The 60948-nt window shown below is 40.7% G+C and overlaps 3 protein-coding genes across 3 annotated transcripts; 2 read left to right on the forward strand and 1 right to left on the reverse strand.

Annotated features, from left to right (window-relative positions):
• Positions 1-14930: 14930 nt before the first annotated feature.
• LOC117749364 (ubiquitin-conjugating enzyme E2 Q2-like) lies at positions 14931-27182 on the reverse strand. Its single transcript, XM_034559802.1, has 13 exons — positions 26471-27182; positions 25966-26070; positions 24317-24439; positions 23914-23967; positions 23619-23759; positions 23256-23340; positions 22707-22767; positions 22527-22617; positions 22372-22430; positions 22166-22214; positions 21953-22048; positions 19475-19541; positions 14931-18198 (listed from the first exon to the last, which is right to left on the reverse strand). The coding sequence occupies exons 1-13, from the start codon at positions 26627-26629 to the stop codon at positions 18167-18169; spliced, it is 1122 nt and encodes a 373-aa protein (XP_034415693.1). The 5' UTR covers positions 26630-27182; the 3' UTR covers positions 14931-18166.
• Positions 27183-42898: 15716 nt separating this feature from the next.
• chrnb4 (cholinergic receptor, nicotinic, beta 4 (neuronal)) lies at positions 42899-51284 on the forward strand. The gene is made up of 6 exons (XM_034562199.1): positions 42899-43278; positions 45782-45927; positions 47065-47109; positions 47339-47448; positions 48107-49160; positions 50447-51284. Exons 1-6 carry the CDS (start codon positions 43230-43232, stop codon positions 50609-50611), a joined length of 1569 nt encoding a protein of 522 aa, XP_034418090.1. The 5' UTR covers positions 42899-43229; the 3' UTR covers positions 50612-51284.
• Positions 51285-53340: 2056 nt separating this feature from the next.
• Positions 53341-60169, forward strand: LOC117751198 (neuronal acetylcholine receptor subunit alpha-3-like). The gene is made up of 6 exons (XM_034562868.1): positions 53341-53416; positions 54076-54212; positions 56727-56771; positions 58399-58508; positions 58721-59930; positions 60041-60169. The coding sequence occupies exons 2-6, from the start codon at positions 54192-54194 to the stop codon at positions 60167-60169; spliced, it is 1515 nt and encodes a 504-aa protein (XP_034418759.1). The 5' UTR covers positions 53341-53416; positions 54076-54191.
• The last annotated feature ends 779 nt before the right edge of the window (positions 60170-60948 follow it).

Here is a 60948-nt window from a genome sequence, read left to right on the forward strand (position 1 = left end):
CCCTGGCAACCATTGGAGGGTATGATACCAAACGGATAACATGGAACATCCTCGCCCGCATGTTCAGCGATGACGTTGGGAAGAGCATCAACTGGAAAGGGATAAATGGGAAAAAGCCTGCGTAAGTAACTAATATTTAATAAACAATTTGGAGTCACCCAGAGGTCTTAAGTGTTTACATTTTAGAAATTGGCATGTTTCCCAGATCTTCTACTTTTTAACATTGCTAAATTCAATATTCTCTACTCGGGTAGATGTTACTCGACTATTTTTACATAGATAATGGTTAAATGCTATATTAGCTCTGAATATGAAATAAAAAACCTTTTTATATGTCAGACAGCCACTAGCTTTCAGACTGCTATATGTTGCACTGAGGATTCATGCGACTTTTGTATGATCTTGTCTGATTACAGATGCCGTCAGAAGGAATCATATCACACGTGCGGCTACAGACAATGAGATTCTGAAACATGCAATTCGGTGGTTCAACCTGGCAGCAGACCGGCGCAGCTCCAGGAGGCGTCCCACTGGCAACATCCCCCCCACTGAACAAACTTAAATGTGGATTTTATATTATTGTGTACATGTCATACATGTGATGGTCTAAAATCCTTGCGGATGGATCTACTTTAATAAAAAAATATATATATATATATTTATTTTTTCATGGCATTTTTTTTTTTCATTGATGCATATTCAATATATATGCCGTAATGGCCTTTTTTAAGATAAAATGTAGATAAATGCTCACGGGATTTTATACAAACTATGCAGTTTTGCTTAATGGATCCGCTTTAGGATTCGGGCCAAATCTAATATTGCAGCCTACGATCTGGTCTGGCTCTTGGACACATACCCGTTCCAGATCCGTCCCGCTGTGCATCTAGACTCCGATCCAGACCCATTTTGTGACTCCGTTCCATAGCTTATGAAGCCTCCGGAGCGGAGTCAGTTTGCTATCTGGGGTGAAACCATGAAACTGTCTGAGGCCGGGAAAGTTTGTGAAGGGAGATGAGCTGGTATCTTAAAATGGTAATAATATACGAGATAACATTATAAATGAAGAAAGTCATGGAATTGTGGCATTGAATTTGCCACTTTTCCAAAGACAACGTAGACCGGCTTAAAAACCCCACTGTTACCTTATGACTTAAATAAAGTTACAGCTGCAACAACTTGGTTATAATTTGTTTGTTAACTAACTATAATTTAACAGGTCTTCCCTTTGGGAAATGTGGCAGATGTCCATCTGGCGCAAAATGTTTTTAATTGAGTGTAAGTTGATTTAAAAACAAAGATCTTCAAATGAGAAACTGATCAATTTCCTGCACCTTTGACTTTCCTGATAAAATATAATTAAAGTCTACGTACCGATTCACAGCTGATTTTATTCAAACAAAATGTATTAATAAATAAACATTTCATGAATTCAGATCAATATAATTCAAAACTGTACAGTATTTTTTATTAGGTAAAGGTCACTCTTTATTTAGTAGAAATTAATTAACACAAATCAGTTTACAGTGAACTTTAGCAATACAAGAAAACTACGTTTGTTTACCATTATTACACCAATCATATTCAGTCGTGACTTGTAAGTAAAGTTTATTTATATTCCACTTATCACAGACAAAGGTCACAAAGTGCTGTACTGGAGTAAAAAAAAAAAACCAAAGTGACCAAAACGGGTAAGGCATCACAATACAGAATCAGCAAACCGTGGGGGTGCAGGAAGAGCATTCAATAACTTTGGTGCCACTGCCTCATAAGCTCGGTCACCAAGGGTCTTAAGGCGAGTTTGTGGGAAGGACAGAAGATTTAACAGGTTATTGGCTGGTAAATAAGGGTGAAGCAGTTCAGCCACAAATGCAGGGGTCTGACCGTGCAGTGCTCTGAGAGTGAGAGTGAGAGTGCTATGGTATTACTGTGCAACGGAATAAATGGATCGGAAGAGACACAGCACACTGGACACTGGAAAAGCACAAAGACTCCGGAGAAGGAGCAAAGTTAGTCATGTGCATTAAAGTAAGTCTTTTTTTCTTGTTATATGACATTAGTAAATAATTTTTTGGTGAGACTAATATTATAGGCCAATATTAACTATCTCAGTTTAGATGGAAACTGGCAAATGGGTCAAAATCAATCTGGACAACACTGAGCCACGATGAGCTCAATTATCCTAATCAAATACAATTGCACAGAAATGTCCATGTTCCCTTATTTTCACACCAGATGCCAAACTCTTTGACAGTTTCTTCATATCAACCCAATTTGTAATGATTTATTTCATTATATGTGTAACATATTGTTTTCTATAGAATATCTCTCACAAAATATCACAGCTGTGTTACTATATTTGATTTATACAAGTCTTTATTACTGAAAATATGTTGTGCTTATACACATTTAAAAATGCAATGTATATACTGGCTATGCTACATGTAATATAAAGTAAAAATGACAGTAATGTAGTTTGAATCACAACATAATGGAATTATAGCTTCAGAAATTACAACAGTAGGCTACATTCCTGTAATTTCTGGCAGATATAGTTTAATTACACGTAATTATGATATAACCCAAAATACTGCATCACATGGCCATCAGAGGCCCAAGCAGTGTTCCAGTTCACTCTTCTTCTGTGTAAACTGTCGAGCCCACTCTCAGTGCGTCACGCTTTCACAAGCCAATATGGTGTAGAACCAACAGCCTTCTCTCTTCATCGTGGCTATACAGTAATACATTAACAACAAATAATGAAGAAATTCATCAGAGAAGACTTTGCATATAGATAGCCTACTTAAGGCGGAAGCATCGATTAACATAACTTGCAGGGAGTGGTGGATAATTAGAGAGACTCCTTCTTGCCTTCTCTTTCTGTGAGTAATAGAGAGACCATGGTGACAGAAAGAGGTCATGTAACCGGCGTTTAGCTTCCCAATCTACGATGAATCCTCCATTCAATGGAAATGAATTGCATATTGTTTTGTTTCACCCATACTTCCAAACTATGCCTGTATTTCACCTCCCTAAACCGAACAACGGTCTTTGATTGTTGTAAATATGAGGAACATTTAAGCCGCTGCCCATGTGGCCAGGTTCAAGTGCCCCTCCGTTTTGATTTTAGGCCAAACATTGACCCAAAACCTGAAGCTAGACATAGTTATGACGAGTGATTGGCTGTTTCATGTCCACCCATTGTAACGTCCTGAGTGTGTGTGTGTGTGTGTGTGTGTGTGTGTCTGTGTTTCCTGATTGTCATTCCCTTCACCTGATGCCCGTGTGTCTCCCCAGTGTCTCCTGATTGTTAATTTCCTACACCTGCCCTTAGCCACGCCCCTGCCTCCCATGTGTGTGTCTCCTGATTGTTCATGCCCCACACCTGTGGTTTCCCCTCTCATACACTCCCCTGCTATCCCTTGTCTTTCTTTGTTTCCTGTTAGAACCCCTGTATGTATTGCCTGCTACCCTTAGTGGTTTGTATCAGTGTTCCATAGTGTTTTGTTACTTTGCTTATTAACCTTGGCAAGGTGAGGTAAGACCTTGCCTTACCTCACCTTGCCTCCTGTCGGTTCCTCTGCTCCTGAGGTTTTTGCCCTGCCACCCCCGGTCGTGACACCCATGGGCTCTTGTGGTTGGGTCTCTAACCACCTGTAGACTAACCAATCTTAACCTAATAGATATAGCGCTTATCCCTGCTAAATCCCTGACAGCACTCAACTAATTATACAAATCTCTGGGAACAGGTCATTAACTACAGGATATATTAAATATCCAATGGATTTCCACCCCATCCATCAAACATCCTGTCTTTACTCCCTTCGACAGGATGGATCGTGTGCACATCAATCACTGTAGGGCGCTATTTGAAGCAGGTGGAGGAGTTGGGGCATATGCTAGGACAGAGTTCCAGCGTTGTAGTGTAGACGGAAAGCATTCCCTCTTGTGTGATCAATGTTGGCAGCACAATGGCAATTTTTAAATATTCATGCAACTGTTTCCCTCACTACCTTTTTTTTCAATCTGCTGTTTCCTGCTGTCAAAAGCTTCTCACGGGCATAACCCTAGTTGTTCTCACTTTTTCTCTTGACATTTACTGAAACACAAAGAAATGACTAATACTTATTGGGGCTTGGCTTAAGTTTGGATGACAATGCAAATTAAGGAGTGCAAAACACATCAAAAATCAGCTGAAGCATCATTATGAAACTCTCTTAAGGGCACTCCCTGCAGTGCCAAGTGATATTTAAACAGCTTGAGATACCGATGTTATTATATCAAAACAATTTTCATAACTTTGGATGCCAGCTGCAAAATAACACATTTCCCATGTTTCCCATAAAAAAACTATGCAAATTAAGGAGTGCAAAAACACGTAAAATACGTGGGATATTAAAAATGTGGGATATTAGCAAAAGAGAAAAATGCTGTGCCTCTATTTTCTGGTTGGCATTTAGGCTCTTATCATATTATTCACAAACCAGCAAAGAATTGGTCTGTGTCAAAGATGCAACTCAACTAATTATATTATTGGTATATTTTTGCGACGGGAATAGAATTAATATGTAAATATTCATCTATTTTCCCATAAAACTTTATTGGGCGCACACACACGTCGTTTAGCGGCAGTTTATCCATTTGACATCGCTGCCCTAGCATGAGTGGTATGTTAGCCGTGCAGCCGCAATGATTTGAAAAGTGTCATGTCAGGGACCTGGAAATTGATTCAAGAAAATGACAGCTTGTGCGCATTACTCATGTGTGCATGGCTGCTGCTCCCCTGCGCTCTAAAGGTCTGCTCAAAGTTGCCTGTCAAGAATGCAGGGTGAGAGTGAGATGTCAGGCTGTGAAAATATCATATTAACATATTACATACAGTCTTACCCTGAGATATGACATGACACTGCCAGGTAATTGTTCATTTGTCACATTCATGTGTGGCACTGTGTCTGTGCATGAGGATGTACATTTGTCTTTTATGTATGCGGTGTGGCATGCCAATTTGAAGGTTGATGGCACTGCATGTCAATGTTGCTGTTAATGAATATCAGATTTAACAGGACATGTCCAGTTTTATCTATAATTTCTGATACATTTTTTTTTTAAACTCACATATTCTAGTGATCAATTCTATTGATTGTAAAGAGTTTGATAAGCAGCGTTAGATGATAATATTTATAGGCCTACCACACTCATTCTTTTATGCTAAATATGAAGCAACAACTCGGAGATGTTTAGCTTAGCTTAATTTGAGAGGTAGCTAGCTTAAATGCCAGAAACTCTCAAACAAAGTACAAAATGCACACATTTATCATAATACTTTTGGATATCTACCTTTCTATGAATGCATTCATCTGCTTGTCCTTATGGTTGTTTATGCAGCCATATATTCTTATGAATCTATAATCTAAAACAAATACATGTCTCATTCACGTCCAATATATCCATGCAGCTGCAGTAGCACGAGGACAGCTGTGGTGTTTCTATTGTTGAGGACAAGGACGGGGGGGAAAGGAGAGAAGGTGGAGAGATTGTCAGCGGCATTCATTTCGTGAGTTCACAGTTGACGATGGATGGCTGCAACACTTCACCGTCACTGTTGGCTTCTGATAAGCCCTTTTTTTTTGAGGCCCAAGGTGGCAGGCCCTCTTAATGGAATTGCTCTCACCCGGGTAGCAGTGGTCTATCGACTGCTCTCTCCAGAGGAAGAGGACCCCCTTTGTGAACCGAATGAACTGGGAGATTGATGAGGCTTGGCTGCGTGAAATCAGCCCGGCCCCATCTCCAATCTAGCCCGAAGCCTCCAAAGGGCGACTATTTAGAGGGCATAATTCATATGTATGTGAAAATGAAATGCCTCCACCGTGTTGTTGGAAAAGCAATGTAATGCCAACATATGTCACACTCAAGTGAAACAGCCTGGAGATCCTCCATGTAATTGGCAACAGAAAACACAACATAATGTACGTCTCTGTCTCAGCGTTGTGCATCACCACCCTGTGAAAATATGATAATATAGACTGTAGAACACTAGAAAAAAAGATGAAAATGGTTACGTAATAGTACAATAATAAATGTCACTGCATACACTTTTAGCATGACCCACTTTTATTCCTGAGAAAAAGGATTTACATGAATGACTTAATTGAAACACTGTCAAAGGTTTTTTTTCTTTCTGTATGTATGCTGAGCAGAGGAACAAAAGCATTAGAGTCCTTTGTCTGCAGGTTGCAGGTGCTGTCTTACATGCTGTAATACAGCAGGTATCCGGAGAGTTCAGGAGGCAGACGACAGGCCGATAAGATGCTTATCGCCGCTGAGGCTCTACAGCCTTATCTCTCTCGTAGAGGCTCTTACCTTTTGGCTCTCACACAGGCAGACAACGATCCATTCTCAACAGGAATGTCAGCTCTGTGTGGAGAAAACAATTTGTTTTCTGTTGTGACTTAATTTATATCAAAGAAGAGTTGGCTAAAGCATACACATTGTGAATTAATATATTGATTGATATTTGGGTCTATTAATTGTAAAGACTATGAATTAAAAATAGTTTTGATGTTCTGTTTATATACTAATACATAAATTCCATTATTAGACTTATTTAGATAATTGTGCAACATGTTTTGGTTGGCCACAATTATGTTCCTCGCGTATCCACAGTAACAGACAAAAATTCAATGGCCTTTTATGAATTTTGTGCTATATTCAGTGCTGTTAGGCCGCCTTGTAATTACAGGAGCGTAAACAGTTTTTGATGACAGTGAAAATATATTTTTAAAGGCTAAACACGAACAAATAGGGATTGAAACTGAATATTTTGTGTCAGATAAAACCATGTTGTTAGTTTTGGAAATGATTATTTCTTTCAATAAATTCAGATTTAACAGAAGACAATAACAGAATTGCCAATTTGGCGATTTTCTGTTTTTTAAGAGCAGTCAGACCTAAAACTCTAATCATGGTCACTAATCAACCCTCAATCATCAGAATTATGCAAAAGCAACTCAATATTTTTGGGACAATAATTTTGTATATTGTTATCTTTCTTCAAGCAATGTCATCATTAGGGGAATGTCTATATCGCCCAACCCTATTCCATATCTTGGTAATGATTAACACTAGCTTTAGATGATGCACTATACTTGTGTGCTAATAGCAATTAAAATATTACTTAATGTCAAAAAGCCCATTCTGTTAATGCAATTGTCCTCCAGTAATGGAGGGTCCTTTGTCTTTTCTGTTGGCCCCTGTCTCTTCAATGGTGGTGTAGCCATTTAGCCAATGTAGAGCTCTCATTCATCAGGCCTGTGAGTGCCCTTATGTCTGATAATCTGTCACCAGCGTCCTTACATCTTCCACATCACTCCTGCTGCTTCTCAAAATAGAGCAGTAGATTAGGAAGCGGGGAGCATTTTAGCCAAGTCCCAGGAGGTCCAGCATCCCCCTTCACCCCTCTTTCAAACCTCCCCGTTCTCCACCCCCTCCTTCCCCAGTCCCTCCTTTAAACATCCACCATCTCCTATACCTCCCCTTCCCTCCCCTCCTCCTTCCTGCTTCTACTCCCCATTTCCTCCAGCATCTTCACCTGATGGAGCCATCAAGGGAAATCATTGTCCAGAAGATGTGCTGTGTGCTTCGGGGGACCACCATCAGTCACAGGGAGACAGACTAGTGCAGACATGGACACACACTGGTGGGGCAGAAGGGATACATATTGAGTAACTAAAGCACTGTCAATCAAAGTCTTCTGAACAACCAAACTTTAGCGCTATGGGTCAAATCTTGAACAGTGTAAATGTGAATTAATTGCAAATGATCTTAAATGAAACAAAACCCGTAAGTAATGGAATTGGAGTGGGTAAAATTAGAATTGCTTGCACAGTCTAATACAGTAATATAGTAATTTATGTTATAGTGATTGCAGTTACAGTGATAAACCACTTATATGGATCAAAAAGTTTAAAACAAAATGATAAGAGTAAATGTTGTTTAAATACTTTGCTTGTAATCAAGATAGTCTGCTTACAGTGACAGTATTTTGTGACAGCATATGGAAAAACCTATTAAAACTACTCTAGGCTCCCGTTAATTACATTTTTGTTTTGACTTTTACTTCACTCCCTCGATACTTTGCCAAGCAGTAACCACTCTGCTTTCCAGCTGGCGACCTGAGGCTGCTGCTGCGTGCACATTGAAGTCATGATGGGAAAAAGAAAAAGTAATTTTCTCTCAAAGAAAAAGGAATGCACACAAGGAAAAGCCCTGTAGTTGAAGTGAGCTTCGTCAAGTGGATTGATAACGCCTGGTCACGTAATGCAATTCACCAATGTCGGTTATAGGACAATCTGAATGAGAAATACATTTTAAATGTTGTTTAAACTGTTATAATCATCATGTGTTTATCGTGATAAATTTGACATGGGCAGATGTGATCACTTGCAGCAATTTCTGTGTCACGAATCATTAGAGTAATTTAGAGTAATTTAGAGCTCCATCGAATTACTTTTTGTTACATTTCTTTGTTAATGACTGCTCAAGTTCAAAGATCCTAATAGGATATATGTATTTATTACTCAAAAAGTGCAGCAAAGTAGATAATAAACTCTAAAAACTAATGTGTCATAGCAAAAAAAGTATAATTAATAATATTAACAATGGCTCTGTTCTATTAAGAGTCTCAAAACTCGGTGTCAGTGAATCCGCATGCACAATAACAGGAGCCTGGAACTGAGATACATACATGGCATACACACACAGTAAATGTTATCAATTACACATGTGTTTCTTAAATTTGCGAGTCAAAATGTCTGCTATAAAAAAATGTTTGCTGAAGTCGTCGTGAAGTGGCCGAATCATAGGTCATCTTCAACAGGTTGGCCAATGTTTTGCCTTATTGAATGCAGGGGCACCGTAAAGGTCAACACTACTACACGTTTCTTTTCATGCTACCGGCTAAAACCATTTAAATTCACACAGCCAGGTCAGTTTCCTCCGTGGTCGCGGTTTGAATGTTGACGAATAGCTTTTCAGCTATATGCACAATGATAATAATTGTGAGCGGCAACAGAAAGCTAAAAAAATTTAATCACAACTACTACTTTAAGATACTTCAACTCACTTCACTTACTTAGGGTGGATGAGAAAGCGAGAGAGAGAGAGAGATCTTACAAACACATCTGATCCAAAACTAAGAATTGATAAATATCACACAAATATCAGTGTTTCTTCCACCATCTAATCTATTGCAGCAACTAACACCCCACAAATGCACGCATTACTACTAATGGCCCTTTTCACTTAACACTTAACTCTCCATGCAAAGCAAACAATACATTTACTGCTTAGTTGTTAGGGAAAGATTAATCAAATGAAACTACGTGTAACATTACCATTTCCCAGTAATTATTCTCACTAGTTTAATTATCTAATGCTTTTGAGAAGAGGGAGATTAGCCAATCTTAACAATCAGTGAGCTTAAAAACTGAACTTGAAAGTACAACCAACAATCACCGCTGGCTCTACATGTCTTATACATTTATTAACTTCACCAAAGTAGCTAGCAATCTCTGTCTCTCTCAAAAAATAGAAAATGGAAAGCACACAGACAAGCGTTTGACTGTGCAGCAGCAGAGTCTGATTCCATCCTCGGGCCGGGCGGTCCTACAGAGCACGACAGGGACACCCACAGTCTGCCAGTAGAGATGATAAAGTGATCATCTTTCGTTTAAATACTTTTTCACACTGGAGATGGAAGATAATCATTTTTAGATGATCCTTAAGAAATGTGGCAAATTGCTCTCTGCAAGAAAAGCATTAAAGACTGTAGAGCGCTGCAAGGCTGTGCATTATAATAACCGTTGTGGTGGTATCTACAAAAAAAACTGAAGATTATCCTGCTTAACGTAATAGAATGAAACAATAATTAACGTACGAGACTTTGCATTAATCAGTCACAGCCTGGCAACATTTTGCAAAGGCACAAGTCATGAACATGTTGTATTGAATCTAGTAAACCAGTTTAATTAAAGAATTAAAATAATACAAGTTTGGTTTAAATGGCCCTCTATGCTGCAGTTTACATTCTCCCTGCAACAGTATAGAAAGTGTTGTGGACTTACAGCTGGATACTAAATATTAGAGTACATGCCCTCATCATAGGGGACGGCGGGGCTCATTGACTGCAGACAATGGCGGAGCTCAAGCAAAAGAAAAAAATAAAAGAAATTAAGCATAGTTATCAAATTCAGAAGTTCATCCTTTCACAAAATATTTTGACCTGCAGAGCAAATTCCAGGATTTAACAGATGTGTTGCAGCTCTAATTCCAGACACATCACACACGGTATTTGTATCTAATTATCTTTGGTAAATTGGCTATTTTCCATAAGATCCCATAAGACTTCTATAAGGAGAGAAGAGAGTGCTGCTACTTTAGACAGTTTTAAATCAATGCTCAGACAATAATTCAGTTCTATCTCTCCTCTTCAGTCGAGGGGCTGCATAAGGGAATCACAGCAAGATGGATGGTCCATTTCACTGAGATCATTGCTTTTCCTATTGATCGGCCAATGCAGGTCTAGCCCGAGTCCAGACACTGCTGAGGAGATATACGTAGCAGTATAGGAACATAACATGCACTCACTGCCCCAAGCAAACCCCCCACCCCCCGCAAACAGGTTGACACAATGTGGTAGTTTCAGCCCAGCAGGCCGATAGTTCAGAGATGCATTATAACTGAACCATTTCCCATACGTTGTTCTGTTTCGCTTACTTTGTGGTGATAGTTAGAGATCGGTCATGTTTTCTTCTGCGTTTTCCACGTGTATGCATGCTTCTTTGCCAAACAGCACCCATGCTCCAGTCTCCACAATACCAATAACCCTTGTTGCCATAATTGCCACACGTGTAAAGGTACGACGAACAGCTCTCTCTCTGGACACTATCTCACACAAGAATGTTTGCTTCTGTTGTCCTTTTGTGATATCTGAAGGAAACTGTCCGCTACAGTGCCCACACCATATTGAGTAAGCATCTGGAATGAGTCATAGCCCCTGTAATGGAAATCCATTTAGCTTGGACTGAAGTATAAGTCTGCGCAGGGAAGCGTATCGTCACGCTGAACTGAACCCGTGGCTACCTTTCAGCAAAGGAAGGACAAGCAGGCAACATTCAAGGTGAAAATAACAATCAACAAAAAAAACGTCTCATTTTGAGACCAAACAAACGAGTGTTTACAGTTGATTGCGGCTGACTGCATCTTTTCTAAACGTGTTTACACACTAATGGTTGTATTCCTATGCAGTGAGCAGCAACTGGGTGTCCTCCGTGAACGAATGATCTGATCTGAATGAAAAGAGCCGTGAAAGCTCCCGAATATGAAGCAAAATGCAGATCCATGGATCATTAATATTTACATATCCTTCATGCCAGGGAGAATTGGATTTTTGAAGCCGGCTTTTTAGTGTAATGTATGCGCTCTGGCTCTTGATTGTGACGTTGCTGCAGCCTGAGAGGGAAACTGTGAATAAATTTGAAGTGAATCTTTTAATGGAGACATGAAAGAAGGCCAGTGAAGGTCAGTCTCTCGGTGGTGCTGCAAGCTTTTGCACTCTCCTAAAATGTTTGGGTTGCTCAAAATGAAATAAGACCGACTTGCCTTCCGAATGGGAAATTCTGTAATGTATTATGTAGTCTTGTCCTTTACCACTGGAAATGTGAAGCTTAGTGTTTTCTCTGGATCAGGGGATCAATATAGTAAAGAATTGTCGCCCGTGGTTAAAAACACTGAATCTCTCCAAACTCTTTTCAGTGATAACGCAATTATCTATCTTATAACATGATTTCACTCAAATAGATTTATAAGACTTATTCTGCAACATATCAAAACAATCCAAAAGTTAAGCTATCAACGTGGTTCTCTGTTGTCTCCGCTGAATGAGTAATGAGCTCAATCACCTTTTTTTTTTTATTATCTCTTTGTTTATCCCTCTCTTTAAGTTGTCTCTGTGTGTTCAAAAGATATTTTGATTAATTAAAAATTCTGTGCCCTATGAGCAACCAATTTATTTCCAAGTCCTTGAAGGTAAATCTGCCACTGACTGGTGATGTGTGCTACATTCCCTTCCAAGGACGCAGTGGCAATTAGAGATCAAATATATTGACGATATATATATATATATATAGATGGATGGATGGACAGAAAGATAGTAGATGGGGGACCTTCTCATCCCACTGAAAGCCCCTCTCAGTCCATGCAGCAAAAACTCATGATATAATGAAATTCTGAAATATTTAAAGGATAAACATATGGTTCCACATACAACATATTTTATTCAGTAGCCAGTCACAATGCTCCCCCAGTAAAAATCACTCTCCACATTGCCATTCACCACCATCAGAGAATCAGAATACATTATACCTCCTCCCTACGTACCCCGATCTCCCGTTTCCACGAGTTGTACCTCTGCTATTGTGGATACACCTTCTAACCCCATATCAAATATTGTGTGGAAAATATCATAACCTTTGGCCTACATTTTTTAATAAAAACCAATTGCCTGTTTATTAGAAACCAAAGTGCCAGCAGTGGAGACTTTTACAGCTGTGTAGTAACAGAGTGTGTGGCGTCTTAGTGCTCTCCAGATGCTCCACTCCAGCATCAGGTCATGGTCACAGTAGGATTGGTTCTTCTTCAGCCACTCTGTGTCTTTCAAAGCCAGACGTTGTTACTGCAGCTCTGTGCCTGTGTTCTCAATGCACTCTAACAAGGCTCACACAGACCACCATAAAAGTGTTGGTCGTCTATTAATATCAGGACCCACCTGCTGTCCGTAAAAGCGTCTGGTTGTGTTTCTACGCTGCTGCACTGTTTAAAGCGTCTTTGGGACACTAACCGGAGGAAGATTGGATTAGTCAAATTAATCTGGGCGGGCGGGCGGGGGGGGGGGGGGGGGGTAAATATAACAGCAGACTCTTGCAGTTAGTTACAAGACTGTAGGGAACAGTTGAGACTTCAGGAAGTTACTGCCCCCCCCACCCCACACCAAGAAACAGTCAAACACTAAACTTTTTTTTTTAAGTAGTAAATTGTTGTTTTTACACTGTGCTTTTTGTATGGAAAAAAAACAAACAAGATGTGTTGTCCCATTTCTGTCCAACAATTCCTTCAAAATGACCGCATGGCTCTTGTGTGGATGTGGGTTTTTACTTCTGAGTGTGTTTGCTTTGGGAGGAAAAGCAGTGCGATACAGGCTCTGATGGATGCAGCCGTTAAGCCGCAGGCTATCAATCAACTCCAGCTGATTCTGAATGCGGCCCACCACCGTGTGCCGTGCTGTGGCCCAGGGCGAAGGGGGAGAAGTCAGCTATTTCTTGCCGTCTCAGTGTGGGCACCGGCAAGTTAATCACAGAGATGCACAGCCTCTTTCCTCGGGGCCCAGAGCCTCGGCGGCCTCCTCCTCCCAGTGTTGTGTCCGAGGCGAGCGACAGGCTGTGGACAAACAGATTGGCTGAATCCGGATAATGAGGCGTGCTCAACTCCGAGAAGGCCAGCCAGCCAAACACACACACGCCACAACAAAAAACAAAGTGCTACAATAATAGGCAATTAGCCTTTCGTTGGCCAACTGCAGAGTTCCACTTATCTCTCTCCTTGCCTCCTCTTTTGAATTGTGTTTGACATCTTAAAAAAAAAAATTCTTTTAAATACGCTCTAGTTCTTGGTTTGAGTGATTTCTAAAAATGCATAACTATCCAGGCTGCAAAAAAAACATGATCGACCACAGACTCAATAGGTCACCCTGTTATCTATTCCTTTCTCATAAGAACTGAAGGTTGATTCAGCAAACCTGACATCTATGAGCGCAGCGCCACGACAATATCTGACAAACACACTCATGTAGAATATGAGCGGTCCATATCAGACTGTCCCATCAACAGCCGTCTGCTAAAACAAATGACCTTTATTCATTTAACCTTGAAGGAAACGAGCCACAGAGCTGGAATGAGTGTAATAATGGTGCAGCAACTGCTGATGGATGTTAGGAGCTGACTGAGTTCTTGACTGTTGCTAGTGACTAAAAAAACAATAGCCAGGCGTTACACAAGTGCTCCAATACCATCTAGTGGCGATGGTTAGCACACACAAAGAGAGAGAGAGAGAAAACAGTGGTGAGAAATGAAAAAAAAGGAAATCTATTCGGACAAAAATGTGAGAGTATACAATCTGTCCATCCCGCCCAGCCTTTACCATATAAATCAATGCAACGGATTAAAAATCAGATTTTTACTGTGGCCTCGTTGTCGGCTGTTTGAAGTTGACATCACGTGATGTGTAATGTGCCCATTTGCTGCCACACAAAGGACACAAATCACACCGGCTTTGCTGCGCAGTCATTGAAGTGAATTTAATTAAAACCGTCATAGCCGAGTTGGAATGTTTTAGCTGTCGACAGCTAGTGTACTTAAGAGCAACAGCTGGCTTTAAACACACAGTTTAGGACAGCAAGAGCTACAGTAATGTAGGTCAGAGGTTAAGCAGAGGGTTACGGCCTCAGGCACACTAGCTTAGTTCCTGTCTGTCCCCGTGGATGTTGACAGCCGCTCTGGATGAAAACAAACGCCTTAATCTTCTAGGCAAAGAACACCATCTACTGGAAAATACAAGAAACACATAAACAACTGTAGCTCAGTTTGAGTGGCTGGGTGATGTAATGCATGAGGTGCGTTTCACTGTCACCAGAGATACAGTTTGACCTCTTTGTTGGAGTGTTAGTGCCAAAACAAGTTAGCTAATCAATACTTTTATTTGTTGCTATTTGTTGGCGATACATTTTCATTCAAATGGCATGGAGATTTTGGATGGATTACTCTTCCAGGAAACAAATAGTTTTTACATTTCATACCGATAAACACTTCATTAGAACAGAGTAAAGTGATATTTCATAAAATTCTTTATTTATAAACTTGATGCAAGTTTACAAATTACTTTACATGGTCAAAATCACCCTTGCAATGGAAAAAACAAAAACAAATGAAACCAAACCAAAGCATGCTAACAGTGCATAACTTTATAACCCGGCCACTGCAGTTAATGAAGCAAGGTAAAGAACCCAGGATCAGGCCAATTCAGACCAATATGTCGCTCGCCAAAGCAGAGAAGGTTTTTGTTAGTCAGACAACAGGAGTTGGTGAGAGAGAGAAGCTGCTTCTCGGCGCACAAGTCTCGAGTACACCGTTGTTCCAAAAGTCAGGTTAAAGACGTGGGTTTACTATTGTTCTGATGGCACACGAATCTGAACTGCTACTTTTGTTGGGATTCCTGGCCTCTTTAAAAAGGTAATCCGAGCAGGTAGGATGTCTTGTTAAGTCCATGCGTCTCTCATAGTATCTGACCTGGTTAAATAAGCGGCGCGCAGGGAGAAACTACCCTGTGCACTGATGTAGGGAACCACAAGTAAACAATGAACAACCGATACATCTAGTCTTTTTATCACCCTACCCGACCACTCTTTGTCTTCAGTAGCTTGGTGTAAAACACCCATTGATATATTGACATGCAAAATACAGCAATATCAAAGAGACAGGGCAGATGTGTTCTGAACCCCCTCATCAAGTGCAGGTGGGAGCAAACCCCCGCTCCACATCTGATTCCCAAAAACTATTTATTTATTTTTTTTGTCTTTTTTTTTTTTTTAAACCTCAAAAAGGTATTTAGAATTCGACAGCAAAGCTTAGGCGATGCCTTTTGGTAAAACAGACGAGTCTCATTAAAATGGCCCAAAAAAAAAAGAAAAGAAAGACCGACACATTCAATCTTGCACTTCGTGACGATATTCTGAAGCAATCCTTAGCAAAGTCGAGTGTGCAGTATGTATTCCTGAGTTTGCTTCTCCAGAGAATGCCGGGGCGGGCTCGACAAAGTGACCAGAATGAAGTGATTAGTACATTACCAATGGCATCACAACAGCTAACAACCATGCCGATGATGGAGTCACGTTGGGATTCTGCTTTGTGGTGAAAGCAGGAAGGAGGGTGACCCTCGTTATGGACGCAAGTCGAAACAAACGTCGGACATGTGCTGAATGTGGACAGGCTTGAGGATTTATACCCATCTGTACCGGTTTTGGAATTATCGGTGCTGTGACTGAGGTCAGTATCACTGAGAAATATCTAAATCAAATCAACTTAAAAGAAAAACGAGGAATGACTTTATGAATTAGCATAACTAAGCTTTCTATGCTGGTTTTCAGGACAATATACTTAAAACAATGCAAGTAACCACACAATAGAACACCCACAACAAACGTGTAACTGCATTAATTGGAATGCTCCACACAGTTTTCTGCATATTATTCACATTACATCAAAGACCCAGCACGCTGAGGGGTACAGCAGTGCTGAGAGTGGTTATGAATAGTAACCAGAGCGGTGGGAATGGGAAGAGCTGGGTCCCTCCTGTGGCAAATCTCAACAAATATTGATCAAACGTACACAAATATTCTGGAAATGGAACAGACTCCAGTCAATCTTCCCAAGTGCGAAGCCAGAAGGTATAAGGTTGAGACTATTGCTGTGAATTTGAAACTCGGGCTGCATTTTAAAACCAGCCGTGAGGTCAAGGAAAGGTCACTTTTTTTTCCCCCCTTCAAACTGGTACAACTCCAGGATTGGCAAAGTGCTCAGGATGTGAACGAGCTACAAGAACTAAGCAGGTGACTACGCCGATAAGACTAATTTCCCTCAGAACAACAAAACTCCGAAACCGTCTCTTCACTGCATAGCCTTACTGAGGTTCATCCGGTTTGAGTGATATGAATAGCCAACCCTCTGGAATGCCAGAAACAGCTGCGTCTATGTTGTTATTGTTACAGCCATTGTAGTTAAGAGGCGCTGTCAGAAAAAGAAAGGGAATGGTACTGTCGATGTTGCCAATAACATGAGGGTTACAAATCAATATTAAAAAAAAAAAAAACGAACAAAACCGCAGTAGTCATTAAGCTTACATAAGATCACGGTGTACTATTGTTTCCTTCTGCAAGAGTATCCATGAAGCAACTTTTTCTTATTCTAAATGGGTCTTGAGAAGTTGCAGTGCCCCTGCTGTTAATAGTCAAGGGTATATAGTAATACAGTCATTGCCCAGTCAAAGACCCAGACAAGGTTACATTATAAACAATTAAATCCTTTTGCAGAAATACAAATTTACATGTTTACACGTGAAGTTAAAATCAACTACATTACAGTGTGATCCAAACCAAACACGCCCCCGCCTCGCCTGGTCATGTTTCTTGGGTTGCCAACACGCCAAACCTCTCCTGCGGGGAGTTGCCCAGTTGCTGGTTGTGATGATGACAGTGGTCTCCAACTTCGGAGCTCTGCAAGATGCCGTTCTTCGTTATGTGCCGTCCCAACTCGGCTGCAAAAATCTCTTTATCTTCCTCCCCACCTCAGGGCTTCAAGCTTTAAAAGAAAAAGAGGTTTGAAAGCAAGCTCGCCCCAGAAGCATGTTATTCCGGAGGAGGGATCTTGGCATTGCAAAGGTAATACATGAGCACAATATTACAGAGGACGTCCATTGGAGAGAAAAGATAGTGGTTCTTCCACCACCAGCATTTAAATGTCCCTCCCAGCCACCACTGCGTCACATCGGGGATCCAGTCTGTGGCCAGAGAGGCAGTGTCCGGCTACTGGAGTATCAGACTGCCCCTCCTGGCGGATAAAGTCATGCTGCACCTTTCAACTCACAGCCAGCAAGTAACCTTGGCATGCGGAACGCCAAAACCAAAGGGTGAGTGCGAGGTATTTAGTCCGTTGTTTTCCTGGAGTATGGGATGAATGTTGCAATGGAAAAATTAAGATTGAATCGGGCAAAAGATGTACAGAGATAAATATTGAGGAGAGGATACCATTGCTAGTAGCCGATGAGCTTGGATGTAGATTTCAGAGGGGAGCGTGTGTGTGTGTGTGTGTGTGTGTGTGTGTGTGTGTGTGTGTGTGTGTGTGTGAGTTTCTGGGTGGGCACTGAATGGGCAATGTGGTTTGGAGTTCAAACTCTCATGTAAGAGAGACAAATGGTTTGCAGGATAAAAAATATATATATTGGTCGCAAGGAGAAAAGAAATTGAAGACATGTGGTCCCAGTGCAGGAAAGGCAGGAGTCTGTTTTAGCCGTCTTCCTTAGGGGGTGTGTACCAGCCTGAGGGGGGAAAAAAACAAAGAATGACGACAGAGATATCAACCAAAAACAACAACAACAATCTACAGTCCCGAGGTCTCCACCCCCAGTAGTATCAGCGTTACGTGCAGATGCTTTTTGCATGTGCATTATATTCCGCCTCATTAGCCTGTTCCTGCATTTCCAACCACGTCTGGTTGGTCCAAGACCCAAAACACCAGGTAGAACATGTTCAGTGGTTGAGCCCAGGGCACATGTGGTTCAGAATTTGTTTAACATTAAGCCAGGCTGTCAGCTCTCTCTTTATATAAATACTGCAATTACGTATCGCTCAATGTAGCCTGACAGATTAACGGTATTTACATATTTTCACCAGCACTGCTGGCTTTAAAATGCAGCCTGGTGTTTTCAGAGGTCATGGACAACAACAACAAATTTGCATTAATGGTCATCTTTGAGCCACAGACCTACCAGCGCCATTTGTTTAATAGAATTACCTTTGATATTTTAACATTGAGTCTTATCTTGTTGACTTTGTCAATTCTACATTAAACTGCATATGAATTGGATTTGACTGGGTATATCATTATTTACTGATATTCTGCTGTTTGCAAACAGCAGAATATCAGTTATAATGATCCAAATCACAAAGCACTCATTTTTATACACAGCGAGGTGGCATGTCTATGTAATTATTTATTGTTTAGTTCTTAGCAGGAATGTTTAAAATACACATATGCCAAATAGTTAACAATAATTTGTGTGTATATATACAAAAGTATTAATCTCATCTTTTCATCTGTTTTGGAAGTCCATTTCTAGCAGCACAACTAACATTCATACGAGTATCCATCTGCTGCAACATAAAAACTTGCACAAGGTTAGCAGGTGTCTTTTTGCTTTACGGCTCACATACGGCTCAAAGATCTGTGTGCTATTATTATGTCAGTACGATCTTTGACCTTGAGCATGAATAATGGTAAATGTGAGATATGAAACGGTGTTGTCAGTAACAGACGTTATCCGAATCACGGTGACTCAACAGCACAATTAATTATTGCTTAAGTATGAATGTGAATGTTGAGCTTATAGTGTGTATGTGTGTTACTGTTATCTATAACTGGCTAACTACTCTACAAATTGAGTGTAATAATGTGTGAATGTAAATGTTGTCCATGTTTTGTAAATACACAACAGTACAAGCAATAATTTCCCTCAGCGTTGATGCATTGGAGGGATTTGGTTTCAGTAAACAAGGTAATGCACACCGTATGAAACTGGAGATGAAAACACTCACCGTTCTTTTCATGGATCTGAACCAGGGATTTGTAGGACTGCTGTGCTCTGGCAAGATTGTACTGGTTCTGTAGTAAAAGATGAAAATGTAATGAACCTCAGAGTGTGCAAAGGGTTTATGACGAACAGAACCTACAGATCGGGAAACGGTCGTTTTCTGCATCTAACCGCGTTCAAATTCAAGAGAAAACCCAGTGAGTGTGTGGTGCAGGTAGGATGACCATTCATACCGGACTGCTTTCACGCCCACCTGGTCACCACCATTCACATAAGACTTGGCTCTGCACCTGTAGTTTCACTAAACTACAAAGAATTGACTCTTCTCCAAGTCCCGCCTCTCGAACACAGACTGGCCAGTCACAGCGTAGCATGCGCAAGTACTGACCAGGGTCCGACAACAATTGGGCTCTGCTCCATAGACTCCCATGCAATCGTTAGTCTTCAATTTCCTGGATTTTGAGCTAGTCATGGTTAAATGTTGTGTAATAGTGATACTTGATGCTGCGTTTGCATTTTAATAATTGTAACAGGGAATAAGATAAAGGATCACTGCCGGGATAAACATTTTTGGCAAGAGTAAAATCATTTTTGTTTAACCAGAAATGGCAGCTATATATCTCTTGCTGTTTTTGTCAATGAAGTCCAGTGTATTTGGCGAGAGCCATAAAGCTGCCGTTTCTGATGAAACAAAAAGGATTTTACCCTTTACGAAGAGAAGAAAAAAAAAAAAAAAAGGTACATATATCTTGGTAGAGCCTCTTCCATAATGTTGTTAGACACTTATGATAACAATCTGAACGAGTCAATGGCAAGAGGTTATGTTTTAACCAGTTTATACAGTTACTTTTACAAGTCCTTGATTTGTTTCTCCAAAAATGTGATCATATTTATGCAGGGAGTGCGTAATGTTGAGTAGCTTAGCTAAGGCTCATTTGCACAAGACTTTGAACAAATCTATATGCTAGAAATTCCCTTAATTTAGAGTGAAGCACTCCCTCCAGCAAAACATGTTGTGGAAGAATTCAACACTTTCTAGGACATTTGAGAGGGAAAAGTGTGTCACCGTAAGAAAATGTATATTTTTTTAATTTAATGCAGAAGTGTAGCAGAGTTGAGATGCTCTGGCTTTGTAATGTTGCAGGGCTTAGGAAAGTTTCCTTAGGCCAACAAAAGTAACTCGCCTAACTGGTAGATGTATTTTTATATCCAACGTATTACGTTGTCCTTCTCACTTGCATCTGAAACTAATACGCTTCTATTTTAAAATAAATTAAATAGCTTGTTTCACTTGCACGGTATGCGCTCAACAGTGTACCGAAGCGTGTTTTTATGCATCAAGTCTATTTCCTTCCATTTTATGCAAGGACCGTAAGTGGTTGCAAGGACCTTAAGTGGGCTTGGAGCACTGCAAAAACGCACGTGACCTACACTCAATACAGCGCCTGAACATCTCCTGCGTATCCTCGGACACAGGAGGAGGACTGAAGCTGCTCTGCGTATGTGCTGCTTTTGCTCGTTCAAGATCGTTCGTAAGTGACCATATAGGGTTCACTTTTGATATGGTTTCAGATGAAGTGCTTAACCCTGTTTGAGACAGTTAAACACAAACATATGTTGATCTGTCAATACCACCGATGGAGAACAGCGGTTTATCCCAAGTTACTGCGTAAAACTTGAAAGTGGCACTCGGGGTTAAGGTCATCAAATGGTCCGCGTGAATGCATTTCCCCAGTGCTGGTAGAGCTTGACTACAGCTACAGTGTGCAATTAAAACTACACCCTCAAAACAAGTGCTTTCACCTCAAACACCACACAGACACTGCTCCCCGTTAGGCCTCAAGTTTAAACTCTTAGTGCTCCAATTTTATTGTTGACAAAAATACAGATTGCTCTCTGATGCAAAATTAGCTTCATTATATATGTTCATTATAATGCTAAAAGTATGCATTAACAGCCTAAATTATTTTTACAGGGCAATGGTGAAAAAAAAGTTAAGCTTGAGGGTTTCTGTCAATTATACTTTTTTTATGGAATCTGCCAAATAAATTGCATCCGGTGCAACACTTTCAGTTGTCAACTAATCAAAGTAACTCTTACATTTACATGGTGCAAAGATTCAAATGTGAAGAGAAAACCATTGGCATGCTTGCCAAATAAACATAATCTTGGTTGCTCATATCTCCGCATTTCGATAGTTCAATAGATTGTGAAAAAATGAAAGCCAAACACACAAACACTAATTTTCATCTGTGAGCTAATGAGAAATTAAATATCTCTGTTTCTTTGGTACTAAACATGTCAAACTCTGGGAGAAGCCAGTAGCCAGATTAGGTTTCATTCAGAGAACATTAACAGCTTTGGATGTATAGACCGAAGACGTTCCCCACTGCATAACAGACCATCACATCATTCATTATGCGAGCTTTACAATATCACAGGACATTGCCGAACTTGAAAAGAAACCGGCTTCCTCACTTACCTTATTGGCTCCAAACTGCACTCTGGCTTTTCCTTTGACTAAAGTGGCATTGATCTGCATGATGACAGACTCAATGGAATAGGCACTGCTCCAACCCTGCAATCAGAAAACTCAATGTCAATGGACAAAGAGTGGTTTTGAAAAATGTAACAGACACAAATATAATTCAATGTTACATTATGCAGTGCAAATTAAAAAATGCACTTTAAATACCTGTTTGGTGAGAAGTTCCATGCACAGGGCACCTCCTCCAAGAACATAACTAAGCAAACACAGAACAAACATATCAGAGAAAGGTGTATGGCAACAACATAGTTATGTCCTCTTCCAAAAGCAAAAAGACGTTGCCGCCTCAACTGAGAAAATTGTCATTGGGGATAGAAGAAACTGTGAAATGTGTACCAGCTAAATTAACTTACCCTCCAGAAAGCACAGGCGAAACCACCCGGACAAAAGGTGGATCAAAGGGGAAATTATCCTGTAAAACAGGACCAGACAAAAATGCTCAATTTACAGACTTCAAAGAGTCCAAAATTGTATTTTAAATTTTTTTTTAAGATTCAAATATACTCACTTTATATGAGAAGTTTAGTAAAATGTAATCCATTCCTTCCTTTTCCTTTAGGACTTGTAAATCGCTGTGTAAAGGGCTATCTGGATCCACCCTGTTGGTAATTAAATGATTAAATCAGTCCGTGTTTATGCTGACATAAGAGAAAAATAATACGTGACACAAGATGCTGCAGTTACTTACGTCCTTAGTTTGACGTGCCACTCATACAGGCTGTCGTTAACAAGCTCGACTGAATAGATGCCTGCAAAATAAATTGATTATATACGAGCTCCAAAGCAAGGTCTATTAAAAGCTATAATGATTTAATCTCCCTTTTCATTGTATAAACTTAAAAGGTAATGCAGCATAAAATGTAATTGAACATGTACTATCACACCACTGTTAGTTAATTCTGAGGCAGGTGTTTAAGGCCTAGTTCAAAAGGTGAAGAATTCATACAAAATAAAATACTTTAAATGGATTTTTTTTTTTTTTTTAATGTGGTGATTAATTTTTCATGTGGAAAGTGTGCCAATGTGCTCACAGCCTATACAAATAATGGCTCTCTTATTATAAAGCTTGATGTTCACCAGTACTTGTCAATCACTTCAAGGGGATAGAATTGATGATCATAGTGTGTGAGGGTTTGTAGTCATACATATGCTAGAGTCTGGGTAGGTAGATGTATTTGCAAGTGTTCTTTTCACTCAGATCTGCACCAAAGAGCAGACCATTGTGCAGAGTGCATACCTGTCTTGTAACTCTGAGACCTGTAGATCTCTCTAAGCTCCTTCATCAGGCGGTCAGAGGCTTGCACTGAACCAGACACGGCTCCCTGCAAAAATTCAGAACAGTAACAATAAAGACAAAGAACACTGTAGTAAACCTTGACATCTTCACACACACGAGAGAGAGAGAGAGAGAGAGAGAGAGAGAGAGAGAGAGAGAGAGAGAGAGAGAAAGAGAGAGAAAGAAAGAAAGAAAGAGAGAGAGAGAGAAAGAAAGAAAGAAAGAGAGAGAGAATGTTAAACTGATCCTGAAAACATTTCTTTAAAAAATTGTAAAAGAAGTGCATTAAAGCATGCATGTGTACTCAACTGAATAAAAACTTACATTTAAGTGGTCCTGCCTCTGGTTCTTTCGAATTTTCTCCAGGATGGCCAAATTCTCCTTCTCGATGCCATCATCCTCGGATTTCTTTCCATCCACAGGCTCCTCCTCTTTCATTTCATAGTGGTCCAGATCCTCTATGTCCTGTTGTATCATATTTTATATTTTAGACGATTTAAATACTTTCTGGTTCTCAAGCAATACATGAAAAAAAAATAAAAATCGAGGAATCAAAGCCAGTGCCAAGCCAAACATCTAGTACAGCCTTTTAAGAGCAATACATTGAGTGATAACTTACCTCTCCCATCTCCTCCTCCTCCTCTTCTTCAGATGTGACCTCCTCTGTCCCATGCTACACACACATACACACACAAGGCATTAAGTCAAGCTGAATAACGTCGTCTGAAAGAGCATCCTTAGATGACTGGTGTTCTTATTTTAGAGAAGACCACCTTTTGCTGACCATAACCACAGGAAGAGCCTATTGATCAGCTAAAAGAGCAACTTCACACAAATCAGGCCTTATGTAATGTAGGCTGCTGTTTCATTTTTGAGAAAAAGTTGTTTGGAAGTGCATAATTAAAAGCATCCTTATTTAAATGAGCATGTCTTATTCCTTAAAAGTGATTAAATACTGGCACTGTCCTGGCTGTGCCATTCCATTGGGGGGTATTTTACAATAGCCAACTAGGTAGCCTTGCCTTCCGGTCTTGTCCTACAGGACCTGCAGGCAGGGGTTGGTCCAACATCTCCACATCTGGATGTTGAGGAAGGTTGTACAGCCGACAAAGATCACAAATGAGTTTCTTCAACTGCTGCAGAAGCTAGGAAAAACAAACCACAAACAGGAGGCGACAAAGAGTTAGACAAAACATTCAAGATTGCAAATGCAGCTACACAGCAATGCCACGTGGCCATCGTGTGACAGATTGCAGACATGGAAAATAGTTGATTATCAAGTTAATCTTAAAATGTATAATGTCCATCATTAGAAAATCTAATTTACAATCTGCCCGGCATACATCATACACATAAATAATACAGTTAGGGCCAACTACTCTCACAGGACTTGAAAGTAGGGATTTACACATAAGAACACTGACAGTTTGTACTCCTACACAAAAAAAGGCGACACAATCACTACGCTGCCATCAGCTACAGTATTCTGCGTTTTCAAATGTGCTGCAATTCAAATATAGGATGCCGCTAAAACCTATGGATTGATCTTCTCTAGCCACGGGAAGGTATGGTTTGGCCCTTACCTTACACACAACATTAACAATATTTTATATATTAATGTAGACTAAAGTATGGTGCAAAGTAAAACAAATATTCTGTCAAAAAGAAACCTGACAGCACTTCTATAAAAAGCATATTTTGTGTCCTACAAACGGCGCAGCATTAATAAGTAGGCTAACTAAGCTCAGGGTGTCACCAAACAGGTAGGATTACATAAGAATCTGCTCGTCACTGCCACATTCTGAACTCAAAAGTTGTCCCAATGATCTGATGTCAGTCATTTGGTGTGCTTAAAATCTGCCTGTTTGCACTTGCCAGTTAAACACGTTCCACTAATTCCCAAAGTACAAAGTCACACACACATGTATGCAGCACATGCAGACGGTTTGTGTGTGCTTAAAAGTCCAGAACCAATGTTACATAAGCTCCAAGTTGTCTGAATCTTGTAAATACATCACTCAAATTTGAAAACTCAATGTGCATATCTCTCTCTCTCTCTCTCTTTAACTTGTTCAATGGGCAGAAATAATGCAAGAATGATGCAAACAAATGTTAAAAGGACTACTATTACTTTATGAAATGTAAATTATAACACAAATTGTAAAAAGCCAGTCCTAGGTGAATTTAGTGATTAGTTGAACTCGACCTCCACTAATCTCCGTGCACTTTCCTCTTATGAAGCTGAACACAGCAGGCTGGCAGTATGTCAAAATAATGCAAAGACCAAGCTCCTGTTGAATCAGCCTGGTCAACACTTGCTTAGCCAAGAAATTAAGTTCAGTATAGTGTAGTCTTCTCATTAAGTCGTACGCCATGTAACTAACACAGACATATTATGGAATTAAGAATAGGTCAACTGGGAAATAAACGACCTGCTCATCGTTCTACATTTAACGGCTGTACGTCTTGTTGTGAGTACACAACACCTAGTGACGTTGTGTACGTAATCTGGAAATATTTTGGACCGAAGTTTTAACGTTATCCATTCACTATGAAAAACTAAAATTGTGAGCAGCAGATCCTGTTCACTAAGTGGGCATAGACCGTCAGATGTTTCTTCATTGACACGTAGTGGAGAACACATTAACAAGAGAGTTAGGAATAAAACTACCAGGGTGCTGCCTTTTCTCACATCCTCCAACCTCTCCAAAACTTGCGCCAAGCTCGGGTCATCAGAGTCCACAAACCATATTGGCGGCGTAGATGGATAAGATTCCTAAAAAACAGTGGAATACAGCAAAAAAACGAGACCATTACATCAAAACATTTGACCTATATTCACTCGCGTGTCGCAGGGCTAAACATAGAATCAGTAAATAGCGTTTAAAAAAAAAACTACATTAGCGATATTAGCATTCAGAGTGCGGCGTTAGCTTAACAGCTAGGGGTGCTAATTATTTCTGTTTAACGTCGTATTGTTAGACAAACAAACCCTCCATCAAGACTGCGTAGGTCCCCGCTGACACTTAGGAAACTACGCAGACCCCCGTCCCGCATAGCATCTGATCGTTTGGTTGTTGGGGTGCTACCCGACTAGCAAGTTAACCAGCTAACTTTAGCTCGCTAACGACCAACAAGGGAAGTGTATTAAACCCCGACACTTGTGTTCCCCTTACCGTTATATTACAGTGGATAATTAATAGCTTTTCCCCAGTCACGTTGAACTGGCAGCTCAGCTCGTCAGGTTTCCAGTCAATGATCCTGAAGCGTTCGTGGTTCGGATCAAAAATGGACTCCAAAAACTTCAGTTCGGCCTTCAGCCCCGACACCGACATCTTCCACGCATCTCCGGCCGGGCCGCTGGGGAGGGGGAGAAGTCGGGACTTAGCCTTCCTAGCTAACGCGAGCTAAAGCCACAACGCAAGATTTTTATGTGCAAAATGTTGTTTTTTTTAAACCGTGGCAAATTAATGGCGGACTTCTCCGGTAGACGTAGCTTGGGTGTCCAGGACCAGTTATACAAAAAACAAAAGGCGCCCGGACGAATTTTGCTGATTAAGTTGCTAACGTTTGCGAGCCGTCAGTTAGCATTTGGTAACAAGATGCTAGCGAGCGAGTTAGCGAGCTAGTCCGTTGTTGTTGTCTTTCCGTCTATTGTTGTTGTCCGCCTGTGATAACACACAGCTCAGGGTTCTCGCGATGTCCCGTGACCGTCTCCTCGCGGTATCCCCAGACAGCTGCTTATTATTAATTTAACCTGGATTCAATCATATTATCTCCACGATCTGATGTTATATATCCTGCTGTACGGGCAGTGTTTTTCATCCCGGTGTGCAACTGTAGCTGGCCTCTTGTGGGGTTTAAAGATGGCGTTGTGCAACCTCCCCGTTCCCGCAGAATCCCAGCATACAGTGCGTCCTCAGTATATTTGAGGGTAAGAAAATAAAGGAAAGTTTACAAGAGTTGATATTTTTGTCAGTCATGACAGCAGGACTTCAATGTATTTTTTTTGGAGCGAAAACAAACCAATTTCCACAATCATATAATACATATCGGAGTATAACTAGTCCAGAGAACTTGGATAGAGTTGGCTCTTTCCCTTTCCAGTGAATCTTTTTACTTTGGTACCACAAAGATGGCTGAAATGTTGGGATATATTTCCATGAACATTATCTTTGTTGCAGTGTCCATCACAAGTTGGACTTACTTGATATTACAACTCCACAGAAGTATTTCATACAATCGCACAATCTTCATTTTCAATTTGTGTTTACTCACAGAAATGTAAAACAAATGTATAGTCTGTTGCTTGGTAAATGGGGCATTGACTATTTGACCTATTGATTGTGTATTGTCAGTTCTGCACATGATGAACATGGCTAGATGATTCCAATTCATTTTAATCTAAATTATTATCAGCCGATCTGGGCTATTTTACTGTCTTAACAGATGGTCACAATCAATGTGCCTGTATCATCTTGTTAACAATAGGTCAACTGGAAATAACAAGTTATTACAAAGAAGAATTTGAATGTGATTATACTTTATATATTTGAAGGCCGTACATGTTTAGAAATAGAAATAGAAACATCATATGGTTAAATGGGTCCCATGATGGCCATCGTACAACATGGTCTTACTGGAGAGGGGGGGGGGGGGGGGGGGGGGGGGCGGGACAATAAGCATGTTTGATATTCAAATCCAAAATCATTAGTAGCCTGCTTGAGTGAGCCCAGACATAACAATTGTGTAAGTATAATAAGCGTATGTTCTTCTTTTGTTACTAAATGTCCATTATCAATAATATTCCGAATCTGTCGTCTGTGCTCTTGTTTGATCTAACTCCGGATTTATATCAAATTATTGGAGACTAATACATGTCAACCTTAAATATAGAATGAAATGTCTGTTCGGGCCAACTGTTTTGTTGTGAAAATAAATCTACTATGCTCACAGGAATAACGTAGTCCTCATGCACTCTGTATCTGTCCCCACATGGAACCATTAACAGTGTATCAAATCTCGTCTGTAGTAGTACCTGGTGCCCACTAGGAGGTAGTGTTGGCTCAAGTTGCAAACCATTAGGGTGTGGGTAGGGTTAGCTCATCAAAATATGATGTTGTTGGTCCTGCTCGCCACTAACTGGTGGTTAGTGTTTCAGGCTACATTAATATATATTCTGTTCAGATGTATGTAGATGAATGTTGACATCATTTTGATGGTTGAACAAAATGTTCCAAGATTATCTGCACGTTTGTCGGAAAACTGCTCTTTGATCAGTAATGTTATTTAACCTGGAACATATTTTGATTTTCTGGTTTCAGGAGCCAGACAGGTTCAATACCAAGCAGGTGGCAGAAAGTCTTCAGGTGGCTGTAATGTTTGTCCTTTAATTCAATTAGACAGATTGTATGGGTTTCAGGGAGCACACCAAACCTCAAAAGCAAACGCTGAAAGCCATTCTCTTTGTGAATTAGTCTGTTATCAAGAAAGATTTGGGAGTAACTGACTAGTCCAGAAAAGTGATGTACTGTCACCTCTTATGCTATCATAAGAACTTATCATAAGAACTTATGATAGCATAAATTCTCCCTTTTCAACAGGGTACATCTTCTTTTTGTTGTGTCCCTCCCCAGATATGTGATCCGTGATAGACAGTGGAGGACGCAACTCACACGAACATTACCGGTGAGTTTGGTGCTTAGTGTCTAATTTAGTCACATGACACACAAGACGTACATGCCTCATACCTTTCATGCCTCTGACTTTCAGAGGGTTGAGCAGAAGAATGCAAATGCACTAGCTAGCAGCCCATATCAGGGTGAGGTGTATGTAACTACAGCTGCAGACCCGGGCCTAGTGTGCAGTGATGAACAGGGATTAACCTTGACAGCACTCTTACATGTCTACATATGTGAGTTGACTAATTCTTCAATTCACTGTGTAGAATATAGCAACTATGTGCAATAAAATCAGCAATCTACCTGAACTCACTGGGTGTGCAGTTAGGTCAGGGACTGCACACCAATGGGGGGGGTGAATGGGCAGTGGAAGTGCAGGTGGTGGTGTTAAATCAACAAGGATACATGTGGCAAACTCATATTGTGGCCCTGTCTTTTTTTGTTACGATGCATCTAATTGAGTGTGTGAGTGAGAAATACAGTATAGTGGCTGCCTCTTTATGTGCATTTCTGGTCCAGTTTGTCCGTTCAATGAATAATGACATACATAAATCTGTGTATTGGCCAGCTTATGATCATAACTATTAATTTGGAGTTGGTCACAAATGTTTGAGTAATTAAGAAGGGACATTATTTAATTCCCAGTTCAATTTATAAATGTACAGCTTACTACCAAATATGAAGATAGGCTGGTTAATGGGCTGCACCAATGAGGAAAAGCAATTCAGTTATGAGCATCAAAAGACATTACAAGGTCTGAGAGTAATAAGTTTAGTAAGATAGATCACTCATTGATAAAAAGAAAATAGACTAGACTAGACTATCTCGGTTTACTATCAGTCTTTCACAGCACTTCTACCCTGCAGCCTCAAATCATTTAAATGTTGCTGACCGGTTTTACCCAAGTGGACTTTTCAATTGCAGGTGAAATCAATTAGTATACATTGTTCTTCTTGGTGTGTATTTATCCTGCCTTGCTTGTTTATTGAGGATACTGTCTTGCTGGACTTGCATCTTCATGTGTCTACTGTTAGGATGCCATGTTATGGAAGGTAGCAGTCGTATAACATACTGAAAGCAATTAACCCACTCCACTAAACGTGTTGCATCTTCCCACAATTCACAGGTTGAGTTTGCACTCTGAGACGTATTAACTATACCAGAATATGTCCTCTTAAATATTGTTTTCATAAATGGAATTCTTGAGAAAAATAATACACTCTGAACATCTTTGTTTGCATTGAAAAACATTGTCATATTTGATGTTGAATATTGATTGCACCCACAGTATTACATCCATTACGCTCATGAAGAGGACACACAAATGAAGGCCGAGGAGACAGATAATTGAGAAATGGATTGTATACCTCAGTGCTTAGTTTCATATATTTTAGGCTGAGTGCATGCAAAACATTCTTGGCAGAGCATATCTTCAGGGATGTCACAAAGGCCAGTACCAAACCAAATGTCTTCGGTTGAATCCTGATTGTCTGTTCAGCCCTCTTTTATGATTGAGCAGCTGACGGGCAGTTTGTCACAGTGTGCCTGTGTACGCACTAATAAAGAGGCAGATTGCTGTTGTCCTTTGTGATTTATCCTGCTCTTCTGTCCTCCATCTGCACTAGACAAAAATGTAATTAAAACCTTGTCTTGTCTCCTCATTTCATCACAGACAGCACGAGCAAATCATCTCCCACCATTTACAGCCTTCATTATTTCTTTATGAACAACACCAGAGCTGAGGAAGTGGGCGGCATGAAGGCACTCTTTTTCGTCTTGAACTAAAACCTCATTATAAGATGTAAATATACAACTGCATGCACGTTTTATTTCCGTCATCCCCTTGAATTATGAGGAAAGCAGAACCATCTGATCCTTCATAAGCTCAACTTCACAAGAGTGTATTGTGCATCGGGCCGACGAGTTCAGCTCATTAGTCCTTATCAACAGGATTGGTAAGAGAAGTGTTAAAATACAGCACTTACGTACTTAACCAACGTCTTATAGGGATTTGCAGGTGTTTAGATGTTTAACTTTGGATCGCTGAAGCCATTCCTCAACCGCCTCTGCTGATTCACCAGATGCAGCAGGGCAGTTTGTCAGGGGAGACTGCACCAATCTCACCGAGGAGGAGCGATATTCTATTTTCTTCTGGGTGTGCAGTATAAGTAAACAAGCAGAGACTTGAGACAGCGGTTCACGTCCAGGACACAGAGCCCCTCATAGTGAAAGTATAGCATACGCCTTTGCATCATTCACATAACTGATAGAAGTGGCAGTTGGTTTTACAATATTTATGTCTCACATAATGGTGGACACAAAGGCTTCATTTAGACTATACGGGACATCAGTAAAGCCTTTCTGAAAATGATCCCTGCTGTTGGCTAATGTACCATAATATGAGCACTCTCCTTGAAACCAAAAAGTTATCAGCTGTACTTCAGTCTGTGCATGGTCCAATAAATGTGAGCGATTTGAGTTGCCTTATTTTTCGATGGCACCCTGTTATGTTCTTGTCTGTCTCTTTCAACATCTCGAACAGCTGGAATCGCTGCAACATTCATGAAATAATATGAATAATCTATATGTAAAAATCAAGATAGACTATATCAGCTGAGATAATTTACAGCATTGAGCAAAGTCCAATAGCATCAGCTGCAGTCTTCTCAGTCGACCCTCTTTATGGCAGAGAGATCGGGGCAGCGAGTAGCACAGCTTTCTAGGCTTATTTCCAATGTCTAATGGGAGGTGTCCCCTTGATACTGACTTGAGAAATAATCCCCCAGAGGACCATGATAATTTTGTATTCACTTTTCTCTACACCCTCCAAGAGCAATGCATCCATCACTGGCTGGAACATTAAGTGAAATGCAGATTAGACAGAAAGCAACCTGTGTAAAGCTGAACTAATAACTAATAATTAACTACTAATAATTTGGTGCCAAAAGAGAGATTTATCTCATGCCCTTGTTAACAAAGGTAATGTTATACCCTGCTATATATTACTGTGGCTCCAGGATGAAAAGAAAGAAAGAATTAAAGAATAATTTAACACATTAGGTGTATTGTATATAAGGTATACAGTGTATTTTAAGTGGTTACACTTTTTACACCAGTGTCTTCAAAAACATTCCAAAGAAAGAAAGACCAATTCAATTGATGAGGTGTATTGTAGATTATGTATATAGTGCATTTAAAGTGGTTACACCAGTGTATTCCATAACATAATCACATTAAAAAGGCATTTGTCAGTTCCATGGGTCTTAGTCAACTTAAGTGTTTCTCCAATGAGCCCACTGAGGGCCATTACTCTGAAATAGTACTTAATAAAGAGCAAATGTCACCTTGAACTGCAGTGGAATCACCAGAAGTGTCTTAACGGTCTTTTCACTTTATCAGTAAAAAAGTTGAAGCTACAGATGGAGTCAGTTTTGAAGGAGAAGTATGCAGGCGTGTGCCTGTGTATTCAAAATCATATTCTATGAAAATGTAACAGATGCTTTACACCAATAATCTGTTGATGATCATTATCAAGTTTCCATCATAGTCGGTGTGGAGGACACACAAAAACAGTGGCAATAAGTGCAGGAACAACGAGAGAAGCAACATTAACTTTAATGCTGGAACATATTTCATCCATGGTGCTGGTTTTATAGCTTGGCATAAGGATAGTCAAGTGCTCATGCCTTCCTATCTCTATAATAAAATGCCAACCATATATCCAGATTGAAGCCATTGCACACATTGATATATAGAGTAAAGGTGTGGAAAGAGGCAGGTTAAAGACAGAGTTTATTGTGAAAAGGAAATACCACAGCCCCAGAAAACGCAAAGAAAAGATATTTGATGGCAGTCCTTATATTATGTCATCTATTTTTCAGTTTTACAGGGTAATGGATAAATGGACTGTGTTGTGCCAATCTAATTGGATAAGGGTTATCTGTGGAGCATCGCTGTTCAGTGGGATCTGTTGTTCCTCATATGGTCTAAGCAAGTAAACTGCTGCCTAATCACATTCAAGCTTATTACTTTCTGGGGCACTGCTGCTCTGGCAAGAGGCAAAATAGGCCGGTGGAAGGGGTCTCGTAAATGAGTACACATCGTGCCAATGTATGCTAATACAGTTTACAGGACCAGTGGGAGACCCTGCCAGGCTGACAATGGGGGAAGGGAACCCAGCTTAAATCAATTAGCTAAGAGGACAAATATCATCTAAATCATACCCTGCCTGGCCCTGGGCAATGCGCCTGGAATGGAAGGCACATGGAGGCCGAGAGTAGCCCTTACTTAGTCCTGGCAGGATTTATGATTGAGGTGTTGACAGTGCAGCATATACTTGCTGTATCAACTAGCTCAGGCACCAAAAGTCAAATCGGAGATCAAACTTTGAATAAATAATTTGCTTCATAAATACAGTGTGTCCAATGAACCTTTTGACATTATGAAACAAAGCCAGAAAGAGTGTGTCTGATTGTTTTATAAATTTTGTCACGACCGAACTATGGACCTGAACCCAAATGCACGACTCGAGAGGCAAAGTCAAAACATTTTTTTTTTTAAATCACAGTTCATTAAACTGGAAAAACAAACATGAACAAAGTAGCAAAATAACAAGACCTGGCAAATGGCTGGATTACACAAGACGAACTGGCCCAGGACAAAGGGAGACGCAGACAATATATACAGGTGGAAACAATCAGGGGCGAGGCAGACAATCAGACCAGAGGAGAAACACACAGGGGAAGGAGCAAGTTTGCCTGAAACCAGAGGAAAGTTAACTTTCAAAATAAAACAGGAAATCACGAGACAACATGGACACAAGACAAAGTGATTAAATTAACTTAACAGCGTTTCTTGAACATGACACATTTCTATATCGTCCTCATTGCAGGGGTCTTTCCAAAACAGATGATCTGCCAATGTGCCCACTTCACTTCTTGTTTACAACTAGGTTGTATTATTGTGGCAATATTCTATTTGCATATATGGCTGTGAAACTGTATCTTAAAACTACTATGTGTGCCCTGATTTAATATAGAAGGAGTAACCGTGTACTCCTTCCACCACCCTAACCTGCTACAGTTTGGTATTGTTTACTGTTAATATTATCTACGGTCATGTATGTGTTGAGGGGGGTCAATTTTCTGTGAAAAGTCAGCTTTGTGACTCTGACTGAGCTAAAGTTAGCTTACAAACCCAACAAATCCAGGAGAATTGTGGCTCAGGAGGGAGGCAATCTGGACAGTTTCTAATATTTTTCTCGACCCCATCTGACTGTCTGCCTTCCTGATCTGTGGGGGCGGGTGTGGAGTATAGGGAGGGGTATCACACAAAGAGGAAAGGTGGGGGGAGACATATGGTGGCTGTGCTGAGAAGCTGTGTGTGGCAGATAGCAGTTTCCACCAATGATTCTGATCACAGTGGAGACCTGAAGAAAGAGAGGGTCTCAAGGGGAGCAACACGCCATCTGGAATCTTGCGAACTGTGACACAGCCAATTTACCTCTACCTGTGGACCAGTCTGCAACCTCTCTGTCGTACTAGCCACGGCAACAGCCAGAGAGATTAGATGTAGTCACACCTGAAAAGACACACCTTTCCGACGGGTCAAATTTCTCTCTAGAGTAAGGACCAGATTTGACTTTTGTTGACTTTCTGTATTGCAGAATGAATTGATGTAAAAAAAACGTTTATCCTGTTAGCCTACTGTACCTAACAATAAATATGATAAATGCTGAGGTTTTTATTAGCCGGACAACGTGTCAGACTTCCACATCAACTACCATGTTGTAAATGATCAGGAATGTAATACATTTTAAGATTAGCAATGCTGGGATTTGAACATACATCACACAAAGGACGTCACCCTAACCACCCTCACTGGTTTGATGTCAAGGAAAGGTTCTTTCATTCATACCATCACATAACTTGATCGTTATACTGGTGTAAAAAAAAAACATCCGTCACATTTTATAGCTGGAAGATTTCTATCTAATCAATCATTTATCTTACTTCCAAACAAATGTCTTCAAATTAGACAAACAAAAGTGAACAGAATCAATAAAATGAAAGAAATGAATCACCCTCATTACATTTGGTGTCACAAATGTCTACTTAACACTCTCGGGCATAAGACATGCAATCTGTTTTCTTGTGACTTCAAACAGTAACAAGGCAAATAAGCGTATTTCACAAAAGCTGACCTATTCTTTTAAACATCTGAGATGCAAGTAAGTAACAGTGGATATATCATTATTGGACAACCATTTGCCTATTTAGAAAAAACACACTGTAGAGATGACAAGCTAGCTTGTTACCCTAGTGTAGCACAGAGTCTGGATCAGGGGGAAACAGCTCGCTATCAAGTTTAAAAAACAGAATTCAGCATCTTACAGGCAGTTATGAACCCTCTGCTGGTTTGCTGGCCACTACACATAGCCTCATAGTATTTAGTGGGCTTTAGATTTGCTCAGAGGCATATTTTGTTATCAATTGATGAAGTCAGACTAGCTATTTCCAGTTTTTGAGCTGAGCTAAGCCAACGTACTGCTGGCTAGCTGTAGCCTTATTTAACAGAATAACATGAGGATCAATTTTCTCATTTCATTCTTTACCAGAAAGCAAATATGTATATTATCCATAATTCCGAACTTGCTTTTTATTAACACCTTGCATACAATCAAAAAAAGTATTCTTTATATATTTCTTTTATATTGCAGTGCTATTTGGCTTGGTGGAGGATGCTATAATGTTTACTTGTTACTGACTGCCCAAGCATTGCATGTATCATTTACACAGACAACCTGCACTATTTTTGTTTGTACACTCCTGTCTTTGACTAAAATGACATTACCTCATAAGTAAAGCTCACAGTATGTGGTGAAATAAGTAAGACAGCCACGGGATGGAAAGCGTATGTGGGGATACCTTCGAGCCGCTTCACCAATAACAAACTATCCCTTTCGGCCTGAGGGTATTTTCTTACAACTAATTGATGGATGGTTAGATTTCCATGTGGGAAATGCAGCTTCCCATCCAATCTGTTTCACTTATTTTGGAGCAACTACCAGCCACGATACCTGTGGTTAGTTGATTATCTCTGCCCTGCATCATTAGCAGCCAGTCCAGACAGACACACAGCAATCAGTCCCTTCGCCATCTGAACCCAACCCCCAAGGATGAGCTCTCTGCGATGATGAGGGTCTCTTGAGCGCCATGGATGACAGACCGGCTTTATCCTCTCCATCCTTTTCCCTGGAGAGCTGGTTTGATGGTAACACACACACTGAATTGAATCACAAAGACATAACAATCCTTACCAAATGTCCAAACGTCATTAACCCAAGATATCATGAGCAACGGCTAAAAGGATATAGTTGCGTCATGAAAGCTCCAGTCACATACAGGTCACTAACATCAATCACGCAATTCTTCATTCTATAATGAAGTTTCCAGGTCCTCAGTGGCTGTTTGAGTGACTGTGATGTTGTATGGTACAATAGATTCACATGGATCCAAGCTAAGAAAATTCAAACTCGCATGAATTTCCACCCTGAACATTTTTCCTCAAAACTAGTGCATCTTTCCATCTGTAAGTTATATTTGCTCTTTTCCAACTATGTCGAACTGATGGATAATGAGTTTCTCGTCCAACAGTGAATTAAATTGTGGGCTCTAAAGATGCATCCCCCTACTGGGACCGCCCTAATGTTTTGTATCACCTATCTCACACTCGTGATCAGGCCCAGGCAGGTCATTTTAATGCCCAGCGTTGATAGGCATTGATTGAATCTGCACAGCTCAGACCCACTCCATCATAATTATGTCCAACCAAGGACCAATGTCTTCGGTTCTTCCTGTTCACATGTGTTTAGAGAATTTATTTCATGCTACATACAATATGTCAAGACATGTTATTTCTAAAATTAACAGAGTAAACAACATGATTCTGTGCAATGCAATACTTGAATTGTGTACTTTTGGAGGAGTGCGTAAAACATTTTTATTACAAAATAAAATGCCAAAAAGCTAAATGATATCCATTTTGTTGTTAATATACTGGAAACCATTTTATTTATCTTGTTAGTCGAGTTTAAAATATTTACTGTTGACAGATATTGGGAAAGTTTTATATTTATGTAAATAAGGTACATAATTTAGAGCAATGGTTTTTATACATTTTTTTATTGTTTTACGTAAATCATGAAAATCTATATTTTCAATCTGCATCATTAATCAGCATCTCATACACACTAAATAATGTTTTTGTTTCCTGTTGCCTGAGAAAATGAGATTCATGACCCTGTTGCTGTTTCTTCTTTCTCAATTTTTAAAAATGTTTTTCCGTCTCCAAAGCACTATTTAAAAAGCTGAAATATCTTTAAATTAAACACCAGCAGAGTATGAGAGCTCTTTATTCCAGTTTCTGGTCTGTCAGCATCTCAGTTTCTAATCTGCGACGTACAATTAGGTAAACCAGCCTTTCAACACTCAATCCACTTCGATGAAGGCTTTGAAGTGAAATGACCAGATAGGACCCTTGACTGTGGACGTTAGGAAAAGGCCACCTCTAAATCAGACTTCTGTTTCTGTTGGGGAGGGAATCAGGGATTGCCCAGACCAATGAAGCCCTCCAGGATTTGTGAGGTTTAATGCCCCATGCTGAGCTGTAAAAAATGGCACTGCCGAGTACATTCAGTAGGTCCTGCTCTATCTGCAGGTGTCGCAGAAGACCATTTATCTTCCTCACTCTTGCTGTTTGACAAATTGTACACAACACTCTGGAGCAGTCTCACTGTCCTGTCTATCACGACTGAATACATTAATAATCTGTCTTCTCCAGAGACTATTCATTACTGACCACTCAGTCTGACGCAACAGATATGAACTATTGAGATATAAACTCCCTCTGGCTAATTAATATTTCCGGCGTTCTTTTGCTCTCTCGAACAATTTCTGTTACTGCAAAAATGCTCCTCAATAACATTGTCCATCCCCCCAAAATATTGGGGGGATGGACAATGTAGTGTGGATTTAGTATCTACATGTGTAGCAAAGTTGCATCCCATGTCCCTTTTGAAGTCCCACAACACTGCCTTTTAAAAAAAAAAATGCTTATGAAAATGGTTTGCTTACAGGAATATGAATCAATGAATAATAAGTCATTATTGTTGTGGTCAGTGTCTGCAGTGGATGGTGTTTTAGTCGAAGTGGAAGTGCCTAACATTGGATGCCTTGCAGTGCCTAGTTTCAATGACAGGCCTCAAACAATCTCAAGCTTCCATATTATATCAGCATCGTGGATATGTTTTATAATTAATACATCTATGTAATGCACCATATTTGGACCATTGTTGACATCTTTTTTCTTATTTCTGACTAGCTGTGGAAGATGTATTCAGATCCTTTACTTACAAGTAAAATAAGCAATACCACAATTTAAAAGTAAAGTTTTAGTATCCAACATGTATTTATGTATGAAAGTACAAATGGCCACCACAAGTGTTATCAAATGTATCATTATTGGACTGTTTATACTGATGTGTAAATGGTATTCTAGTCATGTAGCTTGTCAAACTTGCTAACTATAATTACTCATCACATACATTTTTTTTAAATTGAAATCCAAATACACCAAAAGGGTAGTGGGGTGTAAAATGTACTTGTAATATGTGGTGGAGTAGTATTAAGTACAAATAACCATTACATGGAAACCCTCAAGCAAAGTACAAGTGCTTTACCTTAAAATTGCTCTTACCCTATAAGAACAGTTTAAGGGCTCTTGTGAATTGTGCGACATACATGCACACACACACATAAACAAAAAAAGATTGTCACCATAACACTAAACCACATTGCATGAACCTATGCGAAGGGTTGTTCCCCAGCAGGCAATGGATGGTGGGCAATCGATATCTTCATGTGAGTCGGCGACTCGCTGGTACAGGAGCCAAGCACTCCAGGTAATGAACTGCCTGCTTGATATATATCCCTCAGGGTGGGATTGCAGTGGTGCAACAAGGTAATGCAACAGCAATTATTTGATGAGCCATTTCTCTTCCATCACGCTCCCCTGGCACAGACATGTGGACAGTGTGGTGGAAGATTTCTATGTTTGTTCAAGAGGAGAGTTGTGGTTCAAATATTCAATTGTAACAAACAGAGTCTTCAAAGGAATCAAAGTTGTTTTTCCGTTTAATAAGCTTCCAAGCTGGGAGAACGTTCAACAGCCACACTCGGTGAGCTATCAGAGGTTCTGCCGTTGATACATTGTGTTACACTTTTGAATTATACGGCATATGCACTCTCCTCCATGGCCCCCAAATGACGACAGAGAAGGAATATGTGTATGTCTTGGATAAGGAACTGATAGCAGAACAAAGCGGAGAGTGTCTTGGCTTCAACAAGACATAAAACAAAGTAGGTCAGGTTTTGGTCATCTGTCCTCCCATCTCATCCTCCCTGTTGCTCTGCCCTTGAACCAGTCCACAGAAACATATATTTTTACCGTCACAACAGACACTAACTGTCAAACTGTTAAGTGGCTTCGGCAGGATGCTCACAGAATTGATGCCACCCCTGCATACTGCAGAGACAGACAGAAGTCAAACAAGCACTACGCACAAACTTATCTAAAAAAAGAGCGAATGCCACACTGTGAGTAAAGGGGCTCTCTTTTATTGGGGATTCGTAGCCCCAGTCTGATGGGACACCACACCAGGCTACTGTGGAAACTGTTAAAGCATCAATGGTTAAACCAATGAGCCATTACATTTATTATTAAACTCTATTCAAGACTACTGCAATGTAAAGCACTGAGGGGTGGTCAGTCTGACATATGTTTGGATCCTCCATGATTTTCAGAACTGTTTCCTGTTTTTATTGCATCCACACAGACTTCCTGCCAGAGTGAACAGACGTAAGCAAAAAGCTGTGTAAGATGACAACGCCACACCCAGAATACACGATTATGCAAATAGTTACTGGACATAAGATGTCTCCTTGTTCATTCTCAGTGTATGTGTCGATGCTACCAAACCAGCAGTGAAGTCACAGAATCCTCTCATACATACATATCTCAAACTTCGCGCTGTCAGCATATGAATTTAACATTGCGAGAATGTAAAAAATCCAAATAAAGTACCTAAAAGACAAACACATTTTTGAGTGGAGGAGGGGCTCTAATGTTCCACTGTATGTACTTCACATAATTGGTCTACTTTTCTTTTGGCTATACTTTATAGGTTCTCTGTCCCTGCGTTGTGTCTCCGGCACCTCTCACTCCCTGGAACTCCTGTCCTTTAGCCCAACACGCCCCTACGTCCTGCTCTCCTGACATCTCACACCTGTTACCATTTCCCTCATCAGCTTCGCCTGCCCGCCTCCTCACCTGCATCTCATTTACTCATCAGCCACATTTACCAGTTTGCCTCCTTTTTGTTTATCGTTAGATCTTCATCATTGCTGTGCAGCTTTTTGTTTCCTGCTACCACCTGCCTGCCTACCTACATGTCTGCTGGACCGATGGCCTTTTGTGAAAATAACTCACTGACGTCATCCTGCTGCTTCCTGATCTGTCTGCATTTGTGTCCAATCCCTGTTTCCCTGCATTGCCAATCGTGACAGTAGCACAGCAGTTATAGGTATTTGATCGTTAACCAGATTGTTGGACAAAGAAAAAATGTTGACCTGATATCAATTACCTGATTTATTACAATTCATCCTCAGTAGGATGTGAATGTCAAATTGCATTGCAATCATCCAATGGGATATTTTAGTATGGACCAAAGTGTTGGACTGACCAATGGACTAACGCGCCATTGCTTGAGTCAAGTTTGGTTAAAAAAAACAACTAGAAAATGGCATCAATATTTTTGTTTTAAAGCTGGTACATTGCTCAGGTTGTATATTGTGTGGCGGCAAAACTTTAATTTTTTTATGGCTGAGCTCTTATTTAGTTGCACTTAAACCTAAATAACGGTGCACCTTCCCGATGAAAAGGGAAAGCTTGCATATCATAATTCAGAAGGGGAGAATATCTGCTTACTATTAAATGTAATGTGTCTGAGAATATATATATATATATATATATATATATATATATATATATATATATATATATGACCATTAAGAATATGTTATCAGGGAGGAGAGCAGCTTGGGATTGGGCAAAGTTTGCCTCATGCAAAGTAGATTTGATTTAACTTTAATTCATCTTGGGAAGTTTAACTTCAAGTTAACATTTCTGAATCAACAAGAATTATCTATTTAAAAAAAATATATTATCTATATTATTTCAATTGAGTTAAGAAAACAAACATCCTAATAGTGCCAAAGACCTGTAAGTATTTATCAATCTCACCATTGAGATATTTGGAATGAAATCGATTGGATCCTTGGTTTTAATCAAAAGTACAAACCTTTGTTCTCTCTAAACAGAAATGATATTGTAGATATTGAGTGTTTCACAGAATGTGTCCCTGTACATTTTCATCATTGTGTAATTTGATGAATTAAGTGGCCATTTACTAATGAATGACTGCACTGCAGTGCATTGTATATTCAAAGTGTACTGCTTGTAGGATCAAAGTTCCATTGAAACATTTTTTTTCTAGCTTTCCGATCTTTGGTTGAATACATACTTGTAGACACTTGAAACTTGCTTGAGCCAGATATTCTATCAGAGTGAAAGTCATGCTGTTGCAATTCAGTTAGTTTAGACTCACTTGAAAAGTGTTCACTGCATATCACTAAACAATAACAAAAATAAAAAACAATACGCATATAATGTCTGTCTGTGATGCATCATGTAACTCAAAAATAGGTTTTAAGTCTCTGCAAGTGGATATACAGCAGAAGACAAGGATCAATAAAAGTAAGGTACAAGAAAACATTGAAGAATCTAAAACAGTATCTGTTTGCAGTAAATAGAGTGAAGAAAACAACAACATAGTTTAGTCTACTCTATAGATCCAATTATTTATGTCTGCATCTGGATTAACAATAACATGTACATATTAATGAAACCATTTGTTTTATGTACAAACATAAATTGTGGGAAATTGGACAAGCTGTGCATTCCCTGGCCCTGTCCCCTTTGACCATGTGGGACTCAAAACCTAATCCGCCCCCATTGATCTGCTCTCAATAATCCAGAATAGAAATCTTTGGAGTTAGAATTTACAACTCCTGGCGAGTCCTTGGGGCTGCTCTTCGTGCTGGATACAGTTCATTTACTGGCCATTATAATGAGGTCTTAAACTGCGTGGCCATTGTAAATCTGCCTCGCTAAGATTGCACTGCTCCTGGTCTGACTGGCCCTCACCTCACTAAATCTCACATCCAGGACCAAAGAATAATTTATTATTCTCTCCTGACCACATTTTCCAAAGCATCGTGAAGTCAGCAAACGATAGGAAGTCCCTAGGATGGTCATCTTGTGTTTGGAGATGGGAGGAGAATTAGGCCAAGATGGGTTCTCCGGTCCCTGTGTTATCTCATTAAGGAGATTGTTTTACCAAAGCTATGAGGAAAAGAGCCTCACGCTGACATGTGCCTACATGCTGGGTGTAAAACAATTACATGTAATCGTATAACACCTCTACTTTAAATCTGTAGAAAATCCTCACACATGGTATTTTATAATAATGTTTTGAAGAGTATACGGGTCTAAATATTTTATATTATGTATTTTCTGTAGTGTAGGAAGATTTTTTTTAATCCGTTATTCGGGTGCGAGGGCAACAGATGTCAGATAAATAAATATGTATTACATCCCTATCGTTCAGGCCTGTTCTCACCAATTCCAAGCGCAAAAGTTGAGAAATTCATAACCCCCATTTCCCCCCTTCCATTAGTAAAATACAGCCTAAAACAGCTGCTGGTGTCAACGTCTCGCCGATCACAGACCGTGGACAGGACCTGCAGGACCAGCTGGCCACGGAGAGAGCAGCGCTCCGGGACGAGGCTGCTGCGTGTTGGCAGCGCGTAAAGACCCTACAGGAGACTCGGGGAATTTTATGGGGCGGATTGCTTCCACGCAAACCCCCAAAGAGACGGAGCAACAGATATATCGCTATTTTGGAGAATTATCACTTCTTCCTCTTTTTTTTCTTCTTCTCTCCAGGCATCAGCACCGTGCTGTTGAAGTGTCCAAACCCCGGAGATTCCGGCATGTCCGAAAGGAAGAGCGCTAAACACCGCGGCTCCGAGGCATCAACACCGACAACTCTCGCGGATCAGATGGTGCCGAAAAAATGACTCGGACTCTTTGCATCCTCGCTTACTTCCTCTTTTTGGTTCACTGTAAGTTTGACTTTCTTCACGTTTAGTGACCTGACCTACTAATGAAGGCTGTTCTATATGCGTTGGCGTTGGCATGTGTGTCGGCTCCACATTTGGGGTGGAGGGTGGAAAGTGCTTCGGTTTTGTAAGTTTTCAGTCAAGTGGGTTCGTCCCGTGGTGCAGAGCGAAGATGCAGAGTCCTCAAATGCCTTGCTTCATTTTTTTTTTAATCAATAAAATGAATTTAAATGATAAACACATTGCATGAATAAATAGCAAAACATAACAGTATGATAGTACAGTGTCTCATTAGGGACATTTTCATGATTAGTCCAACCTGGCCATGTTGTAAAATGTGTCCCGTGTACACTGTACAACAGATATACCCAATAAGTACACACTACAGTTAGAACTATAGTCCCCTGAACCTATATACAAGTATTGGTTTCAGCAACTTGCCATTCTTTAACATCACTTTTTCACGTCACCAAAATGGGTTCACTTGGGAAGACCAATACCTCATAAATGTGACTATATTGTGTATATATGTCAGTGATGACATTGAAGTGATGAATCCTCATGTGTGCAACAGAGACAACGCTCTTTACATCTACTATTTTACCCTACATATAAAAGGGAGGAGGAAAAAGACCAAGGAAGATGTGGCCATTTTATTAATACAGATTATCATATCACTAAGCGGTGGAATATAAATCAGAGAGAGAAAAAAAAAAGACCTGTTTTTTTCAACCTTTGTACCCTTTTTTGGTCTATTCCCACACCTCATTATGCTCTCTGGTCTCTTAACTCTATTACATTTCTGTTAAAAAAAAATGTCAAGTGTGCTGTGCAGAGTGACCTTATCAACTGCACAACAGCTGACCATTGTTTTAACACGCCTGACTTCACTCTCCATCAATGTAATGTCAACACAACACTTGAGGCGCGGTTCATTTTACATATTAAACCTACACACACCCACACACACACACACTTACACACACCAGTGGCAGTTCACAGTAGGTAATCACAAGTGTGGCTGGTTTGCCAGTGGCCCTCAACACTGGGGAAGGCAGAGCTTGTTTAACTCAGGTCTCTCATGGCTTTGACAACACACCATCTGTTAAAGGGTGCTGTGAAAGTCTGGCTGCGTTGGATGGGACTGCAGCCAAGGCACAGCCATGGCAGCATGCGCTGACCCGTGGGGCTCGGCTGTATGCATGCCACGCCCTGCAAAGCACCAGGAGTCTGTGGACCGATAATGGCACACACAGTTTGATACCGAGCAAGAAGAGAAGTATTGGAGTTGGAAGTCTCACATTGTTCTTACTTACAGCGTCGTTGCGAAGGTTCACAAAAAGCACAAGATGATTCTCTGAGGTTCCGCAGCAATATATTGACTCTGCTGAATATTGACAACAGTAGCACATCTTTTTATACTTACATCAGTAAGAGTCTTGTGTGCTTCTCGTGTGTTTGAGAGTTAGTCGACTCAGCTGCTCCATAACTAACCGGCTGGATGTAAAGGAAATGGAAGAGGTATACTCTGCTCCAAATGAGAGGCACTGATCATCAGTTTCAGTTGGGCTCGCCTTCACCCCTGACATGGGCTTCATTTATCAGGGATGGAGCGAAGGAGGTTGATTGAAGTGTTGGTATTCTTGTCTTCTCACTGTAATGATGCATCCAGTGGTTTGGCTCAAGGCAAAAGCAGAATTCTTAACATGCTGGGAAAATATCTGCCCTCTTCCCAAATGTAATTACTTATTTGAAAATGACTGTAGGGCCTTCATTACATTTCATTTTGAATCGCACAACAAAGCCATCCCTGTATTTCTTAATTGCCAAATGTTGTTTCCCTTAAAACTATACGTGCAGTTTGTGTGAAGCAGCCTGACAGAGATGGATGAGGAACAGTATTTTGCTAAATAGATTTTGTCCCTTCGTGTACGTAGTGTTTGAGAGTTTTAGCACAGATGCAGTATCTTTTAGAGTGCTGCTATTTTTTGGGGTAGTCAGCATTTCAATGGTTCCCCCGACAAAAAGCTAATATGATTTTTACAGCAACCGCTTTTTTCACGTAAAAGCTTCAAATAAATGAGAGGGGTATTTACTGAAATATTTTATATCGTAAAACAAAACATGAAAAACTCTTAAAGCTTGTGTTAATCACAGGCATTTAACCGGTAACCCATTAAAAACACGTATTGACTTATAGACGAGAGAACCAAAGATGAAAATTAATTTCTGGATTTTAGAACTCCTTCCTGATGGTTTTCAGATCTCAAATATATATATATATATATATATATATATTAAATAGTTCAATATGACAGGTGAATGTAGTGGCTTTAAACAACAACCTATGTGACGATATGAAAACAACTTACTTAAAATTGTCTGAGCATATACTTTATCTCTCTCCATGGAACAGTTGTGCTCTCAAGGTCTTGATACTGATATTTTAGATGTGTACATACTACCTGTGCATAAAAATAATCATTGAACAAAATGTTGTCACCAGGCAGCAGCTGTGCCGACTCAGAGGAGCGTCTCATGAACTGGTTGCTGGGAAAGGATCGCTACAATCCGCTCATCCGCCCGGCTGTCAACAGGACCGAGAGAGTCCCAGTGAAGCTGCAAGTGTCTCTGGCTCAGCTCATCAGTGTGGTAAGGCACCAAATACTTCTGCCCATCATGAAGATGTGGGTGTGTTTGTTCATGGTGGAGAGGATATGTGCTGGTGTGACAAAGAGGGAGACAGAAAAAGAAGGACAGAGTGAGAGAAAGAAGATGATGGAAAAGACAGAGCAAGAGCCACACAGCTTTGAGAAAGCAGTTAGTTATCAACCAGCTGGTGCAGCGAGGCCATTGCTGTAAATGAATGGATGAAGGAGAGGAGAGATGTGGTCAGCTGTGATCTCTGCCTCTGTCATGTCCAGATTGAAACTTCAGCACATTGGATTCACAGGGGCTATAAAGCTGTTTTAGCCACAGTGATAGAGGTTCTCCTGTGATTTACACTGGAGGCTCCCTTCCTGCTGCCGACCAAGGCAGCACGACTCACAGGCTCACTGGATGAGTTTGCATCGGAACCCTTGTAATAATTGCCATTTGGTATCACGATATTGGATGTGCATGTCATGGGAGTGTGATGACAATGCCATCAACGCACGTGTTAACAAGCAATCAGAGATGTAAATGCAGTTATCTTTGACCTCAATTGAATCTAGATGTCAGATTAAAGATGACAGTAAGCAGGAAGGTTCTTCTGAAGGTAATTAGAGTTACGACAACTCTGTCCTCATATTCTGATAACGTTTGCTTTGCAATGGAAGTTGCAGGAGCCGGATAGTTTTGTTGAGACGCTGACACTGTCCAGTCCAGAAAGTAATTCATTCTGTGTGCAAAACTTTGTTGTGCCTTTGTTACACACGCAGAACCTACAGTTGCTTCTCGGTCCTCAGCATCTTTAATGGGTTTCTTTTACGGTCGCCATTTTGGCTTTTTGCAACCAAAAGTGACGTGAGAGGGTGGAGCTAAGTACAATTGAACGCTGAATAAGCCATTTTTAGGCAACCTCCTCCTGATGAGAAGCCTTCTCTGTCATTATAGCATGCACAGAGGAATGTATTGCTTTATTGGACTACATTTACTCAACAACACTTGCACATCCACATAAAAGGTGGCAATCTTTCCCTAATAATACAGTGTTCAGGCTCAGCTAATATGCAGTTATATTTCTCTACACAATTTCAATTGTATTTGTGCATGAAAATAATTTCTACTTCTTTGGTGCATTTTCAGAATGAAAGAGAACAGATCATGACCACAAATGTCTGGCTCACTCAGGTAAGTGTGCTGAAGCTCGCCTGTATTTTAGTCCCCTCAGTGTATGTCTTGTTAAATGTCCTTCCCTCTGAACTTGAATTAAACCATATCCATTATTCCTCTCTCAGTGTGGAACAAACTGCTTCTGTAATTTTGCTCCAGACACATTTAACTGATAATGAAGCATGTCATTAGAAATGATTTGTGTTTGGAAGTCAGACTTGACAGCCAGGTCTCTCCGTCTCTGCAGCACTGGGTGGATTACAGGTTATCATGGGACCCTGCAAAGTACGAAGGTATCGACAAGCTGCGCATTCCCTCCAGACACATCTGGCTCCCAGATATTGTCCTCTACAACAAGTAAGCGTCACTGGAAAGTCATCGTGTTACAGTATGTCACAGAGATTTTACATTCATATGTGCAATGTTTTGAAGAAGACGATAAGGTTCTAAAAACAAAAGCTTGTTCCAAAAACAGAATTGACTGGCAACAAAAGATGAGGGAGCATGCAGAGGCAGTACACAGGAAATAAAGGAACAATTCAAAATACTAAACTGAAGACAAACTCCAACGAGGAAACAAACCGAGACAGCCTCATAACTGAAAGAAGGAAAACCCACAGACTAAGTACACACATGACTAATCAACCCATAAAACACAGGTGAGATAGAAAATAGGTGAGAAACAAAAGCAGGAAGTAAAAGACATTACACATGAGAATAGGACAAAATAAAACAGGAAAAAAACTACAACCAAATCCCAGTACCATGACACTATGCTTTTGAATGGGAATGGAAAACTATCTGACAGCTAGATTTTTGAGATTTAAGATGGTTTCTGTTCACCATCAATATCTTTCCCTAAAAAATTATCTGAAGCCTCTGCAGTTTTTATATATATTTTAATCTTTCCCCAGTGGATTTAATAATAAAATCTATCTGTCCTGTTATCTTCACTTCACTGCGATTGTTGATAACACGGATTCTCTTAAGTTCTCTCTCTCTCTCCTCCTCACAGTGCTGATGGTACCTATGAGGTAACCGTCTTCACCAATGCCATTGTCCTTTTCAATGGCAGCATCAACTGGCTTCCTCCAGCCATCTACAAAAGCGCCTGTAAGATTGAGGTCAAGCATTTTCCCTTCGACCAGCAGAACTGCACCCTCAAGTTCCGCTCTTGGACGTATGACCACACGGAGATCGACCTGATCTTGAAGTCTGCGGTGGCGAGTATGGATGATTTCACTCCCAGCGGGGAGTGGGATATCCTGGCGCTGCCAGGCAGACGGACGGTCAGCGCCCTGGATCCCACCTATGTGGACCTCACGTATGACTTCATCATCAAAAGGAAGCCCCTTTTCTACACCATAAACCTGATCATTCCTTGTGTTTTGATCACCTCTCTGGCCATTCTGGTCTTCTACTTACCTTCAGACTGCGGGGAGAAGATAACCCTCTGCATCTCCGTGCTCTTGGCTCTCACTGTGTTCTTGCTTTTAATCTCAAAGATTGTTCCTCCCACCTCCCTGGATGTGCCCCTGATCGGCAAGTACCTGATGTTCACCATGGTGCTCGTAACCTTCTCCATCATCACCAGTGTGTGCGTGCTCAACGTCCACCACCGCTCTCCGAGCACCCACACCATGCCTTCCTGGGTCAAGCTGATATTTCTTGTCAAACTGCCAGCCTTACTCTTCATGAGACGCCCTCAGAATAACTCTGCAGGCCAGAGACTCCGCCGACAGCGGTGCTTCAGGGCGAGGAGATCCATTTTGGGCTTGGGTTACCCAGTCGCATCCAAAACTGATTTTCCCTTGTCGTCTTCTACCCTGCAGTCTTCCAATTCTGCCTTCTCCACTTCAGGACACAAAAATGTCGCTCCTCCGCTGGGCTACAGCCATTCCAACAGGAAGGGGAACTTGCGCTCCACTGATTACATTTCCAGTGGTTTCACCTCTACCCAGGACCTCAGGCAGAAAAGCAACTCACATTGGGCTGCTGATGTCCAGGAGGCGGTGGACGGGGTGCGCTTTGTGGCCGAGCACATGATGGGAGATGATGATGACCAGAGTGTATGTATCCACATTTTAATCAAATGTTTCATTACGTTTATACAGTGCTATAGCAACATCTTTGCTAAATGCATTGTGCTACTAAATAGTTACACATCTGATATTTAAATATTCAAGAAAGATGGATGTTTTGTCTAAGGAATAAGACATTTGTATTTTTAAGGTAAATAATTCGTAACTTTAAAAAAAAGTTTCTTTCTTAATTGTATCACTAAACAAAAACATGTACATTGTACCATGTTCTATGCTATTCTACTCATTTAATAATGAGCAGATTGTATATTGAAAGAGCACCGGTAATGCATACACATTCACATCTGCACGAGTTATAAAAAGGTTAGGTTATCACACCTCTGTAGCCTCATCTTTAGAGGCTAGATGTAGCTATAGTACACACACTTAAATCTATTTCTCTGGAGTACTCTTATACGTAAACGCTTGAGCAGGAAGGCTATTATCCTAGCTTATCATAGACACCCAAGCAATTTAGCAAAAAGTGCAAAGTTTAAAAATCCAACTTCAAGCTCCTCTGAAACTCATTATTTGACATTAATGTAAAATGAACAATGGCTGAAACACTGCAAAAACTAATGGGTGCGAGGATGTTTTTAAAGAAAGACTATAGACATTACATTTGTGTCAGGTATTTGCAACATTTCAACACCGTCAGTTGCCTCCTCTTCCATCTATCCTGATCCCAATAATCTGGATCAACGGTGTTTTGACGTGATAACATTTACTCTACATTCTGTTACCACCGAGGCGCAGTAAGGACTCCCACTAACAAAGGGTCAATAGCTATTTCTATGTTGGTCTCAGCAAAATGGAAACGTCTGTATTTTAACTCAAATATGTCAGCCGTCAGCACCGTTTATGCTATATTAGTGCTAAGGAGGGATGGAACACATACAACAGTATATTTATATTATCATTAACTATATTTTCAGAACAAATTTTCAACAAAATTCAATTGCCGGTAAACACAACAGACTACAAGACGTATTGATTTGATGTATGTAATATGTGTGACGGTTGACAGTTTGTTTGGATGCGAGGATTCAGAAAGGGAACCGCGCTCTCACTTTCTTCATTCATTCACTTAGTTACACTCTCTGCCCCCAAGTGGCAGCAGTATCGGCACACGACACACCGGTAGAGGATTACTCAGTCATCTCACTGCTCTGCAATACTGATGGTTCATTTTCACAAAAGCCTGTGTTAAGTTTGTTGTGGCAAAAACATGATGAGCACTGAGTAAGTTTGATTTGATTTCTGTATATTTGCAGGTGATAGAGGACTGGAAGTATGTGGCCATGGTGGTGGATCGGATGTTCCTGTGGATCTTTGTGATAGTGTGCGTGACGGGCACGCTGGGCTTATTCCTCCAGCCCGTCTTCCAGACTCAGATTGTTCCCAACCAGCAGCCCAACTCAGAGGCTCCTCGTATATGATGAGTTACAAAGAAAAAAAAAAGAAGCTTTTTTTCTTCTTCTTTTTTCGTTTAGCAATCGAGCGGTGCATTTGCAGGTCTGCAGTAGTTGCAACGTTTTTTTTGTGTTCGCTTAAAGCCTGTAGTACTGTATTAGTGGGGCCGAAAAGCAGTGACAGCATCGTCGTCTATGCCAATCCCCATCAATAAAGCATCTGAAAGCAGACAAAAAAGTACTTTGTGTACCACTCATCGTGTATATCAGTGGAACGGACACAATCGTTGTGCGAGATAGGACGTAGATCGAATGTCTCCTAATAATCAAAACCAAATGGTCCACAGCAATACAACCATCTACAGTACCAAATATTTTGAGGAAATGGTACATCTGCAATAGAAGTAGTAATGAGGCATCATTGCACTGAGGTCATTTCATGTCTACAAAGGACAGCTACAGAACTGGACTGAATAGAGCTCTCACTGCACTTAAGTATGCTGAACTTTTGCAGAAATATACCCAATATGTCTGAGTTACGAGGAACCTGTGTCTGCTGTCAGATGTTGTTTGACGCCATATGTGTGTAAGTTCCATTACCATGTCATCGAAATATGATGTGTGATTAAAGAATGAATAATGTCCTCTCTCATTTTGATCAAACTGATGAAATCCCCAATAAAGTCTTCAAATTGTCAGGATAAGTGCTTCGTTAATCTGTGTTGCCGGTGATAAAGTGCGTCTTCAAGAGCCAATACGTTCGCTGAAGATGTGCCAAATATAACATTTCATTACAAAAATCAGACGGTTGTTCAATTGAAATGTGAGAGTGTGTGACCCGGCCAAATATCCTTCAGACAGATGTTTCTAAAAGAATGTGTACAATGGTTCATGGCCGTTCATGTGTGTCTTTACACTGGAGTAGATCTCTGTTAATTGAGTATTTGCACAGACCGGCAAATGCAGTCACACATATCCGAGCTTCACAAAATGCACAAGCACATGCAGAACCTAACCCACACTCCACATTTACTGCTCAATAAACTGTGCTGAGTGTGCTCGTTGGAGATTCTGCAGACCGTTGGTTCTTTTGCGAGACCTTCATTGAAATCAAGAGACGGTGATCTGCATCCCTGGTAATGTTTTGCCTTAATCTCTGTTTACAGCTTTCAAGATCGTTCTCATTCACCTGTCAGCTTTCTGCCATTAGTGAAGAGAGACGCCGCGGTGCCACAACATAAGCATCAACGATTCATCATCTGTTTCAATCCAAACAAAGCTAGAGGAGTCGTCATTCAGCACTCAATGGAAAGTCCCATAAATCAAGTCAGCAGCCTTTTGTCATTAGTCTCTGATAAGATATGCAGTCCTTGAGAATTGCCCTGCCACATAGGCGAGCATTAATTAGTTTCCAACAAAGTACCATAATATAGTCCTCAAAAATGTGAGAGTTCAATCCAAATGACATTTTCCAGTCTCTTTTTTGATATACAAGATAACCTTTGAGGCATGGGATATCTTTTTAAATGAACCTGAGCATTCTGTAAACAACCTACATTTCATTTTGCGCTGTCCGAAAAAATGAAGGTAAAATGAATATGTATTACTACCCCTATGTGATGTAATATCCCCCATATGAGTAATTCTCTTTTCATTTGTCCCATTCAAAGGAGTTGAGAGTGCAGGCTCAGACACCAAACAGCGACTCTGGTGCTGGAGGGGATTTATTTATTGTGTGAGGGCCCTTCCACAGGGTGGATGTTTGCTGAAAAGCACTTGGACCTCCTTCATCCAGTTGAAGGAAAGGACTGTCAAAGCACTGGGACAGTCTGCAGACTAAAGGAAAGAAAAGTCCTTCTCTGAACTGACAATAAAGAAAGGAAAATAGAAGGGGGCTTAAGAATAAACACACACACACACACACACACACACACACACACACACACACACACACAGGATGTTGTCTGAAAACCAAAATCAATTTAGAACCATTCAGTCAATCAAGATGAATGATGTTATGCTGAAGGCCACACAAACCCCAACCCAGTACCACACATGCAGTGGCTATTGATTGGTTTGAGGAATTGAAGGTTTTTGGTGATTTAATATATGTCTACTATGTGTGAATTCAACCTGGGTCGTCTAAGTAATATTTGTTAATATTTTGAAACTCAAAAACTCAGCTGATCTGCTTCATATAGAGTAGACTGCTTGATTAGATTAGATTGACATCATTCAAATGCTACTAAATCCTGATTGGCAAACGTAACATCCCATTTTTTTCCAAAAGAGCCCCGTCCACTCAAAATCAACGAGATTAAATGGATAATAACGTCGACCGAAATATGAAATAAAATAAATATTGAAATCTTTTGTGTAAAATAATCACAATCTTTCCTTACTTTGGAAGAAGATAATATTTTCATGTCAGGATCACTTAACTCCCAATGTTGTATGTTGTTAGGGTCTTTATGGAAGGACTTTATTGTCTCCTAAACCTCCCACTCGAGGGAAAAAAAAGTGCGTACATGTGTTTTCCAATTCCAAGAATTAAAGAGAAAACTGTACAGACACATCGAGTCCTGGGAAACTGAAGGGACGAGTTCAAATCCACGAGGGGGATGATTTGTCTCCGATGCTAAACCTGTTGTGATCACGAGGTGAACGCATGTGCACCTCTTATCCTCCTTAGGTCGCTATAGGTTGCACTTTTCTTTTTGCAGTGCAGTGTGCCTCCCCTCTCTCTCTCTCTCTCTCTCTCTCTCTCTCTCTCTCTCTCTCTCTCTCCATCTCTCTCTCTCTCTCTCTCTCTCCCTCTCTTGCTGCGGACGCGCTTTCTCTCTCCTCACTTTATCCTCCTGTCCGCTCCTCAGTGCGCCGCCTCTGCTGCCGCTGACCCGGTATACAACTCAGATTTATCATTTCAAACAGGATGAAAGCCAATTTGTGCTTCGTTGTGCCCACGTGTTTCTTCCTCGTGTTTCTTCTCCGACGTGAGTAATGAGCTACTACTTTACCACGGCATACTTGTTGCTTTACATACATGTGGTTAACAATAATTACCACCATTAATGATGGAGGCTTTACTTGTACAGAATTAGCTATTGAAAATATGTATTTCCAACAACCTCATGTGTGAAATATGCTCACATTCAAACCCTACATTTTATTTAAGGCAACAATTCTTGGAAGTAATACATTATATCCTTTGGGCTGTGCATTTGTATTGGTGCAAATAATTGTTCTTCACACTGAAGAAAACCTAACAATAAATCAGACCAACACAGCATGATTGAAGTTACACAAAATAAATGTTTATTAGTCAACCAATGTCCTGAAATAGGTTCATATGAAGGCATACGCTGCTCCCCTGTTTTGACCACTACCTATCTTGGCTGTAAGACCCCTTGTAACCAAGCGTATAATGTATAAGCAACTAGACCACATTGAAGTGACAGATCCATGTCTGAAAATCTGCTTTTCTTCAGGAGGCTCCTGTTCAGATGCAGAGCACAAGCTCTTCTCTGTGATATTCTCCAGCTACAACCAGTACATACGACCAGTGGAAAATGTGACCGACCCGGTCGTTGTGCAGTTCGAGGTGTCCATGTCACAGCTGGTCAAAGTGGTAAGTGCTTAAGTCTGTTAGTCCTGTGAGTTATGGGCTGCTACTTCACCACATGTCAGACATGTATCACACAGCTTAATGAACCGTCATGACCAGAGTGAAAAACAACAAGGAATAACATAGACAGTATTACATGTGGAGGGTATGAACATAAGAATAAATAGTGTGTGTGTGTGTGTGTGTGTGTGTGTGTGTGTGTGTGTGTGTGTGTGTGTGTGTGTGTGTGTGTGTGTGTGTGTTGATTTGTGGACTTTGGGCAACAAAGTTTTAGAGAAGGGGACTATTGAGATGCCATGAGACACCTGAGATACTCCCTGCTCGTGCACGCCAGCCCATGGGTTAGAATCCTGAGGAGGGAATTACTCGATCAAAAAAAGGGCAGTGTTGCTGTTTGTCTGGCCAAGACAAGATGGGGAATGTCAGCTGTCGGACTACCTCTCAGTTTAGGCAGTCTCTATCACTCAATCACTGCCACTTCCATGAGCACCTCTGGATTTAACAGGAGTTTCACCAGATCTTGTTGCCTGCAGACTGTCGGGGCAGACAGAGACTCAGATAGGTCTGGAGAGGATGTTGATAATTAAGCAAAGAGCCTTGCGTTGGAGAGGGAGGACAGCTTCTTTACTAAATTAACAGCCTTGTTCTCTATCACATCAGTCTCCCTGTTTGTGCTGCATGACAAGAGGAGGTGCTCATCAGCTCTTTTATTTGAAGCATTTGAATGAACTCATCATCATCTTTAGACGTACTGTAAATAAATAAACTACAGCAAGGAGACTTGTCTATCTTATTTAGCAAACATTGAAATTGTTTGCCAATCTTTTTCCCAAACTATATTTTAAAATGTAATCCTCAATAACAAATGTTATCAGCCAATAGTAACCAATGATATTAAGGTATGTCACTATGCAGTAGCCTTTACAGAAGGTGTGTTAGAGACAGTAATGGATAATATAGGATCTGACACATTGTGGGCCATCTAAATCGTTTTTCCTTTGCCTATTGCCAACGGGCAATCTTATTGTTGTTGGATTATCTCAAAAGCTAGATACGTATTGAAGGCCTATCTGGATCTAGATTCATCAGAGACATATAGTATATAGTATATTTCGTTATATTCTCCTTAACTCAGTTGCTGTAGCAGGCTGCGGTGCGCCACGTGCTGATGGATGACCATAATTTCCGCACACCAGGTGCTCCGAACCAAGATACAATTGGTATTGGTCAGCCTACACCGATCACAACCGGGCTAGATGAGCTCATTCAGACAGAGGTGGTTCAGTCGTCATCTCACAATCAGGGAACACAATACCACAGGCTTCGTGCTTGTGGTCTCAAGTGGCAGTGTGGCAACAGAAACTTAGCTTTTTTTCTTGCAAGAGTTTGGCGACAAGATTGATACCACTCTTATGTCTGTCTGTCCATTAAATATAAAGTTATATCAAAGAGACAGTTTATGCTCAACTTAGCATAGCATGACAAATGGAAACGGGGGAATAGCAAGTCTGGCTCTTTCCAAAGGTACAGCAACACCCCTGGGGATAAATAAAGTATATCAAATCTAATCTAAAAATCCACCTACTGGCATATTCTAAAGCTCTTCAATAAACATGTTATTGTGTCATCTTATTGTTTATTTAATCCATTCAAAAACCCACATGTAACCCCAGCCCAGAAATAACAGGCTAGCTGTCTTTGTGCTAAGCTAACGGACTGCTAGCTATAGCTTCATATCTAATGCATAGCTAGTTGAGGCAAAGATGTTTGAGAAGGGTATGCATTGACCTTGAGTAGGTGAGGTCAAGATAGCCAAATCAGGTTACCGGTACATCTGCCTTGCTTCTCTCCTGTGTCGATACTACCGTCTGTTTCTTCAAACCTAGTGCATGCCGACATCCGTATAACCCCACTTCAAAACATACAAGCTATTGGTTTATGTCTTAGGGTTGATCACAACATCAGACTATGTGGTCAGCCATGTTTGGAGCACATATTCCCAAGATACAGTACCTTGTGAAATGGTGCTATTGTTGCATTTCGACAAAAAATCATGCAGCCAGAGAAAAGATATCGAAGCTTTAATTGTACATCCTATGGGGGAAAATACACCAAATTCTAAATGTATCTCAATTTTCTTTGTGTTTCTGCACTCTGACTGATTTGATGATAAGATACAGATGCGTGTGCCTTAGCTATCATGGTGCTATAAAGTCACCAGTCTCCCAAAGATAATCCAGTTACAATTGTCCCACGGCCTGTTAAAGTTAGGGCTGTGCTGTGACCTCTTGGCTCCAGCTGTCAGGTGGGTTATGCTTCAGGCGTGGAGGACCCAGGTGCGCCTCTCTTAATCATCTTCTCCGGCATAAGCAGTGGTCTGACCTCGCGGAAAGCACACAATCCAACGATCCTCAGCGGTGAATTGGACAATCGCCTGTGACAGCGTTCTTCCTTTTTAACTTTAAGATGTTAGCATGAATTGTTTTTTTTTCATTATCAATTCTGCTCTGTTTTCAGGATGAACTCAATCAGATCATGGAGACAAATCTGTGGCTGAGACATGTAAGTTTATGGTGCATGACTGTGCAAATGGACGTTGAACAAGGACATCAAGTATGGATCCAGCCTCTTGTCATACATGATTCTTTGGGGCTGGACTGACGGGTTGAATTATTCATGGAAGGAAGCTATTTAAGCACATTGATCCTTCTAGTCCTATTTTCTTTTTTATAAAATAAAAATATATAATCCTACAAAACAATTTGACTGGGATTTTGTGGTCAATTTTGGAAGGTTTTATTTCTTTTAAACAATTTCAATTCAATTCAATTCGATTCAATTCAGTTTATTTTGTATAGCCCAATATCACAAATTACAAATTTGCCTCAGAGGGCTTTACAGTCTCTGTACACATACGACATCCCTGTCCCAGGACCTCACATCGGATCAGGAAAAACTCCCCAAAAATAACCTTTCACAGGGCAAAAATTTGACAGTGTTCACATCAATTTGACAGTGTTCACATCATACTTGTCCATAATACAGTGGAACAGAAACATCTGCAACACACCGAACATGACCGATTCAACTGATTTAAACTCAATTGTATTTCATAGTCATGTACAAGAAAAATAAAGCCATGCATGCTTTATGGCTAGATGGTGTTGTCGTTTCCCACAAGATGTCTCTGCTGCATTGATGCAAAGTGCAGTGAACCAGATCGGAATCAAATGAGGCGGGGCAGGTCTCCAAGTCCCACATCACAATTGCTGAGCAAATACATATTTTCCATGTTGCTAAAGGGTTGAGCTGTAATTGCTCTTTGGTTCTGAGAGTTGAAGCAACGTTTCACTTATTTTTACGTTTATTGTTTTGTAGTCTCTCTATGCACTGACAGTCCAAATCTTACAATACACTGTAGATACTTCCTGCTTCTTCGTTTAATCTGTCAAAGTCAAATCATTACAGCTTTCTGAGGTTGCTTTCTTGTTGTTGCTTTATGAGTCTCACAAGCATCTCTGGCTGTCCTCAAGAGAGGGTCAAAAACAGTAGCCAATAGGTCCATAAAACACGTTGTAAACTGTGGTCCATTATGTCTCCTCTCAGACTGCATGCTGTGTAAAGTCGGTTTATATGCCAGAGTGGAAGATGATGACCTCTCAACATTATACAAGAGAATGGGTTTAAAGTCAGTCAGAGAAGATTTGATGATCACCCGAACGAAACAACTGGTACCGTCTTGCTTTTATTTCAGATTTGTGGCTTTATAAAGCCGTCAACTTGTTTTGTTTAATCTGCTTGAAAATAATTAATAATGAATTCACTTGCCTCAACTGTGGCTGCAGATGTGGCCTCCTTTCACTTGCTAGGGTTTGTTTTGAAGAGACTTTCCTCTCAAGGAATGCCTTCTCGGCCGGTATATCACTTTGGATTGCAATGACACTTTATACAGACATTGATTGTCCCCAGATGATGCATTTTAATGATTTTTGTGATCCTCTGATATTTCCTCTCGCGCCACCACAAGGTGGATATTTATGGTTTTGAGTGAAACTATTGGATGGAATAGCATAACATTTTAAGATCCCTCAAGTTGTTATCATTGGTTCAAATGTTTTATCACATTTTTTTATTTGTCTTTTTCTGACTTGTTTTTAATGTGAATTAATCATTCGGTTTTGTTTTTCAGATCTGGAATGACTACAAACTCAGATGGAATCCAAAGGACTTTGGAGGCGTGGAGTTTATCCGAGTGCCATCCAACAGGATATGGAAGCCAGACATTGTGCTCTACAACAAGTGAGCGTAACAACAAACTCACAAATGGCATTTGCATATTCTTATAAGGAACATCTCAGGGCATATATTTTACGATTGATATCTTCATGAAACGATAATAATTTGTGTATATCCTTCAGTTTGATCTTCATTGACTCATTTGTCTCCAACCTTCACTCTCTCTTCCTCTTTTATTTTATCAATCGTTCTTTATTTTCTCTCTCTCTCTACAGTGCGGTCGGAGATTTCCAGGTTGATGACAAAACCAAGGCCCTCCTTCGTTACAATGGTGATGTCACTTGGATCCCTCCTGCCATATTCAAGAGCTCATGCAAGATTGACGTCACTTACTTCCCCTTCGACTATCAAAACTGCACCATGAAGTTCGGCTCCTGGACGTACGACAAGGCCAAGATCGATCTGGTGCTCATTGGCTCGACCATCAACCTCAAGGACTTCTGGGAGAGCGGCGAGTGGACGATTATTGATGCCCCTGGTTACAAACATGACATTAAGTACAACTGCTGCGAGGAAATCTACACGGATATTACTTACTCTTTGTACATTCGCCGTCTGCCACTTTTCTATACCATCAACATGATCATCCCCTGCCTCCTCATCTCCTTCCTCACCGTGCTCGTCTTCTACCTGCCGTCTGATTGCGGTGAAAAGATCACTCTGTGCATCTCCGTCCTGCTGTCTTTAACTGTCTTCCTCCTTGTCATAACGGAGACCATCCCCTCCACCTCACTCGTCATCCCCCTGATTGGCGAGTACCTCCTCTTCACCATGATCTTTGTCACCCTCTCTATTGTGATCACTGTTTTTGTGCTGAACGTCCACTACCGCACGCCAAAGACCCACACTATGCCCTGCTGGGTGCAGACTGTGTTCCTGGGGCTGCTGCCCAGGGTGATGTTCATGACGAGGCCAGAGAGGGACCCTGAGAAAGTGGCGGCGGCGGCGGCGGCCGGCAATGTTCAGGCGATGCATTCAAGGCCCTGTGCCGTTCATTCGTCAGGTACTCTGCAGAAGCAGCACAGACCTCAGGCCATGTCCTGTAGCGTGGTGTCCGGCCTGACAAACCGCCAGCGGCTTTTCAACAACACAGATCTCTCAAACCTCAATAACTTAAGTGGAGACCCGGCAAAAGGTGCAGGCTCAGCGCTCTTGTGCTGCGAGGGCCGTTGCAACTGCCGTTGGCACCAGAGATCCAGCCAACTGCCTGCAGACTCCAGGGGAGGGAGCGGGGGACTGGGCAGCCTGGGGGCGCTGACTGGAGGCAGTGCTGTTGGGTTCGGAGTGGGGAGTCAGTGCTCCAGCTCCGAGTCTCTGGAAGGAGGAATACTGTCCCTGTTGCCGCTCTCCCCTGAGGTCCGGGAGGCTATTGACAGTGTCAAATACATAGCAGAGAATATGAGACTACAGAATGAAGCAAAGGAGGTGAGTGCTCACAATCATATTTTTTAAACTATTGTAAACCTTTATAGGAAACCTACTTTGACAGGGTCACCACATCATTGACAATCTTTTTCACTGTGATCCTCTCACAGGTTCAGGATGACTGGAAGTACGTTGCCATGGTTATCGACAGAATCTTCCTCTGGGTTTTTGTCCTTGTGTGCATCCTGGGAACAGCTGGCCTCTTCCTCCAGCCTCTATTACTTTGGGATGACATTTGAATCAGTTTGATAAAGCAAATACTTCCATATTGTTTAACTGCACAGCAATTATTAGACAGACTTTCACCATGGCACAGACAGAGGAAATACTGATCCGAAGTCAAGTAGAAACAATGACTGAGAACGAAAGTCACTGTGTTTTCACAGATAGAGTAGATACGTTTTGTTTGAAGAAGTGGTTTAAGGACTCTCCAATGCAGAGGACATTGTTAACAAACAATAGCAAAAACCATGGTGGTCATTTCAATGTTTACAAAGTAGTTCTTCAGGAAATAGCAATATAATCTACAATGCTGGGTCTGCACACTGTTGGGCTCTAAGTAAATAATATATTTATCTTTTTCTCTGCTTAAGGCAACATTTCAATCTTCCTCAGACGTTTGTGAAAGACAACTGGTTAAGTTTAGTGAACTTGAAGCACCTCATTTCACATTAAGCAAGGATTTACGTACGTTCACGAATACAACCATTGTGTCACCGGGAAGCTCGGTATTTTCTTCTTTATATGTTTAGTCCACATTGAGTGCCATGCCAAAAATGCAAACGTGTTTATTGAGATAACAGAAGAAGAAAGAAGCATTTAACATGTCTTTCCATGTTTCTGAGAACCGGGCATGGCGGTGGCCTGTGTTCAAAGAGTGACATCATGTGGCAATTCTTTGCTACTGCAAGTGATAACAAGGCCCTCTGATTGTCGTAAAGGGATATGTCACCCATTTTGTCATCATCCCGGTTGTAACATATTCCCAGCTGTAACGTTGTCTGTAAAGTTATACTAG

This window comes from Cyclopterus lumpus, chromosome 3 (genome assembly GCF_009769545.1).
Source record: "Cyclopterus lumpus isolate fCycLum1 chromosome 3, fCycLum1.pri, whole genome shotgun sequence".
Classification (NCBI taxonomy): Eukaryota; Metazoa; Chordata; class Actinopteri; order Perciformes; family Cyclopteridae; genus Cyclopterus; species Cyclopterus lumpus.

Coding starts and splice junctions, on each gene's coding strand:
- LOC117751198 (XM_034562868.1), top strand. CDS start 54,192: ATGTCACAGCTGGTCAAAGTG. Junction 54,213..56,726: donor TGTCACAGCTGGTCAAAGTG/GTAAGTGCTTAA, acceptor CTCTGTTTTCAG/GATGAACTCAATCAGATCAT. Junction 56,772..58,398: donor CAAATCTGTGGCTGAGACAT/GTAAGTTTATGG, acceptor TTTGTTTTTCAG/ATCTGGAATGACTACAAACT.
- LOC117749364 (XM_034559802.1), bottom strand. CDS start 26,629: ATGTCGGTGTCGGGGCTGAAGGCCGAACTGAAGTTTTTGGAGTCCATT. Junction 22,768..23,255: donor GTCTCAGAGTTACAAGACAG/GTATGCACTCTG, acceptor TTTATTTTGCAG/GCATCTATTCAGTCGAGCTT. Junction 19,542..21,952: donor TGCAGTTTGGAGCCAATAAG/GTAAGTGAGGAA, acceptor CTTTTACTACAG/AACCAGTACAATCTTGCCAG.
- chrnb4 (XM_034562199.1), top strand. CDS start 43,230: ATGACTCGGACTCTTTGCATCCTCGCTTACTTCCTCTTTTTGGTTCAC. Junction 43,279..45,781: donor CTTCCTCTTTTTGGTTCACT/GTAAGTTTGACT, acceptor TGTTGTCACCAG/GCAGCAGCTGTGCCGACTCA. Junction 47,449..48,106: donor GATATTGTCCTCTACAACAA/GTAAGCGTCACT, acceptor TCCTCCTCACAG/TGCTGATGGTACCTATGAGG.